The sequence below is a fragment of the Nannobrachium achirus genome (genome assembly GCF_963921795.1).
Source record: "Nannobrachium achirus genome assembly, chromosome: 3".
NCBI lineage: Eukaryota > Metazoa > Chordata > Actinopteri > Myctophiformes > Myctophidae > Nannobrachium > Nannobrachium achirus.
In genome coordinates, this window is record NC_137812.1 from 2883303 (window position 1) to 2955391 (window position 72089).

The 72089-nt window shown below is 41.8% G+C and overlaps 3 protein-coding genes across 3 annotated transcripts; 1 reads left to right on the plus strand and 2 right to left on the minus strand.

The window, feature by feature from the left end:
- Positions 1-3170: 3170 nt before the first annotated feature.
- Positions 3171-51830, minus strand: ppp1r35 (protein phosphatase 1, regulatory subunit 35; the record flags this gene model as incomplete). The annotated part of the gene is made up of 7 exons (XM_080721716.1): positions 51737-51830; positions 49844-50051; positions 47408-47516; positions 46140-46282; positions 40836-40926; positions 9821-9954; positions 3171-3335 (listed from the first exon to the last, which is right to left on the minus strand). The coding sequence occupies exons 2-7, from the start codon at positions 50048-50050 to the stop codon at positions 3171-3173; spliced, it is 849 nt and encodes a 282-aa protein (XP_080577842.1). The 5' UTR covers position 50051; positions 51737-51830.
- Positions 43101-45356, minus strand: LOC308281499 (gelsolin-like; the record flags this gene model as incomplete). The annotated part of the gene is made up of 1 exon (XM_080721717.1): positions 43101-45356. The coding sequence occupies exon 1, from the start codon at positions 45264-45266 to the stop codon at positions 43101-43103; it is 2166 nt and encodes a 721-aa protein (XP_080577843.1). The 5' UTR covers positions 45267-45356.
- A 1295-nt stretch (positions 51831-53125) lies between the features above and the next one.
- Positions 53126-59693, plus strand: LOC308280998 (uncharacterized protein). Its single transcript, XM_080721043.1, has 4 exons — positions 53126-53262; positions 55417-55527; positions 56301-56523; positions 58569-59693. The coding sequence occupies exons 1-4, from the start codon at positions 53176-53178 to the stop codon at positions 59555-59557; spliced, it is 1410 nt and encodes a 469-aa protein (XP_080577169.1). The 5' UTR covers positions 53126-53175; the 3' UTR covers positions 59558-59693.
- The last annotated feature ends 12396 nt before the right edge of the window (positions 59694-72089 follow it).

Sequence of the window (72089 nt, forward strand, 5' to 3'; positions counted from 1 at the left end):
AACCCGGCATTCAGCATCGACCTTTCTTTTTTTTTGCCACTTTAGCCATTTTTGATGGGTAAGGTACGGCAGGTCATCCTGACTTGTGACCACTGACCAGTCTGACCACCTGCTTGTTATTGAGACAACATCCACTGATCACACACACGTTGATGTACGCATTGCGTCCATATGTATGTGAATAAAAAACTTCAAAATAAAAGAAATGCAGCTTTAGTCCCTGCATGAGGTAAAATTAGAAAATGTTTTTATTTTGTAATTTGCTATTAACCCTACAAGGGCTGGTCAGAGTGAACCAAAGGGCCGCATACGGCCCCCGGGCCGCACATTGCCCAGGTCTGTTTTAGAGGCACTAAAAAGTCCTTAAATTGTCACTTTAGAAATGTGCAGACACCCTTTATACCAGGGGTCTTCAACAAGGGGTCCGAGACCCCTAGGGGTCCTCAGAGTTACAACAGGGGGTCCAAATCTTTGAGTGATATATGTATATTTTTTATATTAACCACTTGAACCCTTGTGTCCATATTCTGAGACATTAGCCAAAAAGATCTACAAGCTCATAACGCCTCGCAGTGTGGTTAATCATCTGGGGACCCCCATTTGGGGACCACAGGTTGAGAATCACTACAATAAACAACACTCCCCATTGCTGTCAGAATTGCAGACTCACTCCCAGTTTTCCACCATAATCTGATTCTGAAGATTCTTCTCTTCGGAATCCCCCTCACCAACTATCACTGTACTGCCCCTGTAGCCTGCGTTCGTGGTGGTAGCCTCGGGAACTCAAGACGTTTTTTGAACACATAATTGTAACAACTATTGGGGACTCCCGGCTTTGTTGCACGACAGTGTCGCACAAGAATGCAGATTTACAAGCTCACAAGCTAGCTGCTTGTGAACTCGTAGATTGATATTTTTTGCAAATGTTTTGTCTAGTGATGGGCAATCCCGTTCATTTCAGTGATCGGATCATTTCGTTCACGTTCACGGTAAAGATCCGTTCAAAAGATTCGTTCAAATGATTCGTTCATAGCGCGATCGTCCCGTGAAAAACACAATCGCGGGAGCGTTTTTATTACATCGCGAGTACAGCCCGCCGTCGCGTCCTGTCTGCCGACCGGGGCTTTTAGGGGGAGGGGCGGGGGTGTGAACGAAAGTGTGAACGACCCATTTCAGGGATTTGAACGAATCGTTCACGAGTCATGCTAATGATTCGAATCTTATGAACGAATCACTCATGAACGACACATCACTAGTTTTGTCTAATGACATGACCACCGTAGTGACACCAGATTGTAAGTGTTATTTATCCCACGATTTTTTAACCAATTTTTTCACCCAGTGCCAATAACCTAACCCATACATGGGCAACTGGCAGCCCGGGGGCCACATGCAGCCCTCACCTTCACTTAATGCGGCCATCAGGTTAATACCGGAATACTGATATATTATTGATTTCAGCTGTTACAATTACAAACATGACCTGCTTTAATTCCATCATATTAATAGTTTAATGACTAGTATAGTACGGTAGTATTAAAATGTATTTTTTCTTCTTATGTCCGATGTATTTGCATTTAGGTTCATAAAGTTAACATGAGTATATAACTAAATGCGTTTGAAATTAAATGGAAATGTTACATTTCAGGATTCCAATTAAAAAATAACAAAAACTAATTTAGGATTCCAATTCAAAAGAAGCAAAAATAGCTGATCTACAAGCTCAAAACCGCTGCGATGCGTTTTGAGCTTGTAGATCAGCTATTTTTGCTTCTTTTGTATGAGATACTTGAATGACAAATTAGGATGTAGCATTATGCAATGTGACCCTTCTGCTCTCCCTCTGCCACGCCTGGGGAACGGTCTGACCTCATGCTTCCTTCAGTGTATGAGGAGTCCAAGTTGCTTCTTTTCACCTGACAGGAGGGATTTCTCCGGTTTGGACGTAGCGCGTGGAAGAAACGCGTTATTCCAACCAGTTCCTTTCCCCTCCATCAGGCGCTCCGGCTGGCCAGGGGGAGGCAGTATAGAGACCAGGATTACTGCATGTTTTTGTGAGGGTATCAACCCTAGGAGACACGGGGAGAACATGCAAACTCCACACAGGAAAGCCCTATCACCAACCCCACCTAGGGTGTGGGCGCTGATGACATGGAGGAGTGAACACGCCCCCCAATACCCACAGTGTCTCCCAGCGGGAATCGAACCCAGGACCTTCTAGCTGTGAGGTGACAGCGCTACCAACTGCACCACTAGACTAGGGCATTCACGAATAGTGATTTTTAGTATTCGAATTATTCGACCTCAAAGTATTCGAATAGTTAGGCCAGTTAGGACTGGCCTAACTGTCAGGCCAGTCCTGACAGTTAGGCCAAGACTGGCCTAACTGTCAAATATTAAGTAAGCAAGAGGCGAACATTGTGAAAATAGCCGATCTACATGCTCACAGCGAGGCGTTGTGAGCATGTAGATCTGCTATTTTCACAGTATTTATCTGTGGAACCGAGTCACATTAAATGTAATACCTACAATTCCAAGTGCTTGTCAGGGTGGGGGTCCCCAGTTCAAATATGTTTATTTTGGGGGTCGCGGCCTAAAAAGGTTTGAGAACCCCTGGTATAGAGCATTAACAAATTCATCCACCAGGGGCACTGACAACTCATTCTTATGACTTCCTATCTAGCCAAGCTTTATAAACTATATATTTTTAAAGAGAAAACAATACAAAAATTAAAATAAGCAAATATTCAACTTTGGTGAACAACATCGAATAGTGACTTTGATATTCGAATATTTGGTGAATGCACTACTGTGTACCCCTCTGTACTTTCTCTTACGGTCTCCTTGCTTTGCCTGTACAAAGAAGACGGTTTCTCAAACATAAAGACATTTTTATTTTAATAACTTTTATTCAATTACATCACAGTGTCACTTATAAAACCACAGTTAATCCAGTAATAAAAACACTTCGAAGATGACTCGCTGGAATCCGTTTTAAATTAAACTTTCAACTTTTTACACAAAGTTATTTACAATTTATTCAACAGTAGAACAAACATTCCACTACCAGTGGAAGTGTGTGTGTGTGTGTGTGTGTGTGTGTGTGTGTGTGTGTGTGTGTGCGTGTGTGTGTGTGTGTGTGTGCGTGTGCGTGTGTGTGTGTGGGTGTGTCAGGCCTGCCACTGTGTGTGTCGTCTGTAAAGGTCAAAGGTGGAGTGGGCGGGGCGAGGCATCGGTTGGGGGCGCGGTTTGTTGCTTGGCTCCTCCCCCAGTAGAAGGGGCATCTCCCTGAAGAGGTCAGAGGTCACAAAGGGGAGGAGGGAGGGGCCATCCGTCTGCCACACACACACACACACGCACACGCACACGCACACGCACACACACACTATAAGTATTAAGTCCATGTTAGGGTTACTACACCTAACTTAACCTGCTTGTTGGAAGCAGGAATGCCTTCATTGCAAGCTTTAGTGCAGGTGTCTTCAACGTTTTCATGGCCAGGGACCCCCAAACTAATAGGGAGATGGAGCAGGGACCCCCTACCTTGTAGGTTGGGGGTGGGGACTGGGGGTACAACATATCGTCGTTGTCGGGTGGAAACCTTGTATGTCCAAAACAGTTCATTTTGTATTTATCATTTTAAAAACGATTTAAACTAGTGAAAACAGCAGATCTACAAACACACAACGCCTCGCACCGCGAGGCGTTGTGTGCTTGTAGATCTGCTGTTTTCACTACTTTTGTGCGACGGCCTTGTATGATGAAGCAGGGCTTTACTTTGTGAAAAAAATTACAAATTTGAAACTTGGAGATACAAGGTTTCTGCCCGACAGAGACGATATATTGTATAATTATGTATAAAATTGTGCATTGAAGCTATTAAAATAATAGATTCATGCTTTCATTTTAAACATGCATGTACAAGTGACCGTACCACTGCCAATTTTAAACATACCTTATTAACTGTGAACCAATGTCAATACTATCAATATATCACTAACAATTTGTCAATTGCATATTGTGTATGTATACAAGCTATTACAAAGAGACAGAATCATGTTTTTTTAAAATACAAATTATAATTTTGTTCTCTTATTTTTTTTATTATTATTATTATTATTTCTTTTCACCCAACAATTTCGGGGACCCCCTGTTGAAGACCTCTGCTTTAGTGAGAGAAAAGCAAGCCAGGTTACAGCAGCGCAATGGCATGCTTGACGACCCCTTGTGGTATGTTCTTCAACTGCTAAAGAAGGAGAACCAATTCATGTATTATCTGAGATAATGGAGGATCATATTGAGTGTGACCGAAGTAATAGGATTCATAAACTGCAATCCAAAGAGGGAACAAGATGAATATATAGGGCAGGGGTTTCTAAACATGTGGGTCGGGACTCGGGACCCCCAGGGGAGTCACCAAATTATTTTGGGGGGTCCCCAGATGATTAACTTAATGTGAAACATTGTTTTCTCTCTCAACAGTAAACAAACCAGTGGTTAACTGGTCCCACTAAAAAAATCTCCCCTTCATTTTCCTCATAGACTTTCACAAAAATATTTATAACAATTATGTTAAGCCTCGAACCAAGCCATTCAGGATGGCAGTGAATCATGAACATGAAACCCTTGTTACTTTCTTTGAAAATCGCTAAACAAAGGATATTTATTAAATGTAGTATATCAAATAATTAAATATTAAAATATGTTTTCATATACGTGTAGGATCAAAGGTTTTATGGCCATGATTCACTGCCATCCTGGATGGCTTAAAATATTATGTTAAGCCTAGACATAATATTTTTGTAAAAGTCTATGGGGAAAATTAATGGGAGATCGTTTAGTGGGACCAGCAAATCACTTCTGCTATGATGCTCTATAACAGGGGTTCCCAAACTTTTTTGTCTCAGGGCACCCCATACATATATGTTTTAATCCGAGGCACCCCTACATTATAATTTTCACTCCCAGCACCTTATATTTATAGCATATCGTCATTGTAGGGGGGAAACCTTGTATGTCCAAAACCGTTCATTTTGTATTTATCACCTATAAAATGTACTAAACTAGTGAAAACAGCAGATCTACAAGCACTTTTGTGCTTGTAGATCTGCTGTTTTCACTAGTTTTGTGCGACAGAGGTTTCTGCCTGACAGTGACAATATTTTAGTGATTATGTTATGAGGAAAACGTTGAGCTAACAGCCATTTTGATTAGAACTGACTGAAAATAAACTTTGTACTTCAAGTTTAAAATGATACTAAATATTCTTTAAGTGTCCAAATAAATTCCAAATATTATCAAATTATCTCACTGGACTGCTGTCACGGCACCCCAGGGTGCCATCATCACCCACTTTGAAAACCCCTGCTCTATAAGACATACCAAGCTATCAACCCAGATGTATCTGTTCATCCACTCTATACAAGCATCAGCAGTGCACCTTACGTTGAGGACTATTTGAGGATAATCTTTACAAGGTTTCGGTTGTCCTCTCATACAGTAGACTGCGTGTGGAAATGGGAAGGTGGAGTTGCATACCACCGGAGCAGCGTACAGGTCAATGTGAGACTGGTATACAAAACGAACAGCACATACTGGCGTGTCGCCTCACACAGGACATCAGAGGGAAATATGGACTTGAAGTTGAGTTTAAAGGGGCCCCATCACGCTTTTCAAAATATATATTTTATTTAAATATTGGTCCATAATACGGTTTTATACAGGTTTTAGCCTAAAGAACCACTCGGATATTTAAATTTCATGTTCTCTCTGTCTCTAATTCCAAGCCATTTCAGAAGCATTACCAAAATGGGAAATCTCGCTCTTTCGAACGACCGTCATTTCGACAAAGGAGCGTCGGGAGGGTTAGCCGGTTAGCGACTCACCCCACGGAGGTTAGGTTTAGGGTAAGGGTTAGAGTTGGGTATCGAAAAGATGACACATAGTAACAGCGAAACGCTCGCCATACCACAATGCCCTTTGTTGGCAACAGGGCGCTGTAGTCTCAATACAATATAGCCTCCCAAAAAGTACTGCCCCCTTCTCGAGGGGGCCCAATAGGAAATGAGCCCCTTTGTGACATCAAAAAGGGCCCGATTTCAAAAGAGTAGGTCTACAGTTCAGACACGCCCATTCAGAAAATCACTGAAATTAAGGCTTAGAGTTAATGAATTGTTTTTTTTTAGGCTGGAAGAGACAATGGGAAGAAAAAAAACAAACAAGATAAAATTAAAAATGTGAAATTCATGGCGGGGCCCCTTTAATGATCTGAGCTCACTCTTTGTGGGCACTAACAGAGAAACTTGGCGTATGCTGCATGTCTGCCTGTCACTTTTGGCTACTTTTGGAGCAACGGGAAGCTGCAGTTGTATGAGTCAAGGGATTTTTTTGTTGTGTGTTTATTTTAATGTATTGTAATTTGCAATTTTTAAAGTTTTTATTAATGGGTTTTCGATGCGCATAACAGTAGTCCCAGGTTTCCAGAAGGCGTGGCATACCCGTTTCCTGTTCTGGTTAATTCTCACGTAGCTTTGTTTGATTTGCTCTGCAGAAGATTTAAACCGCAGGCACAAAATGACACCTCACCTCATGTGGTTCAAATCTGCAGGTACAGAGAGTTCTATTCAACTAATTTATATTCAGCATGGAGCGTTGTCCCGGATGTTCTAGGGCAGTGGTTCTCAACCTGTGGGTATTTTGGGGGGTCCCCAGATGATTAACCAAATGTGCAACATTGTTTTCTCACTCAACAGTAAACAAACCAACATAACGTTTAAGTGTATAGAGGGTATCTACACATTTCTAGTACACATCTTCTAAGTGACAATTTAAGGACTTTTTAATACATTTAAATAAAGGGTATCTATTCTACACATTTCTAAAGTAACAATTTAAGGACTTTTTAATACATTTAAATAAAGGGTATCTATTCTACACATTTCTAAAGTAACAATTTAAGGACTTTTTAATACATTTAAATAAAGGGTATCTATTCTACACATTTCTAAAGTAACAATTTAAGGACTTTTTAATATATTTAAATAAAGGGTATCTATTCTACACATTTCTAAAGTAACAATTTAAGGACTTTTTAATACATTTAAATAAAGGGTATCTATTCTACACATTTCTAAAGTAACAATTTAAGGACTTTTTAATACATTTAAATAAAGGGTATCTATTCTACACATTTCTAAAGTAACAATTTAAGGACTTTTTAATACATTTAAATAAAGGGTATCTATTCTACACATTTCTAAAGTAACAATTTAAGGACTTTTTAATACATTTAAATAAAGGGTATCTATTCTACACATTTCTAAAGTAACAATTTAAGGACTTTTTAATACATTTAAATAAAGGGTATCTATTCTACACATTTCTAAAGTAACAATTTAAGGACTTTTTAATACATTTAAATAAAGGGTATCTATTCTACACATTTCTAAAGTAACAATTTAAGGACTTTTTAATACATTTAAATAAAGGGTATCTATTCTACACATTTCTAAAGTAACAATTTAAGGACTTTTTAATACATTTAAATAAAGGGTATCTATTCTACACATTTCTAAAGTAACAATTTAAGGACTTTTTAATACATTTAAATAAAGGGTATCTATTCTACACATTTCTAAAGTAACAATTTAAGGACTTTTTAATACATTTAAATAAAGGGTATCTATTCTACACATTTCTAAAGTGATAATTTAAGGACTTTTTAATACATTTAAAATGACAAATTAAACATTGGCCAAATTGTCAAATATTAGAGCCAGAAACTGTGAAAATAGCTGATCTACATGCCTCGCAACGCAACGCGAGGCGTTGTGAGAATGTAAAGATCTGTTATTTTCACAATAGAACCGTGTTATACAAAATGTAATGCCTCAAATCTTAGTGCTCGTCAGGGTGGGGGGTACCCAGTTAAAATATTAATATTTTGGGGGTCACGGCCTGAAAAGGTTGAGAACCACTGTTCTAGGGAAGGTTCTGACAGCAAGCAACTATTTATTATAGCTGTACATATTACAATGACATGAAGTTGACATGTTTATTTTAAGGGCAACTGTTGTATAATCACATTATTACACTGGAGGGTGAGGGTTATGTGATTATTGGAACTTCGGCGCTGGCTACGGGCACTCGCCTTTGGCTCCTGGTAAATGGTGCTTTTATATAGCGCCTTTATCCAAGGCGCTTTACAGAGATTGTGCACCCATTCACACACACATTCACACACTGATGGCAGAGGAAACCATGCAAGGCACCAACCTGCTCACCGGGAGCAACTAGGGGTTCAGAGTCTTGCTCAAGGACTCTTTGACACTAACTCTGGGGGAGCCCAGGATCGAACTGGGAACCCTTCGGGGACCCTCCGTGTTCTAATGACAGTTCCTCTACCTCTGAGCCACTGCCGCTCACTCGTGCCTACGGCAACGCAGGCGTTCCAATAATCACGATAACCCACACCCTCTCGTGTAATATTGCTTAATTATTTCTTCTAGTAGTACAGTCTTTGTCCAACTCTTTCTTTTTTTTCTGGCAATAAACCAACATTGTAGAAACTCTTGCTCACCATTTGCATCTATGTAAACCAGGGGTCTTCAACAGGGGGTACGGGACCCCTAGGGGGTCCTCAGAGTTTCTACAGGGGGTCCTTCTAATCTTTGTGTGATAGAAACCTTTTTTCTACTTTTTTATATTAACCACTTGAACCCTACCATCCATATTCAGAGAACTTTTGCCAAAAATAGCAGATCTACAAGCTCACAACGCCTCGCGCTGCGAGGCGTTCTGAGCTTGTAGATCGGCTATTTTCGGCAAAGAAGTTTGGCGTAGAGGGGGAAAAGAGCAGACTAAGTACAGAGTGAAAGGTCAAGTTTATTATGTATTGACGGTTCAAGTGGTTAAATATCTGAGAACACAAATTGACATGAATCCAAAATACACTGATGATTGTGCTGTCAAACAATGAAACTATATGGAATCTATGATAAGGTTGTGGGGGTCCCTGCTTCATCTCTCTCTCTCAACTAAGGGGTCCTTGGCCTGAAAACGTTGAAGACCCCTGATGTAAACCATGCAATTATATGTGCTACCAAAATTGCATTGATTCATTAAAGTATCAATAACTTGTTTTAGAATTCATAATTTGATTATATAAAGGTTGTCTATCACTACAATCCAACTATAATCTGATGTCTTTATTACCCATTTAGAACGGGTACACATTATTGTGTATTATTATTTTATGCCTTAACTGTTGAAAAATAGCAGATATACAAGCTCACAGCTGCAAGCTTGTAGAACTGCTATTTTTGAAAAATCTTGAAAATTTGAATTTTGACCCAATTCTACAAGTGTGTTTTGAATCCTTCTAAGGGTTTTCTATGTCAGCAATTTGGCCATCGCCATCGTCAAAGAAAAGGTCCTTTTCACATAACTGGAGCTCAGTTAGTCTGTTCTTGAGAGACTAACTATGTCAGTGGTTCTCAAACCTTTTCATGTGAAGGACCCCCAAAATTACATTTATTTGGACCCCCATCTCAAAATATTTAGTTCCAGGGACCACCCAGAAGCAAAATTTGAGTTACAAACGTTCACTTTGGAAATACATATATTCAAAGATTTGCACACATTTTCACCACTTTTTCCAAAAATAGCAGATCTACAAGCTCGCAGCTGTGAGCTTGTATATCTGCTGTTTTTCACTGGTTAAAGCATTCAATAATTCTAGGCCTAAATGGGTTAAATAAGTAACAAATAAAATCATTAATTCTGTGTAAAGGCATGTAATGTAAACATTTATTCAGTGCACCTTATTGTCATGAAGACGGGAGGGCGGGGCCAGCGGCAGCCTATCACGGACCGCCTGGCTGATCAACTGGTCCTCTTCCACAGACAAACTGACCAATGAGCTCAAGAGATGCTGCGAGGGTGGGAAATTCACAGCTAAAGAGAGAGAGAGAGAGAGAGAGAGAGAGAGAGAGATATTATGCAGTTATGTATAGTGACCAACACTTCAAATACTGGATAAATACATTTTTCTTATGACATTATGGATCAGATCTATACAATGATATACCTGTATCTCTCAAAAGTACAACATATTAAAACTGAACACTTGACACAAGTACGGATGGGACGATACGCGATATTATCGTTTATCGTGATAAAAAACACCCTCGATAATCGTATCGTGGAGAATTAATTTATCGTGATATCGTCCTCCGTCATGCACTGGTATCAATTCACCTTTTATTTGCCGAGCTGCATATCCGGTACCAGTACCACTTAAACAAAAAGGTACTTATAATATACGCACAGATACAGTCTTCTCTATCAAATGTCTTTGCCAAAAAATAGCCGATCTACAAGCTCACAACGTGTAGCTTGTAGATCTGCAATTATTTTTGGCAAATGTTCGGTCCCAGGATAATGGATTTTGATTAGGGCTGTCGCGATTAGGAATTTCTGGAGAAGATTAATCGTCATACAAAATAATCGCGATTGACGAATATATTGTATTTTCTTTCTTTTTTCATTTTATGCCACTATGATGAGCTTTGATAATACTCATACTGTACACCTTAGAAGAGCAATTTAGTCCTTGGGCTAGACGAAATATCGGTACACTGCAAAAAATACCCTGATTAAATTAAGAAAAAAAATATTAAATCTAGAATTAATTTTCTCATATCAAGCAAATAAATCTGCCAATGGGGTAAGCATTTTTTCCTTGCTTAGAATTTCTAAAACTAGCAAAACATTTCTAGCCACTGAACGAGCATATCGATTCTCAAAACTAGGAAAAAAAAGCTTGCTTCTAAAGCAAAGGTTAGCTTAATATAAGCAATGAAGACTATGTTATTTAGGAAATACCTTCTCAAAATGGGCATTTTGTTCTCTTGATAGGATTGTTTCTTGCTTAATCTAACAGCAATAATAAGACCCAAATTCTTAAATTAAGAAGCAATTTCTTCAAATAAGCATAATGAAAAGTCTTAAATGAAGACACCAGAAGCACTTTTCCAGCATTTATTTTCTTCAAAGCCTGGTTGGGAGGGGGGACACTTGCAGCATACAGAAATTGTTTGTTTTAAACACATGAAACAAAACAAAACTCAAGTGCAGTGACATGCCAGCAGCATCAGAGATTAGATTAGGACTACAAGCTCGCACCGCCTCAAACAACAGCGCCCCATACAGTGCTCTGACCTATAGGGCAATGGTTCGCAAACCTTTCTGGTCGGAACTCAAAAGAGAGATTAGATTAGGACTACAACCTCACACCGCCTCAAACAACATCGCCCCATACAAAGCTCTGACCTATTGGGCAATGGTTCCCAAACTTGGTCGGAACCAAAAAGAGATTAGATTAGGACTACAAGCTCACACTGCCTCAAACAACAGTGCCCCATACAGCGCTCTGAACTATAGGGCAATGGTTCCCAAACTTGGTCGGAACCCAAAAGAGAGATTAGGTAAGGACTACAAGCTCACACCGACCCGCTTTGCGCCACATGAGGTTGTAGATCTGCTGTTCACAGCACACAACAAAAGGAATAATACTAAAACAAAAATAACAAAAGTGCATGTAAAATGTAAACACAGGCGCAGTTACAGTACATGTCACTATCTGGGATGGAGCTTGAAAAACTAGCAAGTCAACTGACCGATAAAATATTATCGTGTGACGTAATTCCACAAATTAGAAATGCTCAATAGTGGGCTCAATAAGCAGGATCGATAAGGTGCTAGTTATGAAAATGTACGAGCTCCTTCCCCAATCAGTAACACCGCCACAAACAACTCTGCCCAGAACAACATCGCCCTCGAACAACGTCGCTCCCGAACAAAGTTCCCCAGAACTATATAGTGCAATGCAGGTTGCCAAACTTTTCTGGTCGGAAAACCCCAAATAGATTAGTTTGCACTCGGGACCCAAGTGAAAACAGCAGATCCTTTACTCAAGTACATTTTTAATTATTGACTTTTACTTGTAACAGAGTACTTCTATATTGCAGTATAAATCAGATTTGAATCCATAGCCATCTCCAGACTGCATTAAAAAAAAAAACATTTTGACTCCAATCTGGATAGGAAATTAGATTTGGGCTGGATTTGGGCCGCCAGTCTGAACAAGGCCCAACTTAGGGGGAGTTAAGGAAGCATTCACTGATCACATTATCTAGCACAGTGGTTCTCAACCTGTGAGTTAGGACCCCCAGAGGGGTCCCCAAATTAGTTTTGGGGGTCCCCAGATGATTAACATAATGCGCAATATTGTTTTCTCACTCAACTGTAAAGAAACCAACAAAGTTTAAGTGTATAAAGTGTATATGCAGATTTCTAAAGTGACAATTTAAAGACTTTTTTGATTTTAAATGACAAATTAAACATTGGCCAAATTGAGTCAAGAATTGTGAAAATAGCACTACATGCTCACAACGCCTCGCAGTGAGACGTTGTGAGCATGTAGATCTGCTATTTCCTCAATAGAACCGTGTTATACAAAATGCAACGTCTCCACTCTTAGTGCTCATCAGGGTGGGGGGTCCCAAATCAAAATATGATTATTTGGGGGGTCGCGGCCTGAAAAGGTTGAGAACCACTGAGTTAGGGTAGCATTCACTGAAGTGAAAACAGCAGATCTAGTAGCTCACAACGATCCACTTTGCGCTGTGTTATGAGATTGTAGATCTGCTGTTTTGAGCTTGTAGATCTGCACACTCACTGACTGATGTAGTCCTTCCATTCAGCTTAGGACGTTGTATGCGTGGGTGGTATCTCCCTAATGCATGGCATCATGGAGGACTTCAGTTTGCAGTACTGAGAGCACTGTAGACGCACACTTGGGGTACGCCAGATGAAGGGCATAGTAATATGCCATGAGTTAGATGAGTCCCTTTTGAAAGTCCTCCTCCCAAAGGTCATCACCGGCAGAGTCCCAATGCAGAGCAGGCAGTTGTCCTCACCGACAAGGACGACAGGACTGGCCAGAGGACGCTGACGAAGGAAGCCATTGGGGTCTTCAGTAGGCTGGTCAAAGGACAAGTCAATGAAAAAGATTAGAAAACCAGTGCAAACATGTTTAATAGCATACATGACCAAATTAAACCACACTACAGTATCTTTCAATAAACAAGGTTCCAACATTATTCTGACAATATAATATATCGTTTTTGCAGAATATCAAGGACTAGTTTATTAACTATTTAAAAAAAAAGTACTCTTAAAACAAAGTGATCACTTTCGTCGCTCCACCTTATGCATTTTGAGATTGAACAAAAATAAAATGTACTGTACAGGCATTACTAACTTACAGTATATGCACACTCTCACCTTAAGGATGTGAAACATGGCCTCTCTGCCATCTCCCGGGGGGGGGGGGGGGGGGGGGGGGGGGGGCACTGAAGATGGGGAAAGCTGTGGCAGGATTCCCAACAGCGAGATGGACTGCTCCACTGGGTTTCACTGAAAAGACAACATATGGCAGTCAATGCATGAAGAAGACCATGCACCTTAAAGGAGTAGTTCACCCCCAAAATGTATTTTTTTCTATTGATTACTCACACCATGTATATTTATGTATAATATTTACCCCCATTGATTCCGGATATACCCGAATCCATTTGGGTCCCCATCCGGAACGAATGGGGGTAAATTTACTCTAAAAACTAAAAATATTATTGAACTCAAGTCTCCATGGGTGAATAATCAATAGGGAGAAAAAAAAGTCATTTTGGGGGTGAACTACTCCTTTAAATCAAGGACAGGCGCTGTACAAGCAATCTAAAATAGCATAATGATGGTCAATATTCCACGAACAGTTATCAATGACAACGGAAGTGTATATAAATGCCTGTCTGTACAAGCAATCTAAAATAGCATAATGATGGTCAATATTCCACGCACAGTTATCAATGACAACGGAAGTGTATATAAATGCCTGTCCACAGCATCTCCAAAACCAAACTTTTGTTTGGTGAGTCACGACTTTCCGACATGCAGATCAGAACACAAACTGCACATTAACGTTGCTTCCCATAGTCAGATATTATTTACTAATCTGCGCTGTGTATAAAAAGAAACTGGCAGAATGCACAGGGAGTCACATTAATATTGCTTCCCATGGTAAAGAAAATAAAGTCACCATATTAGATATCGTCACTGTCTGGCCAAAACCTTTTAACTCCATTTTGAGGTTTTTGATTTTTGTGGCATAAATCAGGGCTATTGAACACCCTTTAAATCTGAGTGTTGGTTAAATAAAATTGAACCAATGGAAAGTAGTAAAAAGTGCATGGGACAAAACCTCCTAACTCCCCACTTTCTGCCAAATCAGCCGATTGGCCCTCTCTTTTTTTCATAAATATGTGCTACTGAACACCCTTTACGTCTGTGTGTTGGTTTAAATAACATTGAAACAATGAAAAGTAGTAAAAAGCCCTTCGGTCAAAACCTCCTAACTCCACTTGAGCTAATTTTCCCGAAAATGAACATTTTGGCCCAGCAGCAGAGATATTAAACATTTAATAGAACGCATATTTAAGACAGGACTGAGGTGCATGGTACTATAGGTCAAACAGCTCTAGGAGTATACAAAAAGGGATTGGAACTAGATTAATATCCATTCATTAGGAGATCTCCAAATAGAACTGGGGCGACCTCACCTTTGCCGATCTTCTGGTTCTTTAGGATGGCATAAAACTGGTAGTCCCCGACGAAGCTGTGTCGTCACTGCATGACTTCCTCGACGTACAGGGTATTGTAGGGATGCACAATTCTCCTCATCTCATCCAGGGCCTGAAAATACATTGCAAAACAGGTGAAATAAAATATCTTATATTGCAACGAACAATACATTGAAATAATTAGCAGGAAAAAAACTAAAAAAAAAAAAAAAGATACAAGCTCACAGCGCAACACAGAATCCCACGCTGCAAGTTTGTAGATCTGCTATTTCTTTTAAATCATGAAAATATTTGCAAATCTTTGAGTATATATTTTTCAAAGCAAACCCTGGCTTGGACCAGGTGAGCCTGTGGGACGTCGTACACATACAAAACAGCAGTTCCTGCCTTTGCAAAGATCCTGAAAAATGTCTTGTATTTGTACAAACTCCAAAATCAATCCTCTAGGCAACACAGAAAGGGGGTAACTTATTTCCACACTCCTCTAAGGTATATTAAAGGACCACCTCACCTCTGGGACAACCAGATCTTATTTTATTGTTGTTTGGGACAGGATCAATGCAATTGTTATTTTTTGTGTTCAAACTGTGTTTTTATATATTTTAGTATTTCAGCATGCTACAACTGGTCATATTTGACTGGTTGTCCTGAGGTGGCGAGGTGGTCCTTATGGCATAGTTCAATATTGAAAATGGGGTCAGTTCTCCATTCCTAAAAGTGCCATTCCTACCCACTGCCATTCCTACTGAGGTTAGGGTTAGGGTTAGGGTTAGGGTTAGGGTTAGGGTTAGGGATGGCAGTAGGAATGGCAGTGGGTAGGAATGGCACTTTTAGTTTTCCCCTTTAATGTTGCCCATTAATGACATGCCAAACCATATCGAAGTGTATACTATGAGACATCTGACTAGCAAGAACCAAAATAATAATAATAATAATAATGTAATGTCATTTGTACAACTCTAAGAATTTACCCCTTTGTCTCCGGTCACCCAGGAAAGAGCACCAAAGCCTCTTCTCAAGAGAAGGTGTAAGAAGCATCTCAATATCATTAATGGCAGCTGGAACCTGGAACAGAAATTAGATTTAATAAATCACAAAACTAATTCGGCCCGATGTTTGCATTAGTGGTTTTCAAAGTGGGTCGGTTCCCAGCCAATCTGTGTGTACATAGTTAATTCTATACATTGGACACTTGAAATCAGTCGATCTACAAGCTCCCAAGTAAGGTATTGTAAATGTAATATCAAATTAATTTGGGGATCATTGACATGAACACCAGTGGTGCAAACTAATTCTGTACTGTACTGTACACTTGAGTTAATTTTACTTCAGTTGAGTATTTCCAATTTTCAATACTTTGACTTCTACTCCACTACATCTGGACTCAAAATATTAAAATTTGAATGGGTGCATCTCTCCTTTCAAACATGTTTCCTTTCTGACAGACACTAGCTGTCTCTCTTAAGGCCCATTCCCACTGGGTCAGATAACAGATAAAAAATGGTGGATGGTAGATACAGATTAAACAAAAAATCTGCCACAGAGATGGCAGAGATTTTTTTTTTTTTTTCTGTATCTACCAACCACTTTGAATGGAAAAATATCTGGAGAAAGATTTTTTTTATCTGTTATCTGGCCCAGTGGGAATAGGCCTTTTACCTTACCCTAACCGTAACCTCTATGGAAGTGTTGCTGTCGGAGTGGCCGCGACAATTGTCGCCACCCCCCCCCCCCCCCCCCCCACAATTGTAAGCCACCCCCCCCCCACAATTGTAATCCACTGCATTCATTTTAAAACTTACGTTACTTTGTAGATTTCAATTATTCCAAGAGGATGCAGAACCACTTCAACCCTACAGTATATAGACATTATCTGTATGACGTGTCACAACACACTGTGAGGTTGTAGATTGTCCATTTCATAACATGAAATGAAAGCACTTTTGGTTCTTTAGGTCACGGTCAGTTTAGGCTTATATATTTAGTATAATTTTAAACTTGAAGTACAAAGTTATTTTCAGTCAGTTCAAACCAAAATGGCTGTTATCCCAATGTTTTCCTCACAAATAATGGCTAAAATATGCTATAAATATAAGGTGCTGGGAGTGAAAATGATCAATATCGTAACTGTCGGGCAAAAACCTTGTATCTGTAGTTTCAAATGTGTATGTTTTTTGGTAAAATAAAAGCCCTACTTCATCATACAAAAGTGTCACACAAGTAGTGAAAATAGCAGATCTACAAGCAAGCACACAACGCCTCGCATCATCGGCTATTTTCACTACTTTAAATCGTTTTTTAAATAATAACACAAAAAGAGAAGGTTTTGGACATACAAGGTTTCCACCCAACAACGACGATCTAGGCGATGGCTACACGGAGCTGGATATTTCATATATCCTGGTTTTTCAGATATCCACACAGAAAAATATCTAGGTCCACACGGAGCTGGATATTTCATATATCCCGTTTTTTCAGATATCCACATAGAAAAATATCTAGGTCCACACGACAGAGATATCTAGGTTTAACAAGCACACACACAGTAAAGTCTTCAGAGATATCCGGGTATCATGACTACACAGATCCAGTGAAGCGGATATTTTTCAGTGTCTCCACTTATTTATCCGGATTGAAAAATATCCAGATTCACGGCCAAAATATCCAGCTTCGTGTGGCTACAAGCCCCAACAGCACCAAAAAATGTCTAGATTCACAAATATCCAGCTCCGTGTAGCCTTGGCCTTAATGTAGGGGTGCCTCGGATGAAAAATAATATTCATGGGGTGCCCTGAGACAAAAGAAGTTTGGGAACCCCTGCTTTAGGTAGCCTACACTTTTATGGCAGTACTTTTCTCACTTAACACATTTGAGAATCTCTCAATCATTTTACATTGTTACATTTCCTGTACAATCTTTAGGAACACATTTTTAAATTCTAGTAAAAGATAGCCATGTACAAAATTGCGTTGTTGAGCTGGTATGTTGACAGGCTTGAGAACATGTTATATCCAGAATGTGCATTAAAACCCTTACATTATGATGAAAACCTTACATGATACTATACCAAAGTGGGGTCTGGGGAGCCCCAGGGGTCATTGAGAGAGTTCCTGGGGGTCCCCAGCTAAATGATAATTAGGAACCAAATGGACGCTTATGGGTATGTAACTCAGAGTGTACAAATTTACACTCCAAGTTAAATTACCATTGATTTCACAGCAATGGTCTTCAACAGGGTGTCTGGGACCACTAGGGGGTCCTCAGAGTTACTAGAAGGGGGTCCTCCAAATCTTTGTGTGATAGAAACTTTTTTCCTCCTATATTTTATATTAACCACTTGAACCCTAGTATCCATATTCTGAGAACTTTAGACAAAAATAGCAGATCTACAAGCTCACAATGCCACAAAGAGGTTGGACATGAATCCAAAATACACTGATGATTGTGCTGTCAAACAATGAAACTATATGGAATCTATGAACAGATTGTGGGGGTCCCTGCTTCATCTCTCTCTCAACTAAGGGGTCCTTGGGCTGAAAACGTTGAAGACCCACTGTTTAGATGTGGCAAGTCAAATGCTGCCACCTAGCTGCTGGTTGTATGTTTGCTAACCAGGCGATAACATTATGTATTCACCTACACAATACAGACATGCTAGCGCCTAGCCCTGACATTAGTAATGTCAAACACACAAAAACGTTTTGTCTGTCCGCAATAAGCACAACCTTGAAACATTAAATGTGTTTTACAGAAGCTACAGCCCAGTGAGCCCACAGGCAGCTAGCGCTAGCAGCTATGCTAAGCATGGCCAATAACACATGAAACACAAGTTACACAACGTAAGATTTACACATGTCTAGACACATACCTGCGAGCGTGCTGGCAATCACGTCGTCCACTTCCATGATGCGGAGACTGCGGAGTAGTCTTTTAGTATTTTATTTATCCAACTTTGACGAAATGAAAAAGATGAATGAAATTCTGCAGCCGTTACCACTGCACTGTTTGAAACGAGCGGGCGGGGGATGGGAGGAGACTACGTCACCTCCTGTGTTTCTTTGGACCATACCATCTCCTCTGAGGGGGTGTTTCAGTAATAAATATATTTTATATTTGCTAATAACTGTTTCCTCTAAATACACGTTTTGGATTATGTACGTAAAACAGTGTATAATGTAGATTCACTTGTATTATCTATCTATAAATGCGACAAATCTCTGTCTGCGTGTATGTGCCCCGCGTATCTCGAGAACCGTTCGTCCCACCGGCTTCAGATTCGGCACGCGCGTTCCCCGTTGCGGCGCGGAGTGCAGTGCCGAGCCGCGACCCGACCCGATGCGCGGTTTTCCGAAACCGGCGCAAAACGTTCGGAATCTCCTTATGCGGACCTGATTGTTGACATCAGGCTGTTCCGGAGCAAATCGGCGCAAGTTCTGACTCATTGTGACATCACTTCATAAAAGGCTCTGACATCACGTACACCACGTGTGTGTGCAGAGATCTCCATATATGGGCATAAGGGGACAAAGGCAAACAGATGGTCAAAACGGGTCCTATGACAACAGGTATATTGGGGTTTGCATTAAAGGGTGGGGCATTCATGGGGTCTGCTCCAAAAAAGAAAATAAAAGAGACAAAGACAAACATAAGACAAGCAACAAAGCGTGGGACTGGGAGGATGACTTGAATGATGCAGATTTAAGCAGGCTGCGTAATCTGCTTAAAGAAGAAACAAACAAAAAGCAACAGAGATCGGCACGCGCGTTCCCCGTTGCGGCGCGGAGTGCAGTGCCGAGCCGCGACCCGACCCGATGCGCGGTTTTCCGAAACCGGCGCAAAACGTTCGGAATCTCCTTATGCGGACCTGATTGTTGACATCAGGCTGTTCCGGAGCAAATCGGCGCAAGTTCTGACTCATTGTGACATCACTTCATAAAAGGCTCTGACATCACGTACACCACGTGTGTGTGCAGAGATCTCCATATATGGGCATAAGGGGACAAAGGCAAACAGATGGTCAAAACGGGTCCTATGACAACAGGTATATTGGGGTTTGCATTAAAGGGTGGGGCATTCATGGGGTCTGCTCCAAAAAAGAAAAAGAAAATAAAAGAGACAAAGACAAACATAAGACAAGCAACAAAGCGTGGGACTGGGAGGATGACTTGAATGATGCAGATTTAAGCAGGCTGCGTAATCTGCTTAAAGAAGAAACAAACAAAAAGCAACAGAGATCTCATATATGGGCATAAAATGGACGCAGATTAACAGATATCTCCATATATGGCATATATGGGCATAAAATGGACGCAGAATCACAAAGATCTCCATACACGGGCATAAAGGGACACAGACAGACAGATACAGAGATCTCCATATATGGGCATAAAATGGACGCAAATAGACAGATATCTCCATATATGGGCATATATGGGCATAAAATGGACCCAGAACTATATCTGCAGTGATCTCCATATATGGACATAAAATGGACGCCGACAGATAGATACAGATATCTCCATATATGGGCATAAATGGACACAGGCAAACAGATGGTCAAAACGGGTCCTATGACAACAAGTATAATGGGGTTTACATTAAAGGGCGGGGCATTCATTCCCTATTTACATCGTTCCCGAGTTGGCCAGGTCGCCGACTAGACGCTGGGCCGCCCGAAGGGCGGCCCAGCTTCTAGTAACATTAATAAATTGCGCTAAGTTGATATTGTGAAAGCACAGAATTATGAGGACTACCCCTTAACTTCAGGTCTTCCAACAAGTGAAAGTGAATCAAGAAAACCTGATAATTATAGGCTATTTGCCATAACATCTATGGCGAAAATGATAAAAGAAAGATTATCATATATGGAGAGGAAATTATATAGGAAAAGGAAGAAACACAATGGTTCAAACCACATCTGGAATATGATTAGGAAGTAGAGTTGTAGAAGTATTTTTTTCTTCTTTTATTATTATTATTAATAATAATATTATTATTATTACCCATATTAAAGCGACCGACTTTAGTCGGCTCCACGGTGCTGCCAAAATGTTGTGACCTCCCGACATAATTTCGGTACTTAGCGGTGTCTTCACATTCATTCAGCCCTGCTTCAAGTGCATATTCTCGGCTGTGAATCCAAGGAAACAGCGGTCGTTTGGGAGGGAGACACGTCGACTTCCAAATGATTGTGGACGCCGTGTATTGAGTGTTTCATAGCGAATACAGACAGCAGCTGGGTCTCGCTCTGAGTGATGGCAGGCAGGCGCGTGACACACACACACACACACACACACACACACACACACACACACACACACACACACACACACACACACACACACACACACACACACACACACACACACACACACACACACACACAGAGAGAGAGAGCTTTGGTGCATGTCTCGCTACTCGCCGACCGTTTTAAAGAGAAAAGAAAAGCATAGACACAACTTTGCTAATGTTCCGTGTTGGTTTTCCACGACGAGTTGTGACTGCGTGATGATATGCATGCAGCAAATGAGGCAGCCGCGGCACGTCTATAATGTGAGCTTGTAGATTAAATGTTTTGCTCAAGCGTTTGTGAGAGTGAGTGAGAGAGAGAGAAGAGACCTATGGAAGAGACCCTGTGTCCCCATCACTGGTGCTGCTGCCAGCTGGAGCTGCCTGCTACTCAATGGACTTCCAGTCATTCAGCGTGCAGCGCGAGGGTCAGTCAGATATGTATCCGCCCTGCAACGCTCATGTATCGGCCACAAACGTCGTCATGCCATGGACCTCCAATATTTACAAGCGACTAAGGCACTCGCCGTTAAAGTGATCCCTGACTAATACGACAAATATGCCTTAATACATTATAATTGTCCTCTATAACTACAATGTAAAATTAAAAACACCTTAAATATTTTATTTCTTCTATAAATAGCTAATCTTTCACTCAATAGGGGACCTACCCGTCGCACGTTGATGATGTCATAAATGTCATGTGTAATCTATCCCTATGGAATTTATGGCATGCATGTGAAAATAAAAACAAACGTAATACTTCCTATGTTTAATATGAGCATCAAATCAATATTTCAAATGTGTTTTTTGCAGGTTAGATCACACATGACATTTATGACATCATCAACTTGCGACAGGTATTTCTCCTATTGAGTGAAAGATTAGCTATTTCTAGAAGAAATATCATATTTAAGGTGTTTTTAATTTTACATTGTAGTTATAGAGGATAATGATAATGTATTAAGGCATATTTGTCGTATTAGTCAGGGATCACTTTAAGAAAGTATGGATGAACTCCCCCCGAACCTAAATAATTTCGGGTCGGGGAGCCCTCCCGAACCGGAATTAGTTAGGTTCCTTAGAGTGTGAAATGACCCTATGATCCTGGCCAAAAGAAAAAAGTCAGTGAGTGACCAGTAATTATAATCATGAAGCATTATGAGTGCAAGCATATAAAATTGCATATACAGTAAGCATTATCATAGAATGCTTTATAATGGGATTGATGTAATCAATATTAAGCTCATACCTAACAGGACTTCATATTGGAATGCCCATATATGGAGGAAGACAGCCCATATCTGTGTGGCTGAGTATAACTGAGTAAGCATGATTGGGGTGTCACAGCATATATCCATTCCATAATACAGTATATGAATCTCCATATATGGGTACCAGGAGTCTCTGGTCCGATATACATCACCGGCCAGACAGCCAAGACATGGCGCGACCTCGCCCTTTAGGGCCGGGTTTATTTGGAATATTCCAAATAAAACTCAATCAAATTGAGTTGCAAGTGCAATAGGCCAGCTGCAAGGCAGTGCAAGCCAGCTGACGAATAGGAGAGACTGGGGTGGGACTATGTTTAACGTCAGTCCATCCTCTTCTTTGATCTTCTGGTGTGAATGCTTCTACAGAACTTCAGCATGAGGAACTCAAGCGAACAACTCTGAGGTGGAATGGCGAGTTTATGAAAGAAAAAAACCCTAAGTAACACAAATGTTTTGGCGCTGTGTAATTTGTAGTGTTTGTGGCTTTAAAGCTCAACACGTTTTTGAGCATATTAACACATCACATTAACAAAGCACACAGTCGCAGCCCATGAAGTAAAACAAATAAAACTATGATGCATTAATCATTTCTTATATTGAGAAGTTGTTCAAACTGGTCTTAGTCTTGAAGTAAGGAAATATGATCTAGTGCCTCTGCTGGGATATGCATGGAAATCACTGTTGTAGCTTGTTATTGGTTAAATATTGCTCAATATTTGATCAAATTCCCTATTAAGAAAATACAAGTCATATTTTCCTTAAAATTAGGAAAATATTCTGGTGCGAAATATGCTTGACAAGCAATATTTTTCTTTTTACGAAGAAAATAAGACTTAAATGCTACAAACAAGGATTTATTTACTTTCTTGAAAATCAGTTTTTGCAGTGTACCGCTAAAGTGGCAAAAAAATAGTTTTTAGGGTCAATATAAGTAAATTAAAATATGATAGACTTTCCATAGGAGTAGCTTTTCATATTTTTGGCCATTTTGTTATTTTCCTCTATAGGCGGATTTTCATTCATGCATATCTTGGTATTGGCTCATGTTCAGGACATATTGCCAGGTTTTATATTATATGTTTGGTATTATTTTTAAGGGGACACTTTGAGCTTTAATTCAAGCCCTTTTGTGAATATGTATGATAAGTACAGTGGCCACTGGAGTTCTTCAAACTTGAATAACTAAATTTTTCCCACAATTTCCGCTTAAACCATATATTTTCTTTTAGTTCTGTGGCATCAAGAAACATTAGAGACGCAAAACACAACAACTAGAATACAGACATGACCCTATAAGGACTCAGGAAATGTATAATTTACCCACAGTATTTCATTCTGAGGTGGTAATTTTCAGCCTTAACTTAAACAAGCACTTTTTATTAGAAAAAGACAGGTCAATAGGCCTATGCCTATATGAAAGAATACCACTAAACCTCCCTAAAAAATGATACAAAAGGTTTTACAATTGATTCTGGTAAATTTAGGCATGCTTGAGAACATCCCAAAAATCCAGGAAGATATATTTACCATAAAGGCATCATTTTCAAGATGGCACCCAGGATGACTGCCGGGAGCTTAAAATGGCTATATCTCAATTATTCCATTTATAGAATAAAAATGATCTCAAGGACACTTCAACACCAACTCTGGGGAGCCCTGGTTTGAACTAGGAGCCTTCCGTTTCCCAAGCTACCGTTTAAGTCCTGAGCCTGCCACCCCATGATTAGATAGCAGGCCTGGAATTTTAGGGCAAGTACACTTGGCCTTTGGTGTTGTCCATTTTTTTGAGGGCACAAAGGCTAAATGCCAGGGCAGGAAGGCCAACAAATAAAACAAGATGTTGGTCCATTGAAAGAAGTAACTGAATAAGGATGATTTTACATTTTATATGTAGACTATCTGCTGTGAAATGAATAAATTATGCTATTTACAATTTGATCCATGCTCAACCCTGCACCAAGCAAAGGTTTTAAAAATGTAGACAAAAGACACTGATGTCTACATGACAAGAAAGAGACTGAGGAGGAAGTGGTACAGTCAGCTGGGGTATTAAGGTTCAGGGAATGCCATTTTTCGGAGGGGCACAAGGTCAAACTGAGGTGCAACGACCTTCTTGGCCTCCCTGAAATGATTGTCTGATAGTATGCTCTAAACTAGTGGTTCTTAAAATGTGTAGTTTCAAGAACCTCTATAACTCTGAGAGGGTACAAATGTAACCACCTTATGTGTCCATTAGGTTCCACTTCCACACTCCCAGAGGTACAGAAGGAGTTATTTTGCATGGTTGTTTGAATATATGAGCCATTACTTTGGCACCCAAGGTGATCAATCACCAGTCTGGTTTGGGACCGTGAATGTGTTGGCACAAAGAGGAGACCTGGTTAACTCCACTGGGAAAATTTGCTCATTCACACCACATAGCTGGGGCCAGTAATCGGACGTGGGACCTTCAGTGTCCCAGGTGGTCTCTCAGCTGCGGCCATCCATTGCCTTATGGATGGAGAACAGGGTCTCCGTTTACAAGCTTATGGAAAGTAGTCTTGTCCAAAGTAGATGGCAGTTTTGAAGTGTATTGTATGACAACAACCATTTAAAAGACAACCCCAGAGGTGTTTGGCTGGCACAGTGGTAAAGTCCCTGCCCATCACCACTAGGCCTGTCCTCTAAAAATCGACGAATCGACGCGTCGTTTTAAGCCCCCGGAATCGACGCCAATTGTTTGAGTCGATCCGTCAAAAATATATTATTTTTTATCACACCGGTGCGGTATGAGAGCGCTGGACTGTCATGTTCTTCCTATTTAGTCCATACTTCCTACTGCTTGCAACTAGACTTAAAAATAAAACCAGTTCACGTGACTTGAAAGTTGCCTTGATCATATAACAAGCAGCTCTTATTTTGAAGTTAACCGCTTTGAAAGGAAATGCGTCGACGTGTTGTTATTCTAGTTGTTAAAGCTGACCAACAAGCAGCAGCGCAAATCGATGCGCTTTCACTTTCACTCACTGCCACTGAGTGTGGCTCTGTGGTGGAGGACTGCGGTGGAGTAGAGGACTTCTTAAAAAGTTTTAGATTACGACAATTTGCTTGCATTGCGATGCAGCCGTGTGCTGTTCTACATCGACTCAGTGATACATTATTGTTACTTTTAGCCTACTTTGGTGTTGTTTTTCCTCCTGAAGGAACGGGGCTAAATCGTTAGCATGCTAGCGCTTTAGCCCTGTTCCTTTAGCCTTGGAGAGGCATAAAATCATTACAACCAGACAGTTTTCAAAGCAGAGAATCCACAAATCATATGTGGTTTACAACAGCTGTTGTACCGGTACTCTATCAATGCGTCGCGGTCGCGCCTCCTCTCCAGTCATTAAAGCACAACGTAAAAAATAATAATAATTAAAGCACAACTTCTTTTTTTTTTTTTTACACATAAACGATTCGTCGACGCGTCGGATTAACCCCCGCGACTCGAGTCGACTTGATAAATCCTGCGTCGACGACAGCCCTAATCACCACAGAGGTTGTGGGTTCGAATTCATCCATGCCCTCTTGGGTGGAAAGTCCACTTATTCCCCAGAAGGTTAGCATTGTAACATCTGAACATCTGCCCCAAATGACCAACTTTCTTAGAGCACTGGTTATCAAAGTGGGGTCCACAGAGGGAGTCTAAATGGACCCTTCTATGTCTGTAACTCTGGAAGTGTGCAAATAGAACCTAATGGAAACATAATGTGGTTACATTGTACCCTCTCAGAGTTATGGAGGTCATGAAATTATTGACAACCACTGTCTTAGAGCATACCAACACATCATTGTCTTAGAGCATACTAACACATCATTGTCTTAGAGCATACTAACACATCATTGTCTTAGAGCATACTAACACATCATTGTCTTAGAGCATACTAACACATCATTGTCTTAGAGCATACTAACACATCATTGTCTTAGAGCATACTAACACATCATTGTCTTAGAGCATACTAACACATCATTGTCTTAGAGCATACTAACACATCATTGTCTTAGAGCATACTAACACATCATTGTCTTAGAGCATACTAACACATCATTGTCTTAGAGCATACTAACACATCATTGTCTTAGATCATACTAACACATCATTGGGCGGCAGTGGCTCAGGAGGTAGAGTGGCAGCTTGGGAAATGGAGCGTTCCTAGTTTGAACCCGGTTTCCCCTGGAGTTGGTATCAAAGTGTCCTTGAGCAAGACACTGAACCCCTGATTGCACCTGATGAGCAGGTTCATGCCTTGCATGGTTTCATCCTCCATCAGTGTGTGAGTAGCCTAAATGTTTGAATGTTAAGTACATTGTAAAGCGCTACATAGATGCAGATACCATTATGGTCTGGATGGGAAAAGTAGAGGGAAATTGTAGCCATGAGCTGGGGCTGAAACCTGAATGAATGTTTCTCTAGCCTAGATGGTCTCATGAAGGTCATTCATTACTGCTGCTCTGGTATGTAAATGTACTACTGTCTGTGGACCATGTCAACCTCTTAAGGAATATGACAATCTATATAAGGAGTCAGAATATGGCAACGAACAGTGCATACATAAGCCATAAGGGCCTATAGGGCTAGTAGATCTGGCTTATAGGATAACTTGACTACTTTGTCGTTATTTAAGCGATTAAAATAATAATACATATTATATATGCATGCTTCCAAAAGTGTTTCCTAGTTTTCACATTAAATGTGAGAGTTAGTGTTATTTATTGTTTTTATGTAATATAGTATATTGGGACATCACCTTGGGAGGGACGCCATCTTGCATTTGGCAATACATGATTAACTGTTCATTTCACTGATTCAGTCACATTCCTTGAACCACAAAACCTTGGGTTAAACGCCAAAACCACCTTTCTAGGTTTAGTGTGGTATGCTATGTCCAAAATACAGCTCGCGTAGGATTTTTGTGCCAAAATTGATTTTTCTGCAGATTTTGGTTCTATAGGGTCCAAACTATCAGAAAATGACGGGGGTCAAATTTTCTGACCCCTCCCTTATTTCCTGGGGGCAGGTCACTTCAGTTTTAGCCCTATTCGGCTATGTATTCCCAATTTCCCATAGTATTTTTTGCTAATATTGATTTGTTTACTGTTTTGGCTTCTATAGGGACCAAACTATCAGAAAATTACGGGGGTCAAATTTTCAGACCCCTCCCTCATTTCCTGGGGGCGGGTCACTTCAGTTTTGGCCCTTTTCGGCTATGCATTCCCAATTTCCCATAGGATTTTTTTGCTAAAATTGTTTTGTTTGCTGTTTTGGCTTCTATGGGGACCAAACTATCAGAAAATGACAGGGTTCAAATTTTACATACCCCTCCCCCATTTTCTGAGGCGGCGAGGGGGGGTTTCAGTTTTGGCCCTATTCAGCTCTATATTCCCATAGATTTTTTTCCCCCCATCTTTTCTGTTTTGGCTTCTTTAGGGACCAAACTTTCAGAAAATGAGGGGGTTCAGATTTTGCATGCAATTGAAGATGCCAGGGCAGAGCCCTGTAGGAAGATCTTCCATGTGTCCCATAGCATGATCTGACGGAGGACGATTATTCTATCAAAGTTCTTATTGTTGATGGGGTGTGCTTCAGAACATGAAAAAGACAAAAAGCTGTCAGATCTTCAGGATGCATTCAACAAACGCATCATAACGATGATGGCTGGCTATGTTGAGGGTCGAGTTGTCTTTGATAGTAATATTAGGTATATGGATCAGTCTTGTCCATGGACTGAAGACTCACCTTTTCAGACTCCACCAAAACCCTTAGCACTACTGGAAAATCAATGTCCATACATGAAGCTAGTTAGCATTTGTTATTTAGGTTTTTTAGAAACCTTTTTTATTATTTTATTTTTCTTTACAGATTATATTGTTTTTCTAGATATATATTCATTTGCATTTGTTATATTGCTGTTGATGTACTGACATTTAATCTTGTTTATTATTGTGATATTTTATCTGCTTTTTGTAAGTCGCTTTGGATTAAAAGCGTCTGCTAAATGCCTAAACTGTAAACTGTAAACTATCAAGGAACTCCTGATCAACCAAGGAGAAGTTGACATGTGTTAGGCAAGGGACTGCTTGAATATTTCTCAAGGGACAGTTCTTTCATGCTCTTTGTCATATATGATACCTTCATCAAGGGACATGATTTTGAGGAGGTGCACACATCGAAGAGGCTGCTGACACCGATGTCCAATTGCCCTGAGCCCTGAGCTTCCACCAATTGAAGAGAATTGGTGGAATTTAGAGTGGAGGGTATGTTCCAGTCAGGTGTCTTGCCCTCCCTGCTCCAAAGGCAATACTTGAGCAGGTTGCAAGGGACAGTCAGTCTCTGCAAGTGCTATGGCACTGGACTGGAGACTTTGCCAACAGTATAAAGGCCCATTCCCACTGGGACAGATTAACAGATAAAGAAATATCTTTCTCCATTCAAGTGGATGGTAAGACACAGATAAAAAAATATCGGTGACAGATATTTTCTTTTATCTGTATCTTACCATCCACTTGAATGAGAAAGATATTTTTGTATCTGTTTATCTGGCCCAGTGGGAATGAGCCTTAAGGGAGGACATAGATAACAGTGATGATGAATAGATTATTAGACAAGAATAATAACAGGTCAGAGAAGTATAAATGCTACCCCATCCTCCTCACTTGAACTGTTCCTACCTAAACTATTGAATAGCCTCAGAAAATACTGTGAAGTTGTTTATAAAGTACTGTAAAGTACTCCCCCCAGGATAGGAGGGAGGGGTCTGAAAATTGGAACCCCGTCATTTTGTGATAGTTTGGTCCCTATAGAAGCCAAAACAACAAAAGAAAAAATATATTTTAGTAAAACAATCCTATGGGAGATTGGGAAAACATAGCCGAATAGGGCCAAAACTTAAAGGAGTAGTTCACCACTTTTCAACCTGTCTTCATATAATAAGTCCTCACTAATGTTCGTGATAAAATATCGTGAATAAATATTTTTTCTACTCAGTCCAAGTCTCCTAGGAGAGCTGTGGGAAGTTCAGAATCCATCGTCTTGTGACATCATCATTTTCCCAAAAATAAATGTAATCAATATTTTTGAAAAAAATATTTAGATTTTTATTATCGCGAGAACAATGGCTTCCACTTTAAAATTGCAACTTTTCAGGAATAGAAAGCCTGCAGTTTCTATAAGCTGGATTGGCAATCGATGATGTCACAAGACGATGGGTTTCTGACCTGCCCACAGCACTCCTTTGAGGAAAAAAAAAAAAGAAAAAAAAAAAGCTATTTTTGAGTGAGGACCAATTATATGAACATAGGTTGAAAAGTGGTGGAGTGCCCCTTTAAGTGACCCACCCCCAGGAAATGAGGGAGGGGTCTGAAAATTTGAAACCCATAATTTTCTGATGTTTGGTCCCTATAGAAGCCAAAACAGCAAACAAATCAATTTTTGCAAAAAACTCCTCTGGGAAATTGGGAAAACAAGGCCGAATAGGGCCAAAACTGAAGTGAACCATCCCCAGGACATGAGGGAGGGGTCTGAAAATTTGACCCCCGTCATTTTCTGATAGTTTGGTCCCTATAGAAGCCAAAACAGCAAAATAATCAATTTGGGCAAAACAATCCTATGGGAAATTGGGAAAACAAGGCAGAATAGGGCCAAAACTGAAGTGACCCGCCCCCAGGAAATGAGGGAGGGGTCTGAAAATTTGACCCCCATCATTTTCTGATAGTTTGGTCCCTATAGAAGCCAAAACAGCAAACAAATCAATTTTTGCAAAAAACTCCTCTGGGAAATTGGGAAAACAAGGCCGAATAGGGCCAAAACTGAAGTGAACCACCCCCAGGACATGAGGGAGGGGTCTGAAAATTTGACCCCCGTCATTTTCTGATAGTTTGGTCCCTATAGAAGCCAAAACAGCAAAATAATCAATTTGGGCAAAACAATCCTATGGGAAATTGGGAAAACAAGGCAGAATAGGGCCAAAACTGAAGTGACCCGCCCCCAGGAAATGAGGGAGGGGTCTGAAAATTTGACCCCCGTCATTTTCTGATAGTTTGGTCCCTATAGAAGCCAAAACAGCAAAAAAATCTATTTTGGCAAAACATTCCTACGGGAATACATAGCATACCGCACTAGTTGCATAATAATTGAGACTAGACCTTACCCGTTTGAAGATATGTGCTCCAATATATGTGCAGAGTGTGGGTTATGGAGAAAGTAACTGTAACTGGTGCGTGCGTGAGAATATGTGGGAGCATCATAATGTAAGGAGCAACCCATGGAGGAGTGTATATCTTTTGATGGATACAAATAATTTAACAGCTAAATTAGGTGAATAGAAGTATGGGGATGTATGCGCTTGCTCTACATAATTTTGCCATACCCGTCGGAAGATAAGACACACATCAAATGCACCCGGTGCATTAGTGACCTGTGCATGCAGGCAAACCACATATATAAGAGAGAGAGAGAATGAGAGAGAGAGAGAGAGAGAGAGAGAGAGAGAGAGAGAGAGAGAGAGAGAGAGAGAGAGAGAGAGAGGGAGAGACACTGCAACATTCCTAACTGTGAGATTGGTGTGTGTGTGTGTGTGTGTGTGGGGCTACAGATCCCATGGCCTGGAGGAACGGACCGTAACCCTGACAACAGGGTGTATTGTTGAACAGAAGTGGTAAAGAAGCGCTAATAAATAGCTTGAATTTGTGAAAAATGGAAATCGGGCTTCACAGTTATATCAGGTGTGTTCATATGCTAATGGTGATGCGATTTCAGATCAATTGCTCCAGCCACCGAGGAGAAACGCTGTTTCAGACAAACAGACAGACAGACACTCACTCAGACATTCGCAAAATTATATGTTTGATATAGCCATTTTAAGCTCCTGGCAGCCAAGGTGCCATCTTGAAAATGATGCCTTTATGGTAAATATATTTTCCTGGATTTTTGGGATGTTCTCAGGCATGCCTAAAGGTACCAGAATCAATTGAAACCCTTTTGTATCAATGTTTAGGGAGGTTTAGTGCTATTATTTCAAATAGGCCCATTGACCTGTCTATTTCTCATAAAAAGTGCTTGTTTAAGTTAAGGCTGAAAATGACCACCTCAGAATGAAATACTGTGGGTAAATTATACATTTCCTGAATCCTTATGGTCATGTCTGTATTCCAGTTGTTGTGTTTTGTGTCTCTGATGTTTCTTGATGGCACAGAACTAAAAGAAAAGATATGGTTTATACGGAAATCGTTATTTTTATTTATTTATTAAAGGTTTGAAGAGCTCCAGTGACCACTCTACTTATCATACATATTCACAAAAGGCCTTGAATGAAAGCTCAAGGTGTCCCCTTAAAAATGATACCAAACATTTTATATAAAACATTACAATATGTCCTGAACATGAGCTAATAAAAATATATGTACCCGTGTCTAAAATGCAAATTTTCAAAGGGGAATGGTAACTTTAGCAGCTGATAACACCACTTAAGCTACCTGTCTGCAAGGTCTATCATATCCAAACTTAATCTAGAGATGTATAGGAATAAAAAAAAACACAACTAGAATTTGCCACCCCAGGTGGTACCGATATGCCAAATGTCCAGTCTTAGCCTAAGGACTAATTGAATTGCTTTTTGAACATCAGTTCAGTGGTGTAAAGTAACTATTAAGTACATTCACTTGCAAACTTTAGCCCTATTTTATACCGTGGTTATTTGAAAATAGCCCATCTACAAGATCACAACGCGTTGCGATGCGGAAATAGCCGATCTACAAGCTCACAACGCGCCGCAAGGCTTTGTGAAAATAGCTGACAACTGCAAAAATAGCCGACAACTGAAAATAGTGACAATAGCCGATAATGTTTATCACGATCCAACATCTATAGGCCTACTCTAGTCGCCATCTGTGTGATCATCATCATCATCATCCCCTCCACAGCAGAGTAGCAGAGCTAAGCTAAGCTGCAGTATAGGCATTGACTCCAGTCCTGTGTGTTGAAACAAAAGTGAAAGCCCTTTTCTGTATCTAGGGGCGGCATAGCTCAGGGGTAGAGAAACTGGTATTAGAGCACGAAGGGTATAAATCCCGAAGGGTTCCCAGTTCGAATCCGGGCTCCCCCTGAGTTAATGTCGAAGGGTCCTTGGGCAAGACTCTGAACCCCTAATTGCCTCCGGTGAGTAGGTTGGTGCCTTGCATGGCTTCTTCCACCACTGGTGTATGAATGTGTGTGTGAATGGGTGAATGTAATGCACAATCTATGTAAAGCGCTTTGGATTAAAAGCGCTATATAAATGCACCATTTACCATTTACCATTTATATGTATCAAAAGGAATATAGTCCCGGGATGCGTATGGTACATGTGTCTGTTCCAACCGTCTGGAAAAAGTAATTGATTGGATCGTTTGAAACAAACTTTTTCAGCATGTTTAGTTAGCCAGCCAGCCTGCCTGCTGTGTGACTGCAGTCAGTGAATCCCTGCTGCCGTTGACTGACTGAGGAGGAGCGGCCAGGGACGCAAGGACTCAGGAGGAGGTGCATTCCAGAATGCAAGTGTTGACGTGAGGTTTAAGAATGGTTTTATTGTCAAAACACACAACTTTTTTTAATTAAATTGGATAATTGACGATAATCGTGAATATGAAAAATAATCGCGAATATGAAAAATAATCGCGAATATGAAAAATAATCGCGAATATGAAAAATAATCGCGAATAGACGATTATGTATTAATCGTGACTGCCCTAATTTTGATTATCGCGATAATATCGTAAATCGCGATTTCTTTGCTCACAATAATCGTGATATGAAATTTTCATATCGTCCCATCCCTAGACAGGAGCGCTCTGATTTGAAGTAAGTAAGCAGGCCGGAGGGCATTATTGTCGGAATCAGCTAGTGTACATTTTATGAGAATTTGTTTTATTTAAAGGGGAAGACCACCCATTTCCAATATTGAAATAATATGTCATTAATATACCTTAGAGGAGTTGTGTGGAAATAGAAAAAAAGTTCCCCCCCTTCTGTGTTGCCTAGAACTGGAGGATTGATTTTGGGGTTTGTATTGTAAAGTACAACTTGATGACATCACACCATTGTCTTCCCCTTTAAACTGAATGCCACCCTTTAATGAAAATCTACAAAACTGTTTGGGCACTGGCCTACTCGGGACCATGCACGTTGGGAAGGATGCAAGTCAGGGGCGCGTATCGCTATTTCGAGGTCGTAGTAGTCCGAGGCTAACCTGCCAACGCTGGTGGATGCTAACCTGCCAACGCTGGTGAATGCTAACCTTAAGCCTAAACCCTAACACTAATCCTAACAGGACTACTGCTGAGACCTCGGAATATCGAGATTTTTGCTGCAAGTCAGGGGGGAACACGCCAGTTCGATTTCTCATGCCTCCGACTACGTGGCTATGCGTGTGGTTAGGTATAAGGTTAGTAATGGAGAGAGTTGGATGAACGCAACGTCGGAGTAATGCGTAATGTGTCGGAACAATAACACTCACCCGCAAGTCAGGAATATATGTACGCCCCACCTGTTTGTTCATTAAATGTATGAGCTGTCCCCGTGTTTCTTGAAAGATAGCAGTCAGTTTCTCTAGCAAAAGACAATTTGATAATTCTCTGTACCATTGCCTGATGTCTGGTTTATCTGTGTTTTTCAAAATAGTGCAATAGTACTGTATGTTTAGCCTGGAGAAGAGAGTATATACATTTGAAATTATCAGGAAATATGCCCAGAATGCACAGCTGTGGGCAGATAGGAATATCCTCTAAGACCATCTGGGATAATATACCAAGTAACTCCTTCCAAAACGTCATGATTTCAGGGCATTGCCATTAACAATGGAATAATGTACCCTTCTCCTACTGCAGCGGCCCATGAACACAGGTCTAGCACCAATTGTGATTTAATGCTCAACCAATCCACAAAAGGGGTTGGGTTGGTCAAAAGGATATCGATGCCTAAAAAACACCTGCAGTCCTGGACCTGCAGAAACTCACACAGATTTTGTGAATGTATCAAGATTCTTTTCTTTGAGGGACCCTTGGAAAATGCGACGCTAGAAGTTCACTGTGAGCTTGTAGATCTGTTACTTTCACTGAATGTTTGCCTGTCATGCTCAGAATAGAGGCGCTAGGGTTCATAGGGTTAAAGACTGTTCTATCTGTTCTTGTCATACAAAGTGCTTCCTACTCGTCGGTTTCTGAGGAGTGCTTGCAAATGTAAATCCTGCCAAGCCAATGAAGGAATCGATATTAAAAATCCCTAAATTACATTTTGTTGTCAGAGTCAACATACTGCCGTCCATCAACAAACAGTCGAGTGCACATCTCCGCCAGGCCAGGAGGAACTCCATAATTGGACAAGACTGATGTCATCAACATGACATCAGTAATTGAAGGCCACTGTACCAATATAAGTGGCACAACACACAATATAACTGTATTCACACTTGAAGAGGCAGGTTTTGTTCCCTGCTGGCTGTTTGTGAAATGTTGAGGTGGACCGTATGTCTGAAGGAAGGACCAACATCATGGCATAATGCTGCTGTTCCTGTGGAACTCAAGATTTACGTCTTTGGAAGCTACAGTAATGTGATTGACAGTGATCAGATTGATGTTCACATCTTCAACACAGTGTCCTTACGCTGGAGGAAGTTGTCCCCAGTGACAAATGGAGGAGCAGAGGGTCCCTGCAGGCGCCGGTGCCACACAGCTGTGCTGTTACAAGATTTTGTTTACATCTGGGGTGGCTCTAGAAGATTCAGTGTACCATACTTAAACATTCTTTATGCATTTGATGTTGACACCCACAGGTGGTTGAAGCCCAAGGTGTCAGGGACTGTTCCAGAGGGGAGGGAGGGTCACTCAGCCTGTGTGTTTGGGAAGCTCATGTATGTCCATGGAGGATACAACCTGATGTCTGGACGCACTTATGACATCTATAAGCTGGACACCACATTAATGTTCTGGTCTTTAATTAACACCAGAGGCACACCACCACCTGTTTCAGCACATCACTCTGCCACCATCATCGGGACAAAGATGTTTGTATTTGGGGGCTATAGTGGAAACAATGAATGCTACAACAACATCAGAGTGTTTGACACAGAGACCAACTGCTGCCTTAGCCTGCCTTCTGCAAAGCTTGTTCCAAGAGCACGCAGTGCTCATTCAGCCTTTACCTACAATGGAGAGCTGTACATATTTGGTGGGGAGGACCGGACGATATTCAATGATCTGTGGAAATTCAGTCCAGAAACTCTCACCTGGAAGAAGATTGAGCCCAAGGGAAAAGGCCCGGATAGGATGTCAGGGATGTGCTGTAGCATGGTGGGAGATCGTATCATCCTCTTTGGAGGATGTAATCCACATGGCCTGTACATCTTAGACTTGAGTCCTAGTCTTAAGTCATTATGCAAGCTAGCAGTTATTCAGTACAGTGTGGAGCAGTCAGGACTCCCACATGACATCAGGTGGGAACTGGCAGCCATGACTAAGAACTAAGAACAGTAGTGGACAAACTAACTAGTGTCTATATATTTGAGATCTGTTTGCGACCGAAGAAACAGCTACGACCATGCTACGATGGTACGACCATGAGCTACGACCATGAGAAATGTCGTAGCTTGTTCTTCCGTCCTTCCTTCAGAACAGGAAATGATGCCATGTGACATCACCTCATCAAAGATCAAACCCTGGATATCCATACTGTCACATCACAGTGATATCACAGGTAACCTATCATCTATGTAAACGTCCATATATGGGTATCCCTTTTATGCCCATAACTGAAGATCCCTGATGTCATCGGTATATATCACTGGCAAGATAGCAAATGCATGGCCCATATCTGTTTGGCTGGTTCAAATAGGGATCTCCATGTATGGGCATAAAATATATGGTATGTACATGGATACATATCCTTCTATAAATTAGGGAAAACTACGTCTGCGTGTCTGCGTCTGTGTGTCTGCGCTGATGTCATCCAATGAGAAAAAACCTTGAAATAACACAGAGTGACGTCATCAATCTGGTGATGACGTCATCAATCTGGTGATGACGTCATCATCACCATAAAAGCAAATGAGGGACCAGCAGTCTTGGTGACGTCACCATCAATAAGTGTGACCTGATATAATCGTAAAGGGTAATGCCATAATATTGAGGCATTCAGTATAGAAGGGCCATGAGAGGGGCCGTCTATGCCCGGTGCCTAGCATATGCCAGATGGACACAAGCGGGCATATGTCCGATAAGATTGAGGATTGGTGGCTTCACATGACACTTTGACCAGACTTTAAGAGGGCCAATTTCCATGATTGGTCAGGTTACTATAAAAAGGGCGAGGCGGGTACAAACCTCTAGTTATTATTAAGCATAGGGTTATGGTTAGTGAAAGGGGTAAGTGTTAGGTTTACCCTAACACTAACCCTACCTGGACTACTGCTGAGACCCCGGAATATCAAGATTTTTGCCGCAAGTCAGGGGGGAACACGCCAGTCCGATTTCTCATGACTCTGACTACGTGGCTATGCGTGCGGTTAGGGATAGCGTTAGTAATGGGGAGAGTCGAACCAATGCAACGTCGGAGTAATTTGTGTTGGGAACAATTAAACACACCCACAAGTCAGGAATATACGTACGCCCCACCTGTTTGTTCAATAAAATGTATGAGCTGTCCCCGTGTTTCTTGAAAGATAGCAGTCAGTTTCTCTAGCGAAATACAATTTGATAATTCTCTGTACCATTGCCTGATGTCTGGTTTATCTGGGTTTTTCCAAAATAGTGTCATGATATCTGGGCATTGCCATTAACAATGGAATAATGTACACTTTCCCCTTGCACTTTACCCATTGTATTGGTCTTCTTCAATTATGTTTGATACTGCTGCAGCCCATGAACACAGGTCTAGCGCCAATTGTGATTTAAAGCTCAACCAATCCACAAAAGGGGTTGGGTTGGTCAAACAGGGATATTGATGCCTAAAAAACACCTGCAGTCCTGGACCTGCAGAAACTCACACAGATTTTGTGAATTTATCAAGATTCTTTTCTTTGAGGGACCCTTGGAAAATGTGATGCGAGAAGTTCACTGTGAGCTTGTAGATCTGTTATCTTCACTGAATGTTTGCCTGTCATGCTCAGAATAGGGGCGCTAGGGTTCATAGGGTTAAAGACTGTTCTCTCTGTTCTTGTCATACAAAGTGCTTCCTACTCGTCGGTTTCTGAGGAGCGCTTGCAAATGTAAATCCTGCCAAGCCAATGAGGAATCGATATTAAAAATCCCTAAATTACATTTTGTTGTCAGAGTCTTACATCGCCAACATACCGCCGTCCGTCAACAAACAGCTGATTAGGAATGTTCCCCCGAGGGGAGGGAGGGAGGGAGGAGGGGGTCCCAGCTGTCTGGCAGGCGGTCAGCGAGGAGATGGTCAGTGAGGATAGCGGCCAGCCGGTACTTAGAGAGAGGTGCTCTTGTCCGTTGGTCGCTTATCTCCACAAATAGGGCTTATTTCCAAAATCTTCCTGATCCATGTTGATGACATGAGTGTAGACATACTGTGTAGTGATTTTCGTGATTTTAGGGCAAAATCTGTAGGAGCAGTGTCCAAAAATGTGTTTTTAAAAATCGGCCTGAAGGTGGCGCTATATGGGACAGATTCATGTTGATGGGATGAGTGTAGACATACTGTGTACCGATTTGCGTGATTTTAGGGCAAAACTTTTAGGAGCAGTGTCCAAAAATGTGTTTTGCAAGAATGGGCCTCATGGTGGCGCTACAAGAGGGCCATGTGAGAAATGAGGGGTGGGGTCTCCGCGTTGCCTTGGCGGACGAATAGGTACCGGCCCCGGCTCTCCCGGACGCTCCTAGCCCGAGTTACGGCATTTTATGTGAGCTGCAGTTGAGGGGGTCCTCCACTGGGGGCGTCACCACTTTTGCATCCATTCTGGAGCACCAGGAGTGGGTGGTCCCCAGGAATTCCCCGTGAGCAGCCCCGTTGGGGTGGTCATTTGGTCATTTTTGCACATTTGGTCATTTTTTACACCTGGGGGTCCCTGGAGCTCCGGGGGTCCTTGGAGGTTGTAGTTTGGCAGGTAAGGAGTGTGTGTGCAAAATTTGGCATGGATGGGGGCAACGGTTGTGGAGATATGAGCAGGGCAAAAGTGTGACGTGTGAGTGACGGACTGACGGACAGACAGCCCGTGGAGGTTTTGTATCACGCATGAACTCCAACCCCCATCCCCTAAACCTGACCTCCGCTGTATTATGCTTCAGTCTAAGGGCCGATGCATACTCCACTTTTAGAGGCGAATTTATTTTGGGTCTGTTTGGGGTGTCAACATCTCGGTGGCACCGAACAACAGCACCCACCCCGCCGAACCTCTGAATGACGTCATATTGTAGTTTAGACAGAGCCAAACCGAAATAAATTCGGCTCTAAAAGTGGAGGCATGAATCGGCCCTATAAAAACCTAACCCCAACCTGAATCATTTTAACCACAAAAAAATAATCTTTTGTTATGTGGACCAGGACGTTTTTCCTAAGCAATGCTATTTCTCAACGTCTACTATCAGGGACGTGCTGGCCATTGGGAAAAGCGGGACAACTCCCGAACGGCCGGTTCATTCCCGGCCGGTCCAGGCTGGCCATTAGGAAAAAAAAATTAATAAAATGTCGGCCTTCGTTCCATTTTGGGGGCTGGGCGGCCAACAAAGTAAATCGTCACTGTCGGGTGGAAACCTTGTATCTCCAAGTTTCAAACTGATAAATTTTTTCGCAAAGCAAAGCCCTGCTTCATCATACAAGGCCGTCGCACAAAAGTAGTGAAAACAGCAGATCTGTTTTCACTAGTTTAAATCATTTTTAAAATGGTTTTGGACATACAAGGTTTCCACCCGACAATGACGAAATATAATTGGCCCACTGGCTCGTCACGGGCTTGTCACTTGTCATGATCTGAAATGGCGAATCTTTGAGTAGCAGCAGCGCTATAGAGAGAGATCTCTCTATAGCGCGCAATGAGGGCCTCTACAACTCTTTTACCCGATCTGAATCAGGGGCCCAGCACGTCCCTGTCTACTATACATGCACAATACACGCACACGCACTCTCCCCTCCCCTCCCCAAGTATGTGTCCACCACCACTCATTCAGCCCCAGGCCATCATCTGTCCACACCCATCAGAGCCTCATCCTATAGCCTCTCCTTCAGCCATCATCTCCTGTTGTTTTTACACATCTGTCACGGCTTTCTCCCTTTTTTCCCCCTCCGTCCGTGGTAAGAAGTATATACTGTCATTACGACTGTGTATGTTTTAGAGTGCAATGGCCTTTGAAAACCACCAAGTGGTGCTCTCCTACTATCTGATCGTCATTTAGGATACAAGAAGCACGTTTTTATTTTTTTGGACTGGGGCCTATCTGTTTACATTTGGGCCAGGCCTTTTTTGCTAACATCCTATAACACATTATGAGCCTTCGATCTCGATCAAGGGCTCAATCAGCCGAATGGAGGGCACCGTTAGAAGCGCGTGCTCGCGCCCTTTCGAATGAGTACTCATACTTCGTCTGGGAAAGTGTATAAATGAACGTTTTTAGTTAACATAGAAACCAATGTGAGAAATGTGGCCGGAACCAATGTCCGGACTGTGTTGCCCGTCGGACTGTATAAATGGTGCTACAGTCAAATCGGTCCGGTCGCGGAGCCAAACGGCATGGATTTAGAGCGGATTTTTGAAATTAAAATTAGATTATGAAATATAAAACTTTTGATTAATTAAAAAGATGTTTATTGCGTGTATGGCACTACAGATCAAAGACGTGTAGTACGTTTATGGCATAATATGAGTTAATGTCAGTCTTAGTCCAGTTTCAATCGCCCTTGTTAGTTTTCATCACATTTGGTCAACCTCATCCTGTCTTTGTTTAGTCAAGTTTTAGTCGACTAAAAGTTGAGCCTTTTAGTCTTTATCTTAGTCCAAGACAACGTCGTTTTAGTTAGTCTTGTTTTAGTCGACAAAAACTGTTGACATTTTTGTCTAGTTTTAGTCAGGGCAAATTTACCCCTTAATTTTTTTTTGTCAGCAAATAATATAGAACATATTATCCATCTTATCTAAAATTATTTCACATAGCATTTTCTCTCATCCTTTTGATGAAAAACACAATTTTAAGGAATACAGTACAAGACCACACCTGGTTATAGAACCAATGATTCTAGTACAACCAACCAACCCAGTACAACATACAGTAGGCTGGTTATCCCAGTACAGCCTAACATTGTCTGGTCAGAACCACCAGTCCAGTAGCTTTTATTTTTTATCATTTTTATTGTTGACAAAATTGTCAGTACGCTGTCATAGTATTAGTCATCAGCTTAGTTTTTATCTCGTTTTTTATTTCGTTTTTGTCAGTGAAAAAAAGGTAGGCGACTAACATTTTTCTTCCTAGTTTTAGTCGATAAAATTAACACTAGTATCAGCCAAGAACGCAGGAGCCTTCAATTCATCACTTTCATTTTAACTTTCTGAAGTTTATAACTCACTGAAGTTTATCGTTTTACCTTCTGTGGCTTTGGTGTTGATCAGGTTCTTGGTTCTGACTGATGAACGTAGAGTCTCCTGCACGGCATGCTGGGAGTTAAACTCTGACCCCTGTATGAAAACACAGCCAGTATGCATTCATGTATGATGTAGTACAGCAGTGGTTTTCATTTGCTTCGTTCTATTGTTTTATCACGTTTACTGTGCTAAAATCTGGGGCATGCGTACGCATGGGGGCATGCGTACAAGTGGCTAAATATGTATTTTTAGACTCTGGTCTGTCTCAGTTTACCCCGGTGCTGGGGTAAACTGAGACACAAGACCACTTTTTTTAAAACAATCATATTTTCTCTGCCTTTTGTCTCTACGTTCTGATAACTTCCATTGTTAGGAAACATCCCAAATGTTTACTGATATATCTTTTAGTTCGCCTAGAGGGGAGCAAATGTAAAAAGTGCCTCAGTTTACCCCGCTCTCCCCCCATGACACTGATGCTTTTCACAGCCAATAACTTGTATTGTATGTGCTGTAAACAAAACTAAGTAGAGGAACCCAAAACACTACTGATGTGATGGAACCCCTATGTTAAATTCAGTGCGCTGCACTGTGATAAAGGGGGAAAGGCAGGCTTCCGAGAAGATAATAATGCTAAAAGTGAGGGCTGTCACAATTATTACTAGGGATGGGTATCGTTTGGATTTTTACGATTCCGGTTCCGGTTCCGGTTCTGCTTATCGGTTCCGGTTCCTAACGGTTCTTATTTCGGTTCCAAAATGGTTTGGTTTTTACACAAAAACATAATTTTTTAATTTAATTTTAATGTTTAATTTACAGTTTTAATGAATCATTTAAAACACATCTTTTAATTTAATTTTAATGTTTAATTTACAGTTTTAATGAATCATGCAAATGAAATCATATTTCAATGTCTTTTGGGATACTCTTATTCTGAAGAGATTAAGAAGTCAACCGCCGTCTGGAAGTCTTAATGCATTAAGAAATCTGGAGGTCTTATTGCTGCTAGCTAAACATATCTTATTCTGAAAAGATCGGCTACCGGAAGTGTTAGATTTGCCAGCTTAGATTTGACAAAAGAACACAACTCGACGAGCGAGTGAGTGAGACGCAGTCGGACTCGCAGACATGCAGTGTCGCACGGGGGTTCACACAAGCGCTGTTGCCGTACAGTCTTTCGGATGAATCCCACGCTGTCATAAATGTGTCGTATCCAACTCACGTCTCCCTGTGGTGGCTATACAGTAACATGGCTCAGCTGCTGGTGGCTGGGCTGCTAACGTTGCTAGCATCGCTACCGCTGCTGTCAGTGTTGTTGTGACTGAGTGGCAGCGCAATTGTCCCCCGATTGTGTGTGTGCTTGTGTGTCTGTGTGTGTTTGGAGGAATACAAGTTGTAACGTAACTCACATTAGTTTAGCCTCGGGAACCGGGGACAGGTCCTGAGTCTGACAGATAGTCAAAGGATATATAAAATGTAATCATGAAGCCTTTTTTTTAAAACGGATGGCACGTCTTTTTTTTAAATGGTGCGTCTAGGAACCGATAAGCAGTACCGAAAGTAAATATTCTTTTTGGGTACCCAGGAACCTTCATGTCCTTATCGGTTCTGTCCCGGTACCGAATTTCGGTACCCATCCCTAATTATTACACAATCGTCTAATTGCAATTATTTGACATAATCGCGATTATTTTTCATAATCGTCATAATCGTTTCCATGTTGAAAAATGTTCATTTCTACCACCTTTTCTAGTCACATGTTCAAATACTGGATTCTGATTGGTTTAAAACAGTGGTTAATAGGCCAACGACCTTGAGTTAGCTCATGGACCCTGCCCACTGAAACAATTAATGATTGTAACTAAAGATCCTTGCAAGTTACAACTGTGTTTTCTTTCATTTATATGGAACAAGTGGTAGAAAAGCAACGAGCCGCCCTGAAACAGTGGTAAATCAGCCAACAACCCACTCCCTCTCATGGTAAATGGCTTACATATATATTTTTTAAGTCAAACATAGTGGAAATAGCACGCGTTGTGGGCTTGTAATCGGCTATTTCCACTATCAATGTTCTTTTATATAAGTATAAAGTTGTCAAATATGTCAGTAATTTCTTTCTACGAAGCTCACAACACGTCGCAGCACGAGGCGTTGTGAGCTTGGAGGTCTGCTATTTTCGATATTTCCACCAATAGGCCCTTTTAGAAATTTCAGCCCCTGCCTCTAACATTCTCTGCACGTCCCTGTGTAGGAGCCTGGAGGTTCGGTGTTCAGAAGAAACGTCCACGGATTCTGTCCAGTGGGTCCGTCTCCCACATCTTGGGATCCCACGCCTGGAACCAGCCAGTGAACGTCGGGGGTTCGTCTCCCTGTTTAATGGTGGAGATGGGCAGCCCTCCCCGACCGGAGGGGTCCGAGTCCACGTATTCTTTTGCGATTCTGGGAGCTCCGGTCCTTTCCTCGGCGTTAGCTTCTTTGCCAACCCAAAGGAAGATCTGGTCCCAGGTATCCAGGAGCATGACGTCATCAGTAGCCAGGTCTGACTGAGTGAAGTCCCCCGGTACCTCCTCCACCATGAGTCGTCCGGATTTGTTGGAGCAGCCAAACAGACGTGGGGCTTTAATCACGTTACGCAGACTCTCGGACGTTTGGTAGTCCTTCTTACCGCCCAAGGCCGGCCAAAAACCAGCTGGCTCCTTGCCCTCTGACACGCTGCTGCTGCTGCCCCCCAGGAAGCCCACCACGTGCTTGGCAGCGGCCATCTCCTCGTCGCTGGCTCCGTCGCCGCGCCACACAAACGTGGCATCGGGAGTTTTGAGCACAAACACGTCGTTGGTGTTGAGATTGGAGGCGCAGGGCTCCACCTCCACGGCGCGCGTGGCGTTAGAGGAGCTCTGGCGGATGTGGAAGAGGCGCGTGCTGCCCACCGTGGTCTGGCCACCCTTGCGTGATGTCCCTCCACTGTGGACGATCATGGGCTTGCCCTGGAACAGACTCATGAGGTGGGGCGGCTCCTGGCCCTGGGTCACCCTCACCTGAACTGGGGATCCTCCCATCGAGTCGTCCAGCTGCACCGTCATGAAGGCTGAGGCAGCCAACTCATCCTGGGTGCATTTAAGTCCCTGCCAGGTGTATATGATGTGCTGCTCACGCCCTCCCAGCCTGTAGCTATAGAGGATAAGGTAACAGTCTCCACCATAGAAGTGTCCATAAGCGGAGGCCTCCACAGGCACCTTGTCACCTTCCACGCGCCAGATCTGAACCTTGCCCTTCCCATCGTCCACCATGGCGTGCCGCGCTGCCGCGGCCTTGTCTGAGTGGAGGGTGGAGGCGTCGAAGGGCACCTGCTCCACCTTCGCTATGCGGCCAATGGTGTAGGCCTTCGTGGGGCCCGTGGTCTCGTCCTTGTCCTTCCAGTCACCGAAGAACTGCTTGAACAGCGTGGTCTCAGCCCCTGCCGGCAGCACTTGGATCTGGGTCTTAAGAGAATATCCCTTCTCCTTGATGAACTGCTGGGCTGCTGACATGGCAGCTTTACGTTCTGATGTGTTGGCTTTAGGACCTTTCCAAACAAACACATTCTTGTCCGGCCCGTTGTCCAGGATGAAGCACTCTTCATGAGCGAGCATGGCCTGTTTGAATGGACTGGACTGGGCCACTACTGAGGTCTTCATAGAACCAGAAGCATCGGAGATCATGTAGAGAGCCGCCTTCATCCTGTTGGAGGTGTCCACCTTCTCGTCGTCTGAGGTACCGGGGGCGAGGGTGGTGGGTTTGGGCCCAAGAGCCTCTATGATTGCCTGTGGCTCAGCTCCATCGTCGACAAAGTGCAGTTTGGCTCTTCCGTTCCTCTCATTGTCTCTGATGTCAATGGCCACCTGGGAGGCCTTGAGCCTCTCGAAACGGTTACACTCACTGCCACACCACTGGTAGATGTCCGTTCCCAGATCGACTATGAAGCAGTCTCCCTGGTTGAAGCTTCCCCAGGACAGTTCCACCTCTCTGACCCTGACGGCCCTCCGTCCCTTGATGTGCAGGAGCCTCTTCACGCTCATGTCATTGGTCACCACGTGCTGGAAGCCAGACGCCACTCCTCCTTTCTGGTACTTGACGCCTGACTTGAAGTACCCCACGAAGGTAATGGATTCATTGTCCTGGACCTCCCTGAACTGCACGGGTCCACCGCCAAGAAAATCATCCAGCTGCATGGCAAATATGGCAGCTGCCCCACTCTCATCCTGAGAACACTCATCCCCCAACCACATGTGGATGTAGTGGGAGGGTGCTGAGGTGGTGTAGAGCAGTACGTAGGCATCTCCAGTGTAGAAGTTGCCGTACAGAGCCTTGGGAACCGGTTTCAGGTCCATGTTCTCGATACGCCACACCTGCAGACCTGGCTCCTTCCCGGCGGCCACAAACTCCTTATGGGACACCATGGTGGCTCTGAGAGGCACGGACGGCTAGGATAGATGGAGAGGTTTAGATGATGCTTTGCAGAGTAGCGGAGAGCAGCTGAGGTTTGAGGTGGAAGATAGAAGGCAGGGAAGATGAGGAAGTGTCTCCTTGGGATGTTGCTTGGGCTGTTGGCTGGACTGACAGGGTGTTTCAGGCTGTAATGGGGCTGTCTTATGGAGGAATATATATAGCATTGATTGGTCACTCTGACATCATGCTCTGATGTCCCTTTTATGCCCATATATAGTCGACAATGTGATGTCAGAACATGCCCATATATGGGCATTCCCAGGTCACACTTGCAAATGAATTACGTCCTTGTCCGTTCTATGGGTTTGTCGCTCTGACATCATGCTCTGATGTCACTGTGATGTAGGGGAACCACTCTTAACAGAATGGGTTTGCCACTCTGACGTCACATTCTGGCTTGATGTCCCTTTCATGCCCATATATTTTATGCCCATATATAGTCGACAATGTGATGTCAAAACATTCCCAGATCACACATCGCAAATTAATTACGTCCTTGTTCGCTTTATGCCCGTATATGGAGATCCCTTTCCCGATGTCAACAATATCAAGGGCATATCTGGGAATGCCCATAGTTGGTAATGCCCATATATGGGCATATTCTGACATCACCTTGTTGACTATCATGCAGTGATCTCCATATATGGGTAACTGGTTCGATATAGTATATCACTGGCCAGATGGTTAAGAATTGGCGCGGCCTCGGCCTTTCGCATGTCGTCCTGAGGCGTCTTACTAGTATTGCTTAATTCATGTATTTCAAACTAGAGAACAGTATGTGCTAGATAAACGTATTGTAGTTATCAGTCAGCAACCATGGATACCTCCAATGACTTGAGCTCTGCCTTCAATGCCAGTAAGGTGTTTGGCTCCGCCTCTTCCAATAGGCAGTCCGCCACTTCCGAGCGTACCGACTCCCCATTGGATACTGAAGCCGGAGGACACGCCCTGCGGTCCTTTGGTTCACCTGTCAGAGCAGAGGAGAGAAAGACATGAGACGAGACGAGAGAACTAGAGATGGGACGATATGAAAATCTCATATCACGATTATTGTGACAAAAGGAACCGCGATTTACGATATTATCACGATCATCAAAATCCATTATCCTGGGGCGGAACATTTGCCAAAAAATAGCAGATCTACAAGCTCACAACGCGTCACAACGTGACGCATTGTGAGCTTGTAGATCGGCTATTTTTTGGCAAAGACAGTGAAAAAAGGACTGTATCAAGTACGTATATTTATAATTAAGTACCATTTACCAATTATAGAGGGTTCAAGTGGTACCGGATATGCAGCTCGGCAAATAAAGGCTGAATTGATCCCAGTCCATGACGGAGGACGATATCACGATAAATTGAATGTCCAAGATACGATTATCCTGAGTGTTTATCACGATAAACGATAATATCGCGTATCGTCCCATCCCTAGAGAGAACGTCAACAAGATGAGATAACGAGATTAGAGACAAGACCGAGACGACAGATCTACAAGCTCACAGCGCGTTGTCCGTCATTTCTTTGTATATTTAGGTTATGCGTCATATCTGCCATGTGCAACTTCAAAGCCTACAAGCCAAACAGAAATGTAATTGTCAACGACAAAAACACATTTATTTAAGTGACAATTAATCGTCATGTTAATCGTCATGTCAAAACGATGGTTTAGTGATGAGTCATCACTTTTCACAGTTTTTTGGGTGTTTTGGGGGGCCATTTCTAGCCAAAGGAAAGTTTTTTTGTGCAAAACAAATGCTTGCAATGGATTCAGAATCATGACAAACCCCTAGTTAGACCCCTCACATCCTACTTAAAGCCTGTATAGAAAGTCGATGGGAGCCCAACTTATAATAATTTTCAAAATAAAGTTTGGTATCCAAGGCTAAAATCCATCGTTAGGTCCTAAAGAAGCCTAAAAAAAAGTGTGGTGCTTTTATCCGCTTCGTTTCGATAATGACAATTACCAGGGTTAAGCAACCACACTACATAGTAAAAACTGCATTCATGGTCTGGAGAGGGCACTTTGCAGGGGCTCAAGTCCCCTTTGATGTCTATGTGTGCGCGTGCCTGCTGTATGTAGAAAACTGTTACCGGGACGACGACCTCTCCTCCTGTGTCCTCCACTCAGCTGCTCATGGTGGCTGGGCAGGTTGCCAGATGAAGTGCTGGGTTCAGCCGTCACCTTGACAACCGCAGGCACCTGCGCAAAATGAGACCACGCCCACTTATTCACAAAAAGAACAAACCATCCTCATTTGACAGTTGAACAAACCTACTAGTTCACAATAGGCAGTAGGGCATTCACCAAATATTCGAATATTCGAATATCAAAGACACTATTTGACGTTGTTCACCGAATATTCGTTTATTTAATTTTTTTTATTGTCTCTTTAAAAAATATATTGTTTATAAAGCTTGGCTAGATAGGAAGTCATAAGAATGAGTTGTCAATGCCCCTGGTGGATGAATTTGTTAATGCTCTATACCAGGGGTTCTCAAACCATTTTAGGTCGTGACCCCCAAAATAAACATATGAGCATGTAGATCTGCTATTTTCACAATGTTCGTCTCTTGCTTACTTAATATTTGACAGTTTGGCCAGTCCTGTCGAATATTCGACTATTCGAATACTAAAAATCACTATTCGTGAATGCCCTAGTTCACAAACATGTTATGCACGTCCATTTTGGTGCTGGGCCAGGACGAAATAAAATGTAATTATTTAAAGGTGTTATGTCACACACCGAAAAATTACATTATGCTACAGTAGGTCAGTCACGTGGTCTTTCTCCAAACAGTCTGAAAAGGGGGCGGGACCGTATCAGTCAGTAGTGAATGTATACTGCGTCCGTCGTACGACAAGGCGACAACGTGTCGCCTTGTGAGCTTTTGAAGCACGGTTATCTTCTGTCACCACACACACACACACACACACACACACACACACACACACGTTTAGTTTTGGGGGAGAGGAGGAGAAGTGCTCACTGCCGATTATACTGAAGGACACAGCCGCAAAATAGGTCCAGAACATGGGGTGGAGAACGCGAGACCCTGGATACTAATCTTCGACGACTTGCGTGTTGAAAACTTGCACATTTTTTTGCGATAAGTTGCGAAATCTATAATGTTTACACCTACAACAGCTAGTTTTAAAATGTCTTTTCTAAATTCGCATTTTCAACTCGCACAGCTTTTGTGGGGGTAGTTTGAGAATATAATGATATGCACGCTCAACTCCGCCCCCAAGATATTAGCTAATTAGATAGCCTGATTTGGGTGTGTCCCTCCCACTTTAAAATAAGTAAATAATCTTTCTGAATCAGACATGAATAATTGCTAAGAAAATAATCGACAGTTGCACTGTCTACTTGTGTTATCTTAAAAGATTATGATAACACAACCTTCATTCTCGGGCTCACCTCACCACTATTCACCACTCAAGCGTGGGGTGGCTCAGAGTAGATGACGTCTTGCAATGGGCCTGGTGTACAAGATACACTACACCATTAAGACACCCATGTATCTGACAAAATACTTCCAAAACGTCAAGGGTGTCCACAATTACAACACCAGAGGCAGCTCCACAGATCATTTTCAACCCGGATTCGACTCAAACAAAGGGTCAAATTCGTTCTCCTGCTATACTGCTAAAATGTGTAACGCCCTATTCACCATATTCCTGGCCCTGCCCCCGGCTCCCTGTTCATATCCTGAAAGAGGCAGAGGATGAAAAAGCTGGCCTGAAAAAAATATCATTTGGTTTCCTGTATCCTTGCATTAAAGTGTTGACACTCTGGGCTCTGAATTAACCTGTGTAACCGTAGAGAGGGCCAGGAATAAGGTGAATACCTCAAAGGAGTGTAAATTCCTAACTTCCTTTAAAACCGCTCTGAAAAACCACTTACAGGCGGCTGGCACTCGAAACTGGATAACAGTAAACATCGCCTAACCTCACCCTACCCCTGACCCTTCAATTGTAAACTCCATTTATTTTGCATTGTCATTTCACAGTCTAGGGCTGCACAATCAATCGTTTTTAAATCAAAATCACAATTTGGAACCACGCAATTAGCAAATCGCAAAGGTGCAGAATAATCGCAAAAGTGATATTTGTGTGACGGTGGCTCCCCTCCTCCGTTCCCTGCACACATGGGAAACTTATGGTGTGTCTTAGGGTAGGTTCCCTGCCGATCAACTTTGGTCAACTTTTATGTAAAAAGTAATTTTTTAGATATTTTTTGCGGAAAAAACTCCCCTGGAGCTGGATTATTTATGTATTTACTCTGGCAGTGAATGAGTTTAAGGTAGTGAAGTGATTTTATTTGGTTAAAATAATTTATTATATCAACCTTTTAACAAAAAAAAAAACAAAAAAAATGTTTTAACCAAAAAACTATCCTTATCCTACCTTAAAATAAATATAGAAATATCGCGAATAAAATTGCAATCGCAATATTAGTCCAAAAAAAATCGCAATTAGATATTTTCCCAAAATCGTGCAAGCCCTATTTCACACACACCCACCTGTCTGTGGGTTCTCCCTAGAGTCCTCTTGCTGGATGCTTGAGGTGGGATGGCTCTGGGTGGGTGGGGTTTAGGTTTAGGCTTAGGGTGCTGCGTTGGAGGGTTGGGGCTGTTGAGGAGTGAGAGGTCCAGCTCTGGACAGCGAGGTGGAGAGGAGGAGGAGGAGGAGAGGAGAGGTAGAGGAGCAGAGAGGAGGGGAGAACACATGCTGAAAGAAAACATGGGGACGTTATTAGTATCGCTACCACTACTTAGGCCTGTCACAATTATTTTACATAATCGCAATTATTTCCATGTTGAAAGATTTTCATAATATTTTCAAAAATGTTGTAGATCGGCTATTTCCACTATCAATGTTTTTTTTTTTTTATTATAGTAAGTATAAAGTTGTCAAACATGTCAGTTATTTTTTTGTATATTTAGGTTATGTGTTATATCTGCCATATGTGCAACTTCAAAGCAAACGAGCCAAACAGAAATGTAATAGAGGGTATGCGCGTGACATCATCATCATACCCGGAAGTTATGCAGGAACACCTACTGAGTGGCAAAAAAACGACTTTCTGGCCTAGACAGCCCATACGTCCAAACAGAAAGGTCCTATCTGATTGCATTAAACGATGTTAGATGATGTTAAACTCACTTTGCCACTCGATTTGCCACTCAATTTGCCTTTCACTTAATGCATGTGCATACCGTCTATTGTCAATGATAAAAACTTTAAATTGTTATTGTTGAGTGACAATTAATCGTCATGTAAAATGTGATAATCGTGAAACCCCTACTTACTATCATTACATATTATTGCATCGTTAAGTCATTCTTCAGAGAAAACATTTAATTCAAGTCTAGGATACATTCTTTTAATTAAATAAAGACATTACAACATTCTTCCTGGTTGCATAGATACGTATTCATACATAGATACATATTCATTCTGATCTAACATCTCCACGTGTATAATAGGTAGGTATACCACCAGCAACCATCTATAACAGTGGTTCTCAACCTTTTCAGGCCGCAACCCCCAAAATAATCCTATTTTAACTGGGGACCCCCCACCCTACGAGCACTAAGGAGATGAGGCATTCATTACATTTTGTAGAACACGGTTCTATTGGAAAAATACAGCAGATCTACATGCTCACAAGTTAACGCCTCCGTTACGAGGCATTGTCAGCATGTAGATCGGCTATTTTTTGGCCAGTATTTAATTTGCCATTTTAAATTGTCACTTTAGAAATTTGCATATACACTCTCTATACATTTAAACTTTAAGTTGGTGTGTTTACTGTTGAGTGAGAAAACAATGTTGCACATTAGCTAATCATCTGGGGAGTCGGTGGGGACCCCCCAAAATAGATTTGGGACCCCGGGGTCCCGAGCCACAGGTTGAGAACATAGAGTTTGTTGAGAACCAAGTGGTTCTCAAGTGGGGTCCCCAGGCCATGAGAGGGTGGCAATGAACCCTGCCTGATGCAGAAGCTCAGGGTTCAAATTTGGGCCCCCATCTAAGGGGGTCCTTAAAGTTTGAGAACCGATGCTCTCTAAACATCTCCACTGCATAGTGCCCTACCACAGTGCTTCTCAGAGAGAGGTCCAGGGACCCCAAGGGGTCCTTGAGAGAGAGTTCCAATTAAGGAGTCCCCAGCTAAATGATAGATTTAGGAACCAAATGGACCCTTATTCGTCTGTAACTCTCAGAGTCAGAGTGCCATTTGTACAGTCTCAGAGTTAAATTAAACATTTATTTTACAATATAGGCTAAATTCGGGTTTCAGAGGTAGAAATAGGGGATATACTTCACTTTAGGGGTCCTTGAAATTACAATCTTTCAGAATCACCTCTAGAGCAAAAACTAAACGATGGATCTCCTCCAATCAAATCACTTACCTTCTTTTAATCCAGACGGGATCAATTCCCTACGGTATCCTCTTTAATCAGATCAGTCATCGAGGTTATTGGTGATGTAGTATTGATCTACTTGGTGATATCAAACCTAACAACAACAACAACAAACTGTCTTTCCCCCGCGCTGATGTTTTCAAACGGCGCGATGTAACATCATCCACATGCGACGGCTCAGGAACCAACTGAACGGTGCAATGCCGCCACCTAGTGGACGGCTGTGTGGATCAGTAAATCTGTAGAACAGAACAGCAGTGGTGGAAAAACACTCAAATTGTTTATTGTAAACTGTAAAAACTATCTATACTGCAATAGGGGACGGTCACACCAAAGTATGGTTGCCAGACAGTTGATAAGCGGATTTTTCCAAAGCATTCCAATGGGAATGTAGTGGATTTTTTGATAAATCTGCCATTTGCGTATTTTTTTTTTTTTATGATATCTTCTGTTCTGCTTAGTCTACTGAGTTCTATCTGTCTGTCATTCAGTGTTATATGATTGATATTATATTATATTATATTATATTATATTATATTATATTATATTATATTATATTATATTTTAAGGATCTCAATTGAAACAATAGGCTTTTTGTGTGGGTTATCCTAGTGAACTGTAGGCCTACTGTACCTTTTCCTATGCAAACTTCTAATAAATACTTCAATCAATCAATCCTGTGTTTTTCCTACGAACTGCTAATAGAGTATTCATTCAATCAATCAATCAATCAATCAATCAATCAATCAATCAATCAATCATTTTACTTGGGTACGCCCTTCCACAAGTCCTAAAGGAGAGCAAATCCCTAGCCTCCTTCAAAATTGGTATGAAAAGTCACCTTCAGACAGCAGCTACCCGTGACTTGTAAATAGACTAAGCCCCCATGCTCCCCCCCCCCCCTTTTCTTTGTATTCTGCCTTTTGTATTTGATGTTATGCTTTTGAAACTGATATTATCCTAGATAAAGTACTATGTTCTATCCGTCTGTCTTTCAATGTTATATGAGATACTTAAAGTGTGGTTCCTGTGGAAATAAGCCTCGGCTTTCTAGGATCTCCTTTTAGTTGACCTTGTACCAGTGATTTGTACTGTCATGAAACTGTACTTGTTTCTATTGCAAACGTCTAATACATTCTTCAATCATTCAAATAAAAACATGTGAATACTTTGTCCCCCACTGCTCAGCTCTCCTCTATCCGTTGTCCACCACTCACTCTCTAGTTTCCACTCCATGCAGCAGGTGGCCTCAGGCTCGAACGAGCCGAAATACTTGGCACCGGAAAGAGGAAGCAGCAGAAGAATAACAAACAATAACATAGTAGTGGAACACCGTGGACGGTTGACAACAACATCCACAAAACAGACACAAAAACACCTAAAACCATTTCTTCTTGAACAGCGACTCTTGTTGAAGTGATCCACTCATGATGACTACCAACAGCTGCAGCAGCAGCAGCGACTCTTTCCACGCACAGCTGGCCGCGGTGATCGAGGTCCTGGCGAACAAGGCGGTTAGTCAGGGGATCATTTAAAGAAATTCCTTAACAATAGATTTCTTTATCAATGTGTTTGTAATGGTGTCTTGAAACACGCCTCACAAAGATTGAAATTCGGTTTCCCTAGGGGAATCTCTGGCAGCTGCTGAGTTGTACCAGAATAGTCTAGCCTAGAATGTCTGATCTTACAAACCAGCATTAAAGACGCCTCAGGGCGACATGCGACCAGGGCGAGATCGCGCCATGTCTTGTGACTCTTAATTGGCCATCTGGCCAGTGGTGTATATCCGACCAGTTACCCATATGGAGAGCCCTGGTACCCATATATGGAGATCCATGTACTGTAGTGTATATGGAGATATACTATGCAAGCCCAAAAATGCTTACTCAGTTATTTGTTATGTGAAAGTCCTATGATGTCTATGACAGCTGACATCATACATACAATCCCTTTTATGCCCATACATGGAGATCCCTGTCTGTAGAACCAGCCACACAGATATGGGCTGTCTTGGCCATATATGGATTCTGTTAGGCCTCCATATACAGGCATTCCAATTTGAAGTCCTGTTAGATATGGGATTAATATTGATGACATCAGGGATCTCCATGTATGGGCATAAAAGGGATTCTGTTAGTGTGGTTCCCCTGATATCACTGTGATGTCAGAGTGGCAAACCTATTCTGTTAGAGCAGGGGTTCCCAAACCTTTTTGTCTCAGGGCACCTCATAATTTCTTTTTAATCCGAGGCACCCCTACATTATAATTTTCACTCCCAGCACCTTATATTTATAGCATATCATCGCTGTCGGGTGGAAACCTTGTATGTCCAAAACCTTTCGATTTCTATTTAACATTTTTTTTAAATGATTAAACTAGTTGAGAACGTTGAGATATAGACTGGCAGAGATACGGTCAAGCTGTGACCTACGGTCACAACAATACTTTGAGTAAGATCTCAGACATTCTATCTAGGGTTAGGGGTACCCTAGCCGCAAATTGCAACACATTTTATTTTTAATCTGATGAATCTATGGTTGCAATACCTCCCAAAGGGATTCAATGCATCAAAACGGTTTGTGATTTTATTAAACAACGTCAAACTCATCAATATTGCGGATCTATGTAAAGCTTGAACTATCCTCTTTCTATTTGCAAAGTGTTTGTTTCAGAAAAATCCACCGTATATATGTTGAGTTCCTTTCTGTCAATAATTATTTAGTAAAAATATATATTTTTTCCTAAGTTCTTAACTTTGGAAGCGCTTGCCGCTTGTCTTCAGTAACGCAATGTCCTGCTGCCTCCTGCATTATGTGACATTTAGATCCAGCTGGTACAGTGACAGGACCATTGAGTGATTTCCCACAAGCGCTTCCAAACTCCAGCACTTAGAAAAAATAATCACCTGAACTGCATTTCTTGACACTTGACAGAAAATAGCTCATAATGGTGTTTATGGTGGGTTTTTATTAAACAAACACTTTGCAGATAGAAACAGGATAGTTCAAGCTTTCCATAGAGCAGCAATATGGTGAGTTTGACGTTGCTTAATACTATCAGATAGCAAAAGAAACCTTTTTGATGCATTGAATCCCTATGGGAGGTATTGCAACCATAGATTCATCAGATTGCAATTTGCGGCTAGGGGTACCCTAACCCTAGAATGCCTAACCCCTAAATCCTACAACTACACCATCATTCAGATTTCACAAACTTTTCACAAGATTTAAGTCATCTGTCTAAATACGTTACAGCTTTCTATAATTGCCCGTATCCTCCGTTTTCTTTAATAATCCGATCACTGTCTGTTTATCTCAATGGGGTTGGTGCGCATGGGGAACACCAGGAAATACATGGGTTCAAAACAGAAGTGATCGGTAAAAGGCTTCTTATTAAAGAACACGGAGGATACGGGTAATTGTAGAATGCTGTACCGTATTTAGACAGTAGTGAGACTTTATTAAGCACTTTGTTTGTGGAATCTGAATGATGGTGTAGTTGTACAGTAGGCCTACGGGGGTAAATAAGTTGCTCTGCCCGAACCCATGTAAACACAGGAACATGACGGTCGGGGCTTGGTCTCTACGACCATGCGTGAGCTACGATGGGCTAAAATCGCTTCGGGAAACCCGGCCATTAACATTATTCTGATAACACTCCCTGACTAGGTGGCAGAGATCTGCAAGCTGGTGGATGATGGCTACGCGATGCTGCGGCTGGAGATCACCCAGAACCAGAGGGAGATGGACAGCCTCAGGAGGAAGCTGCTTGACGCCAAGGTTAGTAGGTTCGCTTTTTTTTTTTTTTTTCATCTTTTTTTCTAAATCAGGGGTCTTCAACGTTTTCAGGCCAAGGACCCCTTAGTTGAGAGAGAGAGATGAAGCAGGGACCCCCACAACCTGTTCATAGATTCCATATAGTTTCATTGTTTGACAGCATGATCGATCATCCATGTATTTTGGATTCATGTCAATTTGTTTTCAGATATTTAACCACTTGAACCATCAATACTTATCACAATCAATGCCACCTTTAAAACACACGATTGATCCAGCGTGGGTCACATGACAGTTCAACATGGCCACAAGCAGACAGAGTGATTTGTGTTGTAAACATGCATATTTTGCCATGTTTTGGATTGAAAAGTCTCTTTTTGAGAAAATGAAGGATCTTTTTGGGCATATAATGGATTCTCTATGGCCGGGCTTCACTTCACATGCACGCCCAACGTGCATTGTAATCGAATCGCGGACTCTTACCGATTCACGCGGGACCCGAGCAACATACTGTAAGTAATTAATGTAAAATCATTAATTATGATAAAATTACAACTCGGACAACTCGGGCAGTGGCATGAGAAGACATAACACTGGCTCTAGCTCGGGCAACCCGGGGGGTGGCATTAAATGTGTTAATAAACATGACCTTTCACTCTGTACTTAGTCTGCTCTTTTTCCCCTCTACACCAAAGCTCTTTGCCAAAAAGAAAAAAAAGGTTTAGTTATTTCGGTGTTTTTTGTTAACTAGTGTAATAACCCTGCTGTTCACCAAGTTCCAGACGGCCAAGCGGAACCACACCCTGGAGAGGCTGAGCACTCTGAAGCACAGCAGCAGTCTGACCCATGTGACCCGCGGGCCTTCGGCACCCAGCAGAGCCAGATGTAACCCAGCGACCAAGAGCTCAACACAGGGAACAGGAGGGGAGGAGGAGGACGGGGACCACGGCTTTCCTATCATATTGAGCGTAGAGAGTGGTGACGGCAGCACACTTAAAGGTCAGTTAGACATTCAAGTCATAGTTTTGATCTGACACACTGCAAACTAGGGCATTCACAAATAGTGATTTTTAGTATTCGAATTATTCGACCTCAAAGTATTCGAATAGTCGAATATTCAACAGGACTGGCCAATATTGGCACATATTAAGTAAGCAAGAGGCGAACATTGTGAAAATAGCCGCGTTGCGAGGCGTTGTGAGCATGTAGATCTGCTATTTTCACAATATTTATCTGCGGAACCGAGTCACATTAAATTTAATACCTACAATTCCAAGTGCTTGTCAGGGTGGGGGTCCCCAGTTCAAATATGTTTATTTTGGGGGTCACAGCCTAAAAAGGTTTGAGAAGCCCTGGTACAGAGCATTAACAAATTCATCCACCAGGGGCATTCACAACTCATTCTTATGACTTCCTATCTAGCCAAGCTTAATAAACTATATATCTTTTAAAGAGAAAATAAAAATAAGCGAATATTTGACTTCGGTGAACAACGTCGAATAGTGACTTTGATATTTGAATATTTGATCAATGCCCTACTGCAAACACACACACACCGTCTCCCCCATACATTTGATTTATAACGCGCTTTACATTCTTCTACAATGTCAAAGTGCTACAGGTTTAAAACAAGGCAAAAAACAGCATATAGGCAACCAGTCCATTACATAGGACCTAACTTAGCTAGATTAATGGGTCAGAGAAAAACGAAGCTAAAACAGGGCAAAGACAACATTAACTACGATCATTAAGAAAATGCTTTGTTCTCATGAAAGACACAATGTCCTGCTTGGTCAAGTGTTGCATTGTGCTTATGGTGTTCAGGCAGTGCTACTTCTCAACCCTTCTACCCCTGTGAGGACCCCCATGTGTGTGTGTGTGTGTGTGTGTGTGTGTGTGTGTGTGTGTGTGTGTGTGTGTGTGTGTGTGTGTGTGTGTGTGTGTGTGTGTGTGTGTGTGTGTGTGTGTGTGTGTGTGTGTGTTTTTATATAGCTAGGAGGCAACAATCTTCTAACATTCTTAGTGTTAGAGAAGACATGGTATGTTGTGTCATATGGTCTAGAATTCCTTGCCAACAATGAAACTCGATTTCAAAATAGCTTCTTTCTTTCTTTCTTTCTTTCTGCACAATTGTGCAGATACACAGCACATTGGTACAGTTACTAAATTCCTGTATGTTCTCTACTAGTTGAATGTACTTGTTCATGTGATAATGGTGAATATTACCTATTAATCATTAAAGTGGTAACCACATCAAGGACTACTCACTAAATGTCTCAATGGAAGTGTAGGGAGAGCACCTCCAACCACTGCAGATGTGCCATTTCCCCCCCTTTTTCGTATTTATTTATTTATTTAACCCGTAAGAGCACATTGAGACGATGGCTCTTTTATGAGTGTTGACTGGCCATTATAATTTCATAGCTTTGCCAAACATATAATGCAAATACAATGCAATACACTCTGTTAAATTGTATTAACATTCTCATTCAATAGGTTCTGGAACCTAAAAAGGACCCTTCCATTTGTACTCACTCCCACACTGAGATACACATGGATAGATCAACAGTAACACTTATAGATAGTAATAATTGCAAAGAAAATAAACAATATTTTTTTTCCAACAAGGGTTCACATTTTAGATTGTAATTGCGAGGGCATGTAATTACATGAGGGCATGGGCTAAATATGTCTTTTTAGACACAATAAGCCAGCAGTTTCTTTATTGCTACTTACAGTAACACTTCTAGCCCCCATAAGTCACATCCAACCATGAAAGGTTGCGTTGTATCTTGGTAATGGGCTTATTCTGTGTAAAATGACATGTTAGGCACTTGTACGCATGCCCCAGACCACTTAAATAAGAATCTCTAACAATAGAAAGAAGTAAATGAAATCATTTTAACACTCATCTTTTATATTCTTTAATTACAATCTAAAATATGAACCCTTGTTGTAAAAAACTAAAGTTGTCCTTTAAGCCCTACTCTGCTGAGTCTGCTTTTGTTTGATAACCAACTGATACTGTACTCTTCTCCTTTCAGGCGTTCAACCCACAGTCAAACAGGGCAGTGAAACAAACACTAGGGCATCTGCAAGCACTCTGTCCTCCAGACCTATCACTGTAGAGCCTGAGAATCATCTTCACCGCGCCCAGCGATCCAACACCCGTCACCACAGTAACGGACGTATAAACAGAGACCAACCATCGTCTGACCGCAACAACAGATTCACCAACACCACAGGTCACAACGATGGCAACCTGTTCGCCGGTGCATCTAAGTGGGCAGAAGCCGGTGCAGGCCCACATCAAGAGGGGAGAACTGGGAGCAACACTGACGGCAGAGAGGGCTCTTCTGGAGCTACAGAGCACGGGGGAAGAGACGTTCCTGGAGACCCAAGTAACGTTGCTCCATCCCTGGCTGGTAATCTGGACTGGGAACCTGATATGGTGGTGGTGGATTCTGTTCCAATTAAAGTGGAGGCAGACATGAGCTCGGGGTGGAGCATTATAGGGGATGGGACAACCAGGTCTGTCAAACAGAGACTCCAGAAAGACAGGAGAAAAGAGGAGCTAGAAGCAGCACACTCAGCCCCGACACCGAGCACAGAGACCTTAGACGCAACGAAAGCTTTCCAGTCAGGTTTTGTCGATTCTAACAGTGCCACTTCCTACGGAGACCTCTCCTCTTTCCCTTCCTTGCTCTCCGCGATCAAAACCCCCAGGCAGGTTTTACACCCTCAGGCAAACCGAGGAGGAGACGGTCAGTCTTCTCCCCTCAGCGATGTGGCAGCTTCCTCCTCCGCCAGCAGGCTCCTGAGTTCCATGGCGCTGCCCAGCGCCCAGCAGGCCCGCGACGCCGGAGGCCAGCCGCTCCGCTGCGAGCTCTGCGGGAAGACCTTCAGCAAGTTCCAGAACCTGCGGCTGCACCAGCGCATGCACGCGGGCGAGAAGCTGTTCCGCTGCCCCGTCTGCGGCAAGAGCTTCCTGCAGTCCAACCACATGCAGAGACACCTCAGCGTCCACTCCTGATGGCGTCGTCGCTACAGCAGTCACCAAAAGAAATAAAGCACATCCTCCGTCTCAGGTGCTGAGGCAAACTGCAAAACAAGAAGGGGGCTCACACAGTAGGCAAGTCAATCTGAGGTTTGACCCAAAAGAAATTGCAGTAGTACCTGTAATGGTTTAAGGTTTTTTGTGAAAGTTGTGAAATTAGCCGATCTACAAGCTCACAATTGTGAGCTTGTAGATCAGCTGTTTTCAATAGTTTGGGTCCCGTGCAAATGTCTAATTTCTCTTTTGAGGGGGAAAAAAAATGTTGGGACCCACTGTGATAGAGGTAGAGGACAGATCAGTGATGTGATGGCGTTGTTGTATCAAGCCTGTGATACCCTTGGTTGTAACACAGGCTCATGTGCTTTGACAATAGCAGATCTATAATAGGTGTATATCAGCTGTTTTCGCACACAGCTATGTATACGTAAATCAGACATGATATGAATGAGGTGATGGTTCTTTGGTGTTGCTTTCTGATTGGACCAGGGCAAAAGTGAATTGACTGGGGCAAAGTTATACATGTAATACTGGACTTTTGAGGAACAACCAAAAACAAAACACCGCTCACTATCCCAGACCCCCTTCTTTCAAACATCCATACATCCGCCAAAAACCTCGGTATCGTTTTAGATAGCACTTTCAAATGTCATAAACAAATCAATTCTGTTTCTGTCAAAACCATCTTTTTTCAACTCCGTCTCCTCGCCAAGGCCAAGCCATATCTCCCAAAAAAACAACTAGAAGTGGCAATACATGCCTTCATCTCCCAAAGACTTGACTACTGTTAACTCCCTATACAGTGGCAGAGACCAGTCATCCCTCAGAAGACTACAACTTGTCCAGAACGCCACTGCTCGCCTGCTGACTGGCACTAAAAAACGTGAACATATAACCCCGCTCTGATGCCCTTTGCACACAGGACAGTTGCGTTTTTTTTTTTTTTTTCATTTGCTGCATGAATAAAACGCATTGGATTTGGTGTGCAATGCTGTGCGGAATCGGCGCTGCGGATCCCAAAAGGAGTCATAAAAGGAGTGATGAGTTTTTTACCGCATGTGACAAGACGCACAAATCGAACTGGGTTCGATCGAGAAAAAAACGCACGGCCGCAGCCACTCGTCGCACGGCTAATTCGGAGCCGGTGTGCATGAGGTCGTAGAGAATCATTGTTTTCTTTTAAAAAAATGAAATTGTCCGTTTTATCCGTGCGGATAAACGCGCCTGTGTGCAAAGGGCTCTTAGCCTCACTTCATTGGCTCCCAGTAAGATTCCGCATTGACTTCAAAATCCTCCTCTTCACATTTAAATCCATAAACGGTCTGGCCCGTAAATACCTCTCAGAGCTCCTGGAACCCTATGCCCCCACCAGAGTCCTGAGATCTGCTGATAAGCAACTACTGGTTGAGCTGATTCCTAAAAAAACAACCAGAAGGGCCCGCGCTTTCGCGGCTGCTGCCCCCAGGCTATGGAAAAACCTGCCCTTTTCGATTAGGTCTGCTCCATCCATAAGCGTCTTTAAATCTCAGGTTAAAACTCACCTGTTTTCTTTAGCTTTTAATCTCACCTGAGGTCTTTTAAATGTTTTGCTTTTATATTGCATATATGTGTGTTGTGTTTCTTGTTGATACTTGTTATATGTATATGTGCTCATGCTTTTATTGTTTGCTCTTTCTCTGTACAGCACTTTGGTCAATTTCGGTTGTTTTAAATGTGCTTTATAAATAAAGTTTGATTTGATTTGATCTCAGGTTTTGTGATCACTGGTATGTTGATTTGCAGTTGTGCACAGTATGTCATTTTATTGAGGCATCAAAACGGGTATCGTTTAGGCACTGTAGTAATTAGGTTGTAATACTGGCAATGATTGACAGTCTCGTGATATTATGGCATGTTCATAAACGTACTTTTTCCTCTTTAATGGGCCATTGTTGCGTATGGGAGGCAAACTGGATCCGCAATCACTGGATCACTATTTCTGCTGCTTTTGGTTCAGGAATATAAAAGAAGACATATCACAGGTTGTTTTCTAATCACTTATTTCTTGATGTGCGCAGTACGTAATTTTATTAAGGCATCTAAACAGCGTCAGATATTGTTTCTGGCCGGCAGCATCCCAGTATCCCAAGTTTTGTCAGACTGTCAATGATAAACCGTCTCAAGATACTGTGACACGTTCAGGAACGCATATCAGAGCTCAAAATTGCAATCCATACAAGAAATATGGATTTGTGATTGCAAAGCATTATGCTGAAGCAAATCATGGTTCATCATAGGGGTGGGCGATATGGAAAAATACAATATCATGATATCAGGGGTTAAAGTTCTCAGTCCTGGGGACTGATTTCAGTCTTGAGGATTCCATAGGGTCTGTTTCTGAGATCAGTGCAGATCTGCAAAAACATGAATAAATAAAATAAGGGGGAGGTGTAGCGATGGCCACGGCGTGAATGACAAAGTTGTCAAAGAGGCTAGTGATCTCCAAACTAAAAAGCAGTTATAATTTCAAGATATGAGTATTTGAAATGGCCAGACAAGCAATAGAATACAACAGAACTTCAGAAGATATTTCTATAAAATAAAGCATCTTTGGCACGTGTACATTCAGTGAAAGCAGTTCAGAACTTCAGGAGAAAAATAAATAAAAATAATATAATAAGTTTCAAGAAATCACATATTGGGACATGGTCTGAAAATAATTTCAGTCGTGTGATTCTTTTTGGCTTTAACCCCTGTGATATTTTCTCAAGCTGTATCACGATACACGATTTTATCCTTGGTGATTGACTTGATATTTCCGCTGTAGGTTAACTCTGACCTGACTATAAAGTGAGTTGAATCTACTGTATGTGATGTGATTGCTCTGATGAAGGCTCTTATCAGAAATGTGCAAGCATTCATTTATTGGTATGTGCCATTTAAACATCTGGAAATCTGCATGATTCATTTGTCCTTCATTCATTTTGGATGTGCTACTTCTTTTTTTTTTTTTTTTTCAATTCCTATTTTGATATGTCTTACAGTCTATTGGATTTTGGGTTCCAAGTTCAACACTCCACTGAGAAAACCCATTGATACTAGAGGCATATAAAAAGAAAACTGCAGTTAGTAGTCCTGGTAGGATAGCGATTCATGACTCATATTTAAGTTGACATTTGGAGTAAAAAAAAAATCACCCCTGGATTCCACTACTCTATGGGATTCCCCCAGTTATGCATGGGGTGTGAGTTTGCAGCTCATGACTCATAGGCCTATTTAGATTGACATTTGGAGGATTCACCCCTGGATTCCCCTATGCGACACGGTGTGAGCTTGCAGATCTGCTAATCTTGGCATCAGGCTTACTTGGAACATGTTGCTCTGCATTGTAGATCGGCTATATTTTTGGTAAAGAGATTTGGTGTTTATAGAAAAAAAACAGTCAAAGAAATATGGGTCAGTTTTTACTGAGAATAGCCTAGAGGGCTTAAAGGACCTACACCATGAATTTTCACTTTTTCTATTTTAAAACCTTTTTTTGGGGTCCCACTGGCACCTTCTATCCTCACAAAGTCCTATTTCTGACCGTTGTGTCTTTCTCTGGTTTTGGGCAGACAGAGATGAAAAGCTTTCCACGGGTTCTCAGAACAGTGCTGTTCTGAGAGTTGACGAGAGTGACGTCACTCTCGTTTCCCGTTTTGTTTTTCAGAGTCAAAAAAAAATGTTTTTTTCAAAAAAAAAAAAAAAATTCAATTTTTTTTTTTTCAAAACTTTTTTTTTCAAAAAAAATGCAATGCAGAGTCAAAAAAAAAAAAAAAAAAAAAATTTTTGTTTCAAAACTTAAAAAAAAAATTTTTTTTCAAAAAACTCAAAAAAATTTCAAAAACTTTTTTTTTCTTCAAAAAACTTTTTCTTTTTCAAAAAACTTTTTCTTTTTCAAAAAACTTCTTTTTTTTCTGGAAAAACCCCCCTGAGCAAACAGAGGCCGTTTTGGTATTGCAGCTGGAGAGCCTCATTATAGTAGAGCTAGAACAAACAAAAAGAATGGTCAGAGTGTTTTTTGAGGGTTAAAACCTGTCTAAGACTCAATTTTGAGCATATATTTATACAAAAAATATAGTTTTAAAAGCATGGTGTAGGCCCTTTAATAGGCTACATGAGAACTGAATTACATCAATAAGTATTAATGACAGATTAGAGGGTTTAATAGATTCATTTTAGTGTAATATGCTGGTGATTCAACAACAATAGGGATGTTTGTTTTGAGTTATCTTCCATGCATTCCCTCTGAGCTGGAAAAAAACAGCTTGAGCCGTATAGAGGAGATATCACGCAAAGAAAGATGAGAGGACAGACGCCCAAAATATGAACTGAACTGCCCCCCAGATAGCCCTTTGTGCCCCCCCACCCCCCCTCCAGTTCAGATTGGGCAGTAGTACTCTACAACATCATTATTTTAATGTTTTACAGGCTTTAAATATGTTATTTGTATGTTCTTTGTGATTATTATAAATATATAGCCAACATCTTCAAATTAATTAAAAATGCAGTGCCCCCCACACTGGAGCCGGCCCGGCACAGAGTTGGATTTGTTTTGCTGTAGCACATCTCACCTCAGTCATCTGACGTGCGACGCATGCGTCATTACCAGTGTTGTTGTGCTGGGAAATTCAAATATTTTCAGTCAGTGAGAGAACAACAGAGAATGGAAATAACTGACTCAAGGCGACAGATGAAGAGGAAGACGATCATAGTTGTGAAACTATGCGGTTGTTCCAGCGCAGACCTTTTCCACCCTTCTCTTCTTCCCTTCTGTGGAGATGGCACGCCTATTCATTAATGCTCAATAGGTTGTTGTCGTTGGTGATTACTTTAGCCTTGTTTTTCACCTTTCCTCCCGCCGTGGAGATGGCGACTTACTACAGTATAGGATAATGTTAACCTAAAGGCCCTCTTACATCTAACAACTTTGAAATGATTTTTGGACAGATTTGTTAAGATTTCTAAAAGACTACCCTCTAACATTATAACTAAAGATTTGAAAAAGACTCCCCAAAGACTTGATGATGATTTTTAAAAGATTTCAGTTGTTAGATGTGAGATGCCTATAGGGTGTGCCAAATGTAGTTCTAAGAGCGGCCATTTCTTGGGTAAACACAGCCTTACACAGGTGTTCTGATTGGAGTAAAGCATTAGTTCTATGCAATCAAACAATTGAAACACCTGTGTTTTGTCCCAAAAGATGGCCGCTAAGGACTACAATGATGCAGCCGCTGGCACACACTATAAAGATTTTGTAAAGACCGGTACAAGATTCCCTTTTATTTGCTGAAATAGGCCTATTATAGCCATGTGTTCCTATTCCTCTGACTACCCCCCCCCCCCCCATATATATTACTTGCAGATATAAATTATAAAACATTAACCACTTTAGCCCTATTGAGCTAAATGAAAATAGCCAATCTACAAGCTCACAACGCGTCGCATCGCAGTATTGCAGTATTGATACTTTTACTTGAGTAAAACATGTGAGACTACACAGTCATTGCACACACACACCGAGCTCCACCCTCCTCCCACAGCCCTCTCTTCTCCCATTCTCTCCTCTCTCTCTCCATAGCTGGAGCAGATTGATCCTATCAACTTATTATCAACTTTGAATGTTTGGAATAATGTACTATTATGATACACCAGGCTGGCAGCTCAACCGAACTTCTTGGGGAATTAATGGCTTTTGGCTCGCTAGCGTTCTGTTTTTGGTTGTTACGTCATCATTATTCAGACTCAGCCCCGATTTGTGAAAATATCAAACCAGTTTGATATTGTCGTAACTAGGGTTGCCACCCGTTCCGTATAATACGGAATCGTTCCGTATTGGACAATTAAAAGATGCGTTCCGTATTGAACCAATACGGAACGCGGTTTGTTCCGTATTTAACCAAATGCCCCATAAAGGTCTGTCACACAAACCTCAACACAGAATTTAACAATAATGAATGAAATAAAACAGGAAAAGACAGCAAAAGGAGGGAGAGGCACGAAGGACCGCCTGTGGGCGGCTCGCAGTCGCTGTCTCCTCTCCTCTCCGCTAGCCCGGCCGCGAGTTTAGAAACTCTAGCGCTCCTTCCCTTAGCAAGCCTAGAGTTTCTAAACTCGCAGCCCGGCCCCTGTCTGCATATGCACTGCATGTCGCTGTCAATCACCGTTGCCTAGTTACAGTCAGTGGCACACCGCGCACTTTAAAAATGTCGTCTGAAGACAATACTCCACCGCCTCAAAAAAAGGACAGACGCCTACAAAGGTACAGACGCGAGTGGGAAGAAACAAACCCGTGGCTTGACAGCGTCAGTGAAGGTTGCTTGCCAAGCAACCTAGCCTACTAACAGTGTGTGGAGAAAAATAACAACATGCATGCAGTTTCCAGGTCTGATAATATAAGCCATGTTGGGCTAGGTTGGATGAAATACCATGCAGTGTTGCCAAATCTGACTATTATAAGTATTTTGGGCTCTTATTTCTGTAAAGTTGCTCAGGTTTAGGCTAGTGAAGCCTATTCAGCCTAAAGTAAAAATGTTCAATGTTCATTGCTAATAAAGCACTTTAAACTAGGCTATGCTCAGGTTCAGGCTAGTGAAGCCTATTCAGCCTAAAGTAAAAAATAAAAAATAATAATCTTCGTTGCTAATAAAGCACTTTAAACTTTAAGTATATGACTTAATGGTTTCTTGACTACCTTCTCTTTACTGACCACCAAGTGACCCAATACAAGAGCCAGGTTCAAATCATTCATACATTGCTTTATTTCATACAAAATTAACTTATTCATATTTTAGAAACAATTGGCCACTTCAAACTGCAAAACAATATAGGTTATACCATGTTGTGTGTTATAGTTATAACTATTCTATGCATTTCATGGGTTTGGGACTGCATTTTTTCGCCGGCCGGCGGCTGTGCCACGCGCACGGAACGCACGCACCGCGTGCCCGGAAGAGGTGTTCCTTATTTCAATTTCTGAAAGGTGGCAACCCTAGTCGTAACAGAATCGAGGTCTCAAGTTGGGGTAAAAATCGAGTCGGACCACAACCTCACATTTAACGATTGAGTAACGACCGAATCACGGGAGCGCGCCTCGATTTTATTACGACTGAGAAATCTTTTCCAAGTTGTTAGATGTAAGGCTAGCTTAATATAATAGCCGAAACTAGCCGATTATGGACACAGTGACACTCTTGTGATGATGTCTGAGTGAATGCCTATGTCTGAGTGAATGCCTAATGCAGAGTGCAGTGCTTTCCCCCTCCCGCAGTGGAGAGGTTTTTACATTATTAAAACATGGCCCAAATAAGTTATTTGCTAACACTGCCTGTGATTTGAATACATAATCCAGCGGTTTACTTTGAGGTGAGGACATAGCCTACTGTATGTCATGTTATAGCACATCTCACCTCAGTCATCTGACGCGCGACGCATGCATCATTACCAGTGTTGTTGTGCTGGGAAATTCAAATATTTTCAGTCAGTGAGAGAACAACAGAGAAGAGGAAGACGATCATAGTTGTGAAACTATGTGGTTGCTCACTGCGGCCGGGATTTCCTAGACTGGGGGTTTTCCGCGATTGAGACAGCTGGAAAGGTCGACTTTTAATTTCCTAAAAGTCGACCTTTCCTGCTGTCGTTATAATAAGTAGACCTATAGTGGCAGACAGAACCTGTCGCTTGGCATCACTGTCTTTACAGCTATGCATTTATGAGCGCCGACTTTAAAGATCCTGACTTTTTCAACTAAAGAGTGAATTCTCCAGGTTAGTAGACCTTAATCAAAAAATTACTTTCAAGACTCCGTTTTTAAGAATCAAGATGCGATCTTTTCACAAAACAAATAGCCTAATTACATGAGAAACCTCAATGGATGTGTCCATGACGTGTGTTTGTTTGATTGATTGATTGATTGAAGACTTTATTAGAAGTTTGCATAGGAAAAGGTACAGTTTCATGATGGTACAGTTCACTGGTACAAGGTCTACTAAAAGGAGATCCATGAAAAGACTAAGCTTATTTCCACAGGAAACCATTAAAGTATCTCATATAACATTGAATGACAGACAAATAGAACACAGTACTATGCAGTAGATATGTAAATAAAATAAACAAAAAAAAAAAGAAAACAGTAAGTCTAAACAAACAATAAGTATATACAAAGAAGGGTCTGGGCTAGGTTATTATTATTTTTTTTTTTACCAGTTGCGAACGGCTGCTGCCTGTAAGTGGTTTTTCAGGGCAATTTTAAAGGATGCTAGTGATCCACACTCCTTTATGGCCTTCGGTAAGGCTTTTCACATTTTGGTGGTATAGCAGAAGAACGAGTTTGACCCTTTGTTGGTTTTGACTCTGGGTTGAAAGTGATCTGTGGCGCTGCCTCTGGTGTTGTAATTATGGACATCCTTAATGTTTATAAAGTATTTTGACAGGTACTTGGGTATCATAGTGGTGTAGTGTAGCTTGAACACCAGGCCCATTGCAAGTTGCTGTACTCTGTCATCTACTGAGGTGAGTCTGATAGGGAAGGTTAAGCAGGACCCTAATTAGTTTATTTTGGGCTGTTTGGAGTTAATTTGTTAAGGCTTGTGGGGCGTCACGATACCATAGTGGACTCCGTAGTCAAAGAAGGGTTGGATTATTGCACCAGCTATGGTCTTCAGTGTGTTGAAATTGACCATTGGGGCGATCCTCTGTAGGAAACGAGTTTGTTGGTTGATTTTATTTATTACTTTAGAAGTCATCTTTTAACAGGAAAGATTCGCTTCAAGGATACATCCTAAGTAAGAGATTTAGTTTTTTTCGTGTTATGACCTTGTCAGCCACTTTGATTGTGAAGTTATCGACTTTTTTGAGGTTATGATTTGATCCAAAGAGGATGGACTCTTTCAACCTGCAAGTGGTCCTTGCCAGAGACTAGGTGAGCCGAGTCATCCGTGAACAGGAACAGGTTCCGTTAACCTCCACCACGTCACGTCACGTTCAGTCCCGACTCGCGTCTCAAGTCCTCGGAGCAACTGGGTTAAGGCAGCAGAAGCTGTGGACATGTCAAGTGAAGTCATGAGGAAATAATATCATAAGTTAACAGCTGGGCAGAGCATGTTGGTGTTTTGTGTCATCAGTGAGAGTCAACTGGTTGGAACTTGTATTGGAAGGAATGGGGTGCACAGACATTGTTTTGTCTGATGGTCGAATAGGCCAATTATTTGTTTACAAACATTGAGACTGAATGCACAGCTGACTGTATCGTGTAATCAATTCCCAACAGATCCCCAAACCTGTTGTTTTGGGGAGCACTGGTTATTCAACCTCCTCTTGTGTGCTAGTGAGGTGCTCCCATGGGTGCGCCCTTATCGAGACATATATACTTCATTGCGCAACGGTGTTACACGTCAACCGAGTAGCTGATATACAAACTCACATCGCGTCACCAATGCAACCCTTCTGAGCTTGGAGGTCTGCGGCTCTGCGCGCGACACCGTCGCAGGACGGAGCATAATTAGGCTTCCTGGACTGCAGCTGGGCGAGCAGTAGACGCTCTGGTGATCCAGTGGATCGGGTGGGTGATCAAGAGGAGCGCTCCCTCTGTTCTGATGACGGTGAATAGAGGTGGGGTTTGAAGGACAACTGTTTTGAATCGCTATTATTGTTTACAATCAACAGAAACTAAGGATTATATATTTCAAGAGTGAGAATTTACAGTAAAAATCCTAAGCATTCTTCCTCCACACTGGGAGAAAGGCATCTGAAAGTTTGATGGAATGCATTTTTAAACACGAGTGCCATCCATTGCATCCTATGAACGGTGGGGTTCATTTGGTGCCGACCGGCGTGCGCATACTGGTTTATATCAATGTGACGTGGACCATTAAGGCATATAATAGGCCTATACACTAGTCTGTGAGTAAACAGATGTGTTTCCTGCTAGTGCTTACATAGCCTTGGGATCCATTCCAGACTAGTGCTTGCATAGAAAATATGCGTTTTACCTGTACACTGCTGCCTTCGTTCTTTTTGTCTGTCATTTTCTTGTGAAGGACGCCCAGACTTGCAGGCCACCATACAAGATTTGTGCTGTTAAAATGTTTCCAAAAATTTCCAAGTTTATTTTCAATTATTATTTTCATAAAAGTGCTAATGTGGCATATATTCACTTCTTATGGGCTTGCTAGCAAAATCTAGTGCCACCCGTCCCTAGCCCTGAAACATGGCGGTCGCTGATAACATGACAGCGACGTCATGTTTTACATAGATAGGCCTAATATATCTATGATGTTTTATGGCTAGTGCCACCCATAAGAGCCAGCAGATGGCGCCAGAGTTAACCTGTTTTAGGTTAGCAAAATAAAACACCTTAGATATTGTATTTGTTTAAGAAACAGTCAACCTGTTATTCAAGTTAATGGTGTCATTTGTCTATGTGTGGTCCAGGAATAAGTCTTTAAGTTGTCCATGTTGAGCACAGAGCGCTTCTACCTACTGGCTGAATTGTATTGGACTTCTCACCTGTTTTATACTTTGACTATTATAAAATAGCTGATTGTCTCCAATTAAATGAAATCCAGGTTAATCCTCCTCCATGCTAATTCTTTCTTTCTTTCTTTCTTTTGGGCTAGATATAAAGATGGTACATGTGATCTACAACCAGACACATTCCTCTAGTCTCCTCCTAATTTCAGTTATGATGCTCCTGTGCTGCACCAGAGGTAAATTGCATTGCAATTAACCTACAGTTTGAGACAGAAAATTGGCAGCCTTTACATAAGATTTACAATTTATATTCAGGACAATGGTTTATTTGTTCGTTTGATTATTTTGTTTAGTTTCATTTTATTTTGTAGAATCGAGGTCATCCAATCAACTGTAGGCAATAGAAAGTCAACAAAGATCATCAGGGTGGTCATAATGGTTCTTTCATTACTCATGTGTGCCTTATTCTGTGATAAACGTGAGAGCGAAATGGTGTTGGAACGGCTGTACACAGACTTTTTCTTGTCACCTAAGATGTTGTTTACAAACTAAATATTATCTTTCAGTGTGTGTGGCATAAGTGGATGCAAAAATAGCAGGCTTGGGCAGGCAGTGGCTCAAAGGCTGAATGGGAGCCACGATGTTCCCAGGCTCCCCAGGTGTCAAAGTGTCCTTGAGCAAGACTCTGAACAAACACCCATTTGCTCCTGATGTGCAGGTTGATGCCTTGCATGGTTTCCTTCGCCATCTGTGTCTGAATGTGTGTGTGAATGGGTGAATGTAATAATGCACCTAGGTAAATCACTTTGGATAAAAGCACTATAGCCTATAAAATGCACCTTTTTCCATGTATAGCTGAACACAGTATACACAATACAGCCAACACTTTATTGAGTCTTTTATTTATTTATTTTTTTAATGTCTCTATGTCTCCTTTGAACACAGCTGACTCACATAATGCGCTAATGGGCTGAGTTCAGAGATATCATCTGTCATCTGATTGTATTTGATTGGCAGTGACAGCTGTTATTTAGACCAGGGGTTCCCAAACCTTTTTGTCACAGGGCACCCCATAAATATATATATTTTTTAATCCGAGGCACCCCTACATTATAATTTTCACTCCCAGCACCTTATATTTATAGCATATCGTCGTTGTCGGGTGTAAACCTTATATGTCCAAAACCGTTCGTTTTGTATTTATCATCTATAATATGTAGGCTACTAAACTAGTGAAAACAGCAGATCTACAAGCAGGGCTTTGCTTTACCAAAAGACGTACACATTTGAAACTTGGAGATACGAGGTTTCTGCCCGACAGTGACGATATTTTAGTGATCATGTTGCGAGGAAAACGCTGAGATAATAGCCATTTTGGTTAGAACTGACTGAAAATAACTTTGTACTTCAAGTTTAAAATGATACTAAATATGTTTGTGTCCAAATAAATTCCAAATATTGTCAAATTATCTCGCGGCACCCCTGGACTGCCGTCACGGCACCCCAGGGTGCCCTGTCACCCACTTTGAAAACCCCTGATTTAGACCACAGGTTGCAGGATGCTGATCCGTCTGGACCTAGAGAAGTTCTTGTCAGTGAACCATGGCTAGAGAAGTTCACACAAGTCAGCATAGAAGTTCACACAAGTCAGCATAGAAGTTCACACAAGTCAGCATAGAAGTTCACACAAGTCGGCATAAATGCATTGCATTCTCGGTAAAGTGGCCAAGAAAGAAATGCCACCCTGTATTTTTCAAATCGGCCACATGGTGACATTATAACAAGCCGATTTGCTTGCATGCATAGTCCTTGGAAAATACAATATACATTAATGTCCAAGTATTCTTGTTGTCTCCACCAGGCCGAAGGCATGATGGGGAGACTATGTTTTGCACCCTGTCCGTCAGTCTGTGAGTCCATCCGTCTGTTTTGTGAAATTGTGCATGCACATTTCCAATAGGCCGAGGAACAAATACCACTTCGAACATGCACACTCCCTAGAGGCCAAGGGAAAACCTTTGCC

Bases quoted from the DNA above. Each gene is read 5' to 3' on its own strand.
- LOC308280998 (XM_080721043.1), top strand. From the start codon at position 53,176: ATGATGACTACCAACAGCTGCAGCAGCAGCAGCGACTCTTTCCACGCA. The intron at 53,263-55,416 runs GTTAGTCAGGGG...CTCCCTGACTAG, and splicing joins AGGTCCTGGCGAACAAGGCG to GTGGCAGAGATCTGCAAGCT. The intron at 55,528-56,300 runs GTTAGTAGGTTC...CTGTTCACCAAG, and splicing joins GGAAGCTGCTTGACGCCAAG to TTCCAGACGGCCAAGCGGAA.